We start from the raw sequence: 72,089 nt of genomic DNA on the forward strand, positions 1-72,089 counted from the left end.
CAAATCATAACATAGAATTTGGAACTACGAACTGTGGAAAACATTTTTGAACATCTAAACCTTACCATCTCAAAAACCAGCTCAAATTCAATTAAACAAATGATATAGAGGATGGTTGCTCCATAGTGCTTCTAAATAATGGGTGGACTCTATCCTATATCGATTTGAGCTCAATTCATAACATACAATTTCTTGCAACCACACAATTGTTGCTCCTGCTCTCAATCCATTAGATACACTAGGTTGCACCTACTTTTGATTTAGCAACTATATTCTGATTCTTTACTCAATCTGATGAGAAATATTTTCATGCCTAGTTAAAAACAAGTTAGCCAAATGTATGTCCCCAGCCAGAGGTTTCGTGATCCATATTTCCCCATCCATATCTTTCATGGTCCAAATGTCCCCAACCAGATCTTTTGTGATCCATATGTCCCCACTTTCATGACCATACAGTTCCATAAGACATAGTGGGAGCTAAGAAGAAATAAGGTGAAAGTTTAATGAAAATAATTATTAGAATGAGACAAGGAGAATAAGGAATTAATAGGTTGAAATGTTTCTATTGATATTGTTATCACTTAAGAAGAATTTCAAATTCTGAGCATCAGTTTTTTCCAAAAGAGTGATGTCAGTCTCGATCTGGTTTTTCCGTGATGTTTTAGAGTCTAAGATTTTGAATAAGAGTCTTGTTAAGAGTCTTGTTGGTATGTCAAAAGGGGTCACTTCTCTGTTCTTGTATATTATTGGTTTCATATCTCACATTAACTCCACATGTCGAAGCTTGTTTCAAGGTTCTTATGCGCTATGAAACTGTCTAGGAGTTTTCATAGCGCAAAACCCAGTGTAGGTGTTTTCGTAGCGCAAAACCCAGAATTTACACTGGCTGTGCTACAAAATCGGGTATTCGTGCATATCCGTAGCAAATCTCATCCAGTTGTCAAATCTATCAAAAATCAGTTATCCTTACATCATTAGTGGTCAGTCCGTGCACTTTGACTATCACATTCAACCGCTTATCCTCATCATTAGGGTCGTTAAATGTCTTGGTACGTTCAGATTGCAAGTTTCAAAAAGATAGTCATAACTATGTTTGGGTTCATGCATGAGGAGAAAATTGGCAAGCGTTCAATTTGAATTCAGTGATCAAGTGAGGTAGCTTTCAAGCGACGTAGCTTTCAAGCGAGGCAGTGATCAAAGATTGAGACAGTGCCAGTCTTTCAAATTCTCTTTCCATTGGAATTTCATGGAGGGGTCTGCAGAAAGAAAAGAGAATAGGTCAGGTAGATGCCTAAGGAATGAAAATGAGGTTTTAGATGTCATCTTGAAGAATGATGAGGTTGAGCAAGCTTTCAAACAGGTTGGATGTTGGAGGTTTTGCGAAAACCTTCAAGGAGGTCATATGCAAGTCACCAAGGAATTTGCCTTAAATTTCACAGGACTGAATTCGAAAGTTGGGGTACTTGAATGGTAAATCTCTCTAGAGATTATATCCACAGTCACTGAGATTCCAAGAGGATAGGAACGATGGTTTAAAAATTTTAAGTTTGATATGACCCCTTGCAAGGAATTTCTGAAACTAGAGTTCATTGATTCAGACTTAAACAAGTCAGTACCAAGAAGTTTTGTCAAAGATTCATATGCTAACCTACTTACCTGCATACAGAGGTACTTCACCTACGAAGGGAGGTATCATAAGGTATATTCTTATCACTTCAAGCTTCTGCTCCATTTCATTGGGAAGATATTGCTTGATTTGCCTTTCTACTTGTTTCGTAGTCTAGGAAAAATTTGTGACAAGGTTCAGTTAAAAAAGGAAGCCTGTGAGACCTTGTTGTTTCATCACGGCTTAGTCAAATTTATCATCTTGCATGAGCTCCAGAAAGTAGATAGGTAATGGTCCGTGTTCATGTTCATGTCTGGCTTCAAGAACGAAACCGATCTCAGCCCTCAGGCTATGAAGAGTTCTCCACTAGAAATTAGTCATCGTGCAGAAACAAGATCCAGGAGATTCATAAAAATGAAGGCTAGGAAATAGGTAAAGGATCCCACCAAACCAATGGTTATCCAAGACACACCCCAACAGTCCCAGAAAGAGAAAACTCAAATGAAAGAAGGAGGACATGAATCATCTACAGGTGAAGTAGTCCATAGAAGAATAACTAGGAGTCAATTAGCTACAGAAAAAGGAAAGAAAGTGGTTGCTAAGGAAAGCCCGATCTCAAAGGGAATTTTGAATGACTTGTTGCAAGCTATTGATATTGAAGAATCTCCCCTGGTTCGAGCAGACTCGATAGAATTAGGTAAAAACAGAACCGAAGGGGTCAAAGCCTCAAAAAAGCTCAAATTTCATGATCAGGTTTCTAAATTTGTCTTTAAACCAAGAAGACCTGTGACGAGGTGTTCAAAGGAGGTACAAGAGGAGCTGCCAGAGTCAAGTGAAATAGAGGAGTTAGTGAAATCTCATGAAGAACCTGTGACTACATCAAAAACACCATCTCAGCTGCATTAAAACGATAAAGGTAAGGCAGTTATCCCTCAAGAGGAATATAGTGTTGAGGAGTTGAAAAAGAAGTTGAAATTAGCAAACCTTGAAATTGCTAAACTGAAGAAAGCCTTGAGGAAACATGCAATTAAGGAAGCTCATTTTAACAAAATGGAGGCTCTGTGGGAAGACAAAACAATTTCAATACCCGAGGTGGTCGGCTGTCATGCTCAATACTACACCTGGTCAGTCCCTGCAATAAAGGAAGCCAAATACATTAGAAAGGTCAATACAAGACTGAGAGCTGGGATCAGAATCATGAAGAGGAAAATCGAGGATTTGAAGATACAACTAAGCTAGTGAGAAGGACTTCCTTAGCTAAAGAAAATCACATAGAAAAAAAAAGGCTAAGTCCAACTTTTTGATAATTTACCTGTTTGAAAGAATGGTATCTTTGCATTCAGTTTTGAATAACTTCAAGGTAGATGAAAAAGATATTTTAAGAAAAGGAAAGCTTAAGACAATCAAATTTTGGCATTAAAAACTGTGTTTTTGTGATTACACAGCAGTTTCGTAGCACGCTACGAAACTGCTGTAGCTGCATATTTTGATGAAGTTGACCAATTTTGAGGGACAAAAGGGAAACCTTTTTGAAAAGGAGTTTCTGAAGAAAGATCATTTACACAATACAAGTGTCCAGCAAGGGCAGAACAAGCAAAGGAAAAGCATATATGAACCATAAGCCATTTGTTATAAAAGTGATCACAGCTAGTATTGTTCATCATACTTCAGGCAGCATTAAAGAGGTTTTATCTTCATACAGGTGCATGGGCAAGGTCTACAGTGCATGAAAAACATGATAGTCCAAAACATTTTTGTGTAATCAAAGAAGAACAGCATGGATAATTGATTTCAAATATCCTTGTGGAGACCAAAAGCAGAAAAACAGGGACAGTTTCCTACTTTCCAGGAGTAGTTAAGAGATGAGACATTAAGGGCCAGCAAGCAGTTTCAAACATCCACCAAAGCTAAACTGAAGAAGGACATCTGTCAAAGAACGAATTGGGATTGTATTTAATGCTACTACCAACATGATGAAGAGTTAGAATCCTAATTGTTTTAGGTCTCTAAAACTGCTAGTTAGCAGTCAATTGCATTTATTAGTTAGTTTTAAGTGTTAATAGGTGTCATCATAGGAAAAATTTGAGTTCCCCTCATGCTGGAGGAGGAATATCAGTTATGTAAAGAGCTCTATATATAACAGAAGAGATGATGTACAAAGGGTTGGAAAATTATTCAGAAAAGCTCTCATATTTGGCTTTATGTAAAGACTTTGTTTTTAGTAATACAGTACTTTGGCTTTGCTTCTCAAGAATCAAAAGGAATTCGATGCTTTGAGTGTCTTGTACTGTTCTCTTCCTATTATCTATAGTAGTATGAATGTGTGATTACTTAGAAATCACTAACAGTGCTCTAACTTCCTTCATGCATTTGTAAACTATGTTAGTCCTTTGTCTTTCTCGTGTATTCTACATGCATTGAGTTCTAAATGCCTTGACTTCTATGTAGAGCTAACCTTACTGTCAATACTGAAGCATATCTGACTCCATAAACACAATGGATACTTTCTAATTGTGTTTCCACCACTCACATTTTTACATTTGTTTCAAAAGAGTTAGCCATCTTACTCGTAATAAAAAATCATTAATCCTTTGAGAGAGCCCTCTCAGGTTGAGCAAGCTAAGCCTCAGCCAAAAGTAGGTTAGAAATAGTTACTTAAGGTCTACCTGATCAGCAGCCTATGAGGAACTGATTTTGAGATAATAGATATATTATTATCATTGATTGGTAATGTGATTTCTTAATTATGCAATTAAAAGAAACAAAAAAGGCTACTATTGGATAAATAAATAAGTTCCTGAATAAGGATGTAGTGGCATGGCAAGGGAATACAAGACCATCATGTCAACAAATATAAATAGATTTACTCAATCATCTATAACTAAGGATGAAAATAATTAAAAGTGATCAAATAATGAAAGAAAAGAGACATCAAGCTGGCTTCTATAATGGACACTCATGAGATGCATTGTTTCATATTGAAACATTGACAAGTAAGGAAACTTGATACAGACATATAATATTACTAGCCTAGATCCATCTTAACATTCAATATCCCAAGCATTGAGAGCGATCAAATTTCTTGAGGTGCAAACCTCTTTTAGAGTGAAAAGAGATTTGATCCCTCTCGGTGCTTGGTAGATCTAGAGTTAAGATGGATGGGGAAACCATGGTTTGAACTTCGAAATTTATTTTATTTTTCTTTGTTTTGAACGAGTCAAAATATTAAACATTACGACATCTCTACCATACTAGTCTAGAGATCACCTCTCGACACCACAGTTAAAGAGGTTTCTGATAGGAGAATAATAAAAACTACTTAGATAGGTCTATAAATGGATTCCAACAATTGTCAATATTGTATCGTAAAGAAGCTCTTGTTAGAGTTTGTCTTTTAATCCAGTAAAAAGTAGTTTACTGTAAAACACAAATCAAAGTTGATAAAATGTATGAAGGAAAATTATCTAGCCATCGATCGATCAATAGATTGATAATTTTTTCCACGGAGATAGATAGATTTAGATACATGTAGATTGATGTGGAGATAAATAAATAAATAAATAACCAAACAAGAAAATAGTCATCCTTCAACCTGATTTACATTTAAAATGTTCATTGTGAACAGTGAGATTTTCAAACTTAGACTAATTGCTCAGCAATGCCTTTCAAGGAAAAAAAGGGTTGTATAAGCATTATCAAATCATATTTATGTATGTCAATAAGACTTCCTTTATTTGAGAAATTTCAAACCACAGACCATGAAATCAAGTCCTTGATACTCAACTGGTAACATATTTAATGTCAAATCAGAAATTGTATTGACAAGTAATGAATAATAAGAAGTATATGTGAACTAGATATTGCATATCGAAATAACTAAATGACAACACCACACCTTGCTTCTTATTCAACCCATCAAAAATCTTGATATCTTACCAAAATGTGGATCAATGCATTTTTTTTCCTTTTCTTGGCAGAATCAACATGAGGAGCCAATGCATATTTATAGTCTACCATTCCTGCATAAGAAATAGAGATAGCACAAGAGGTATTTTCAATATTTATAGCTCAAATATATCAAGTGATGGCTACCTTGTAGCCCTAGCAACATATTCAAGACACTCAGGAATGCAACTTACAGAGAAAACTCATGAATGAAATTACATTTAACATAATAAGAGACTTAAAAAGGTTAGACTAGTGAGCTAAAGCAATTATATACTCTCATCATCAAACTTCTATGTGTAATAACTCTTAACTCTTACAACTAGATCAACCCTTAGCTCCTCACTTGTTGGCATTTCAATTTGTGAGGAATCCATTCGCTCAATCTCTCAAGTAACCTGTTTCTTTGGACTCTTTGGAACAAATCAAAATGTCTCTAATCCAAGGGCAAGTGTATCAACCCATCGATCAATAGACATTCCATTTGTCTCCTAGGAAGAAAAGGTGGCTTTTGAATAAGAAGCAAGCACAACTTTTATGATTTTTCTCTTCCATATTCATAATAACAAATAGTTACTATGGTGAAGCTCCCCAAATGCAAGATGAGAATAAGGATATTTTGGGTGAATTCTAAGTTCAATATAATTGGTATTTGAAGACCATGCCTAAAACATGGGAGGATTCTCAATACTCCTTAAGAATTCATCATTTTCAAGGACAAAACAAATCATCAAAAACTTAACAAACTATTTTGACCAGATACATCCCTCCCTTGTGTGGGGTTTGCAAGACATGACTATCCATTATATTGAATATTGTTGATATAGACTTCAAGCAACAATATTATCACTAGACATCTCCCCTCCCCTTTGTGGGATTTTTTAGACATGTCTATGATTATACTGAATATTTTTTATTTAGTCTTCAGCCAAATTATAATATGGTGCTGGAAGGATACTAAGAGAATCCATTCTTCGCTTAGTGTGTGAGGATGGGTAGAGCTTATTTCTAGGTTTACTGTCTGTAAAAATGTATGTTCCCTTAAAAAAAAGAACATATAATTAGATATGACTAATACTATAGATACTGTGGAAAATCATAAAAAATATTTTAGATGTTCAACGTAGTTCATTGAGATGTTAATTTTTAACAACTTAGTCACAGAGAGGACAGAAACTCAGTTATGAAATCTAGATCTTCCAGGTTTCTACTTCTTATTGGTGAATATCAAATCCTGAGTTCTTTCACACAATTATGTTGTTTTCGATGTTTCCTTTGGGAGAATTACACATTTGAGACACAGTTTCCATTAAATCAAAATTGTGCTTGACTATCTCAAACTCAAACATCATGTAAACTTTGTCCTGTTTTTAAGCAGGTAAATAAAGAAAGAGATGGTCTCACCTTTGCAATTCCATCAGTACCTTAGAGGGTTTAAATAGCTTGAGAAAGGGAGAAGGATAACTGGGGAAATTCACAACAAAATATGTGGTGTATGGTATCACCCCCGACATGCTTCCATCATCAATTATTCCCATCTTTGCACTGTACACAACACGTTGTGATGCCTAGAACCATGCATAAACCCTCTTGAAGAATCTTTGGGCTTGGGCTTCGCCTGCAATCTACTCTTTTTCAAATTCCTTTTACTTCCATCGGCTCGAAAGAATTCCTGTGTTCTGCATATGACCATCAAAAATCCATAAAAGAGTGCTTAACATGGTATATGTACATTTAATTTTAAATAAATTATCTTTGAAATTTTCCATTTGAAAAGGAGGGTCAAATATGGGTGGTTGATTTCGGGGGAAATTTAATATATGACTTAGTTGATGTTATGGTGCTTTCTTAAACTTTTTTTTTTACATGGTGAATTAATATATTAATTAGTTGATGTTAGGGTGTTTTTTTCAAAAAAAAAATTATCATGGTGAGTTAGTGACTCGTTGGAGTAATATCTCCCACGATAAAACTTTTTGGTAGCCACTATAACACCAAGAGTATATCCAACTACCTACAAGTTAAATATACTAGGAATATATGACTGAGAAAGAACCGAGATGTCATGTATTGACCACGAACAAAGTAAACACTTCAGGGCCAGCTATGCCTCTAACCTCATCAGAGGTGGCTTAACATGCCATTATAGGGAATCGAACATAGGTGGTGATGGAATTAATAGTGCACCTTAACCACCTAATCTACCCTTACTTGACATTGATGTTATGGGTCTTTCACATGAATGTTAGATTGTTTTTCCAAATTCACTCACATTATCATTAATGGGCTCTTCCTTTGTTCATAATTTGTGTATGTTTTCATAATTAATTTTGTTATAAGGTAAGGGACAACCCTTCTAGTTTCATTTGCATTAGCTTCTCAATTTTTTTTCATGAATTAACCCTTCATCAGTTTAAGCTAATTATGACATCAATTATTTCAAATAAATAGTTGTAATTTTTATCACCAACATTCATAAGTTTTACACTACTAAAAGCCTAAACAAATGAGATTTAGCCTTGTTAAAATCTTTTGGAAATAAATTATGTAGATTTTTACCATATTTGACATTTCAGATAAACACTCCAGAAATCGTCAGGAATTAGAAGGTATACATATGATACTTTATCTTTTCCATACTTTATCGATTTTCATTTATGACATGCTAAGTTTTTGTAGGTCTGTTTTAGGAATACATTTTTGAATGACAAATTCTTAGTAAAGATTTACCTTCACATTTTTACTATGAACAAATCATGTTATTGGCCAGAAAAATTAACATTTTCAAGGGAATAAATGATTAACTCTAAATGGTTTTCCAATCACCTACATTCTCTTTCTCATCACCCCTACATTATTAATAATAATGAATCAATCGAGTGGTAGCATATTATTCATAGAAGCAACAATTATAAATGAGTCATTGAGACTCTAAATCATCCCAATGAGAATAAACATATAATAGAGTTCTTTCTTAGTTTTTAGGTGAGTCAATCCATGGAAAAGACCTCTCCAAAGGCATGTTAAGCACCTTACCTTCTAAATAAGTCTCATCTCATGTGCCCTCAAAAAATATGCAAGAGGACTTTCCCTATCTCTTTCTTTCCACTTCAAAGTGAATAAGTGCATTTAAGATCCTTAATTATGACTCATTACAGCATAACATAGAAAGTCAAATGATTCAACTGGGTTTATCTCAGGTGGTTGGGCATAATGGTTGTTATCTCCCACACCTAGGATCAATTCCTTGCAAGTGACATGATGATGAGAAATATTATTGTAATGTCTAGGTGCCTATGAATATTGTTGTATTGACGCTCACACTCACCCCTGGGCTAAGAAAGAGGATAATTTCCCTTAAAAAATAAATAATACAAATGAAAGGAAGGAACCATGGAAACTTGAGTTGATGGGAAGGAATGAAACAAGTTTTGTTTATTGTGAGAGATAATTTTGGTGGACCAAAGAGAGAAGACACACTTCTATTCTATTGACTGACTATGTCAATATAGGTAGGAACTGTGTAGGATCTGTCGTTTCGACATCTTGAATTGGCATGCACTTTTCTTTCTTTCCAGATGATGGCCATTATATAGTAATTATGTGCATTGGGATAATTAGAGTATGATAAATCATAAATAAAAGAGAAATCATTCAATTTATGCTTTCCTTTTGTCATTAACACTTGACTTATTTATTAGCACACTAACACAATAATGCAAAATAGAAAAGAAGAAAATGACCAAAAGAGTGACAATTAGGTTTATTAGAAAGGTTAATCAAAACAAAGCATAAAATCCATGCACTAAATTATGCCCTCTCTTTCTTCAAAGGTTAGTTATCTTCCTCGTGCCTTTGGAATGGAAAGTAAGGCTTCATGACTTCTTGTTTCATTTGAGAGAGATACTTTACCTCTACATGCAGATGAGCATAAGATGAGTTGGTGAGGTCAGATTTAACTAAGCTCCTTAAGGTCAATGGGTGTTGATCCCGGATTTGTGCTACATGTCTATGACAATTTTAGAGTCATTATCAAGGAGATTACATATATTAAAATCATATAAGTCACTAACATACCTTGGGGTAAATGGGTTATTAGTCCAAGGCTTTATAAGTATTCTGGCTAAGTAATGGAATTAACTTAGTTATAAGGTAAGTTTCTCCTTATTTCTTCACAGCCCCCCCCACACTTCAAACATTAGACAAATTAAGAAAGCGCCCATACCATTATTCTTGTGAAAATGAGAAAAACCTAAACTTGACTAGATTTACCTCCCCTCCTTACTTCTTCAAACATTCACTCACCTTACTGAAATGGTTAGAAGATAGTTTAGTTTCAACTTTCATCATACTCACACTTTCATGAGGGTGGAGAGGACCTCCATGTTTTTTCCCTAGTATAAAATGTACTTTAATGAGCTCTATGTAATGATATGTTCCTATATCGATCCCTTTTGTGTGTGAATGAGGTGCTCTCTACTTTCTCATGGTTAATGAAGAATATGAGTGAGAAGATTTAAAACCCTTGTTTGGTGATGGGAAGGGCATATTGAACATCAAGAGCTACATTGAAGGTTCACTTCTAACTTATTTCTTAATCTAAGGTTCATTTTTCATCTTCTTTGAGATTGGGGTGTTTATCATTCCACTGCATGGTTTTATGGTCTCATAGCATAGGTGTAATTAACTCCATCCTCCATACATGAGTGTTTTTTATTGGCAATAGGATAGTTTGGTGCCCAACAGTAGGAGTGAGTATTCTCGGCTTGATTATTATGGGTAGGGGATTGCAAATATAGAGTGGAGATTTTTCAAAGCACAATAAAGTTGTTGTGAGTATCAAAATTTCCCACAAAAAAGGGGAATTTTTTTAATCAAATCAACATTTCATATCAATTTGAAATTTTATATATGTTGAAGGTTGAACATTGATCATTCATATTTCTATGCTCTTTTTTCCATCAAATATACATATCCTAAAGAATCCCACAAGGAAAATTCCATCTTTCTAAAGATGGTACAAGAGGTAAAATGGATTCTTTGGGGCTCAAGTCTAATACAACAATATACTTATTAAGGGCTTAACATGTCACTTGTGAGAAATTATCCTAGGTGAGAAGGAAGACATTTCTCTCAACCACGCAAACTAGACCTAATTGACTAATATTCTTATGCTCTATTTAAACTATCAAAAAATAACTTTATGAGTTTTATCTTGATCACTAAACCACAACTCCAGATATCAAACAAAGAATATTGAATATACAAAAAAAATTGGAAAAACCTAATAAAAAATTGTGCCCAAAAAATAACACAAAGTTGTAAAGTATATGTAGTAATGTGATGAATGTTAGCCTTGGGCATAAAAACTGAAAGCATACCATCTTATTTATGGAGGGAGAAAGGGGCTATGGAAACCATAGCTAGTATTGGAGAAAATGTGTAGTTATTTGACTCTAAATATGATCCTACTAAAGGTAAACATATATTTTATTACTATAGTTATTGTCACCTTGTAGATGGAAATTTTGGGGATTCCCATTGACCAAATATTGGGCCCACAAGTTGGAGAGATTGAATTGATTCATCCTTTCCCTGCAACCTCCAAAATGACTAAGATGAACCATAGTTGTAGAAGGACCAACTTATAACATTAAATGAAGGTTTACACGAGGAGCAAAGGAGAGAGGTAAGGAGTCAAGAACTAAAGAAGGATGGAAACAAAATGATCCCACATAGGAAATACAAGAGGAGACTCAGAGAATACCTACAAAAAAAAAACCTTCTCTAAGAATTTTCCAAAGGAAAAAATGGGTTAATCACAGTAAGTTGACTAGAAGTTCCAAATGAGGCCTCAAAGGAATAAATTCCACCTAAGAAAATCCAAAAAAATTAATAGCATAGAGAGAGAGACAACAGAGGGAAAACTAAAGGGGGTAGAAGTAAACAAAGAGAACTACCTAGTGATAAATTGCAAGGTTAACCAGAACCTGAAAGCATATCCTTAGGCTCTAAAGTTATCACCTAGTTTAGAAGCTTGTGCTAACCACTCAAATGATGACTTTCGTTGCCAAGGGGAAGGAAATTTAATTGTGCTCTTTATTCTAGCGCTATTTCTTTTATATTTATAATATAAAAACAAAGATACTATTTCCATGTGTTTTGTAAACCCAAAAAATTAAACCAGAAGGCAACATAATCCAATTCAATATAACAAAAAATATTTGTATCTTGGATAACCAACCACAAAATATGAAAATGACCTCAATTAACCAAAAGACAAGAGTTTTTCTTGAGTTTCTATAGAAAGTTATATGTGCTTGTGTTGGATCTCCTGTATTTGCCATGAAACCAATCCAGAAAAGCACCTTACTTTTGAGATGATGAGTCCTAGATGAACAAGAAGTCATATCAAACCATAGAGATACTACCATAATTCCAAGGAGATATTCCTTGTATGCTTAGAAAGGCTTTGAATGAATTCATCAAGTGGTAGATGAAATATATCTCCATTTCCCTCACCCACCACTACCATTGAAACTCCAATATCATCCATGATTGTCACCCACCATGGGAAAATGAATACCATGTCATTAAAAAGGATTCATGTTTTTATATTTTTTATCGTGTGAATTTGACCTTGTTTTAATGTCATTTGAAAGACCTAATTGTGAAAAGTTCATCAGGGGATAAATGTTCTCATCATGGGCCCTTAATTTAGTGGAATATGGAGGATTTGAATGGAGAGGTTTCAATCTAGGAAAGAAATCACCCAAATTTCAAAGGCATGATAGGCATGCCAAGACAAACCAAGTGCTAAAGCATACCAAGATGTGCCAATATTGGTGTGTGGTGTGAATGCATGCTAGGGAGTGTGATGTCCAAGTGCTAAGGAAACATAAGGGAGCACGAGTTTCAAATGCATGGAAATGAAGTTTCAATGAGTTACAAGTGTGCTAAGGAGGGAATGACAAGGTATTTTAAGCAGTGTCAAGGCATTCTAGAGTCCTAGGGAAACATACTAAGATGTTCCAAGTGCCAAGATGTGCTAATGAGTGTTAAGGACTATTGGGAGTGCTAGGAAAACACAAGGGAGCATTAGGTCAAAATGCATGGAAATGAATGCATAAGAGTGTGTGACAAGGTGTGTCAACAACTTCTAGGTCTGCTATGGAGGGAGTGACATGGTATGGTAGGTAGCATTGAGTCATGCTAGAGTGTTAGGGTTGTATGAGGCCCAGATATTCTAGGTCCTAGGGTGTGCCAATGTGTAATAGGAAGTGTTAGAGAGTGTCAGGGAAAAACATGGGACCACTAGGTGAAATTAATGCATTGAAATGAAATAATAAGAGTGTGTGAGATGGATTTTTAACAAGTTTTAGGTGTGCTAAGGGGGGAGTGACAATGTGATCAGTATAAATTGGACATGAATAGCCTAGGATGGGTTAAGGTCGTTCTTAGTGAACACAACACAATCTAGTTGTAGTAACCATAACTTGGTTAAGTTGTTGTAGTTGAGGCAAGACTTGGTTGGGTTCCCAAGTACCAAAAAATGTAAGGGTAGTTGTTGTTGAGTGATAAAATGTGTCTTTTTAACTCCTATTTACCCTACATTAATTATCAATCCAAGTACAATTTTTTATCTCAAGAGTGTACTCAGTCTGAGGTGGTCACTTGATTCAAGAGTAATGCTTTCTAGTTTGCAGTATAGTGCTAAACATAAGAGTAAATGGATGATGGAAATAGAATCTACTTGTAATTAAAAGAAACCTTAATGCTCTAAAACTTAGATCATTCATTCAGAAAACTATAGCAATTTATCAGGAAATGATGCAGTAGTGATAACTCTTTCCTCTGTCAACTGATATAAATGAAATCAATCATAAACAAGACCTCCAATCTAAGAACTTAGACAATGATAGTCAATGTTCTTTACAGTTGTAGATCTTTCAATCCACACTAAAGCAAATAATAAAAATTCGATTGGAAATGCTTACTAAAACACACTTGCTGCACTATCAATTAAAAGGTGAAAGAAAATCCTTGTAGAAAAGGAAAAACAACTAAGTCTGTTGAAAATATTGAACAACAAAGGTTAATCTACAGAAATGAATCAAACAACACTCTTTACCGAAATGAACCGAACAACAATATTTAATGCAAATGAACTGAACAACAATCTTCAAATAATAAAGGAACAACAAATCTCATTAAGTGTTAACACACATCGACTATAAAGTAATAGAATCAATAATCTTATTCTGGCACAATGAGCATTAATCGCAAGTATAAAGGAATGGAAATCGTGATTATAATTGAACATCAATTAAATGAATAGCAGTTGCAGTTGTGAGTGAACAACAGAATCTAGACTAGACAGCGCAGTACTATTTCAAAAGGAACAACACGACATTGAGTTACGAATAACAATCGTGTTATCAACGCAGTCTAATTATGATCTTGATGTAATAGAGTAATTCAACGAGATGTTGAGAAACAGAAGATTACCAAATAAAGCGAATTAAAGAAATGCAAAGGAAATCAAACCACACATGACTGTAATTGTAAAATAGTGATACAAGAAGCAAGTGGATCCACCAGGGTCGGGCCCTTAGCCACCAGGGAAGCACTACTGCATTTACTCCAGGATCAGATAATGGAACAACAACTGAGTTATATATTAATCATATATGGTAGAGTTACAGCTATCACTCCTCAAAGAGAGTCGATGATCGAAGTTGAAATTACAACAGTGATTCTGAAAAATCAATCCTCCTTTTGTCATACAATCGCTGCCCCATTTATAATGGGCAGGCAGATACATCAAGTTTATAGATAACTTTTAAAGTAGCGATCCCTCAAGATCAAAATATCCTGAGGGCTTAGCTTAATCTTCCATCTTTAGTTGTCTTCTTGTCCTCTTGTGCAACCACTCTGTTTTCTCCGTCCTTTCCTGAGTTGCGCACTCCAATCTCATTCTTCTTGTTTGGACACAGTTTCCTAATGGAGGAACAATAGTTTCCTTTCTTTTGTCTTTACCTTCCAAATAGTGATTTTCTATTCCTTCACTTTCTGTATAGAAAAGGACAATAATTAGTTATTTTGTATTAATCACAAATCTCCTTAATTCTATCATAATTATTTGACATATTACCATTTTAGAATGTAAAGGAGTTATGATACAAAGTAAAATATAAAGAAATAAATGGCAAATGCAAACCTTTTCCATCGCTCAACACATCCCCCTGCTTACCCTTTTTCATGTCCTCATGAAAGCCATGTAATTTACATGTAAGGCAGTTAGGGAATAGGCTAGAGAGGGATTTTCATGAAGTGGTCTAAAACCATGATTTACAGCTAAAACTTCAAAAATGGGTCCTGTCTGCCCCTCAGGCAATTCGTATATAGCCTTACATCCTGCTACAGGACACTATATAATGGGGCTTCTAAATCTACAACCTAGCCAAACTGGACCTTCTCTCAAGATGAGGTTACTATAGGTAACCAGGCGATCGATAGCTAATTTAAAATTTTTATAATTGAAGGGTTCTCTATCCTGGATATTTCGATTGGAAGTCTTCCATCGAAGTTTAGTTGTTGTTATGGCAGGGCCTTTGATGGATAAGAAGTATTCTACCCCTTGCTGGACAACTGTTTTATGAATGGGTCCCAATGTCTAGATCATGCCCTTATTTCTCATTAAGCTTCTATGCTTATCCCATAACTGTAATGGGTTTTCTGGTTCACCCCTTACCCAAAGGTCTAACCCATTTTCTTGTCTCTGAAAGGTGTTATGGGCCTTGAGCCATTTTAACTGGTTAACAGCAAACGAAATGAATGCTTGAAACTGGATATCACCCACAAAAACATTGGGATTCTTTTCCATTTCCTCCTCCAACACAAGATTATGCAAATAAAATTCACATAACAATCGCTGGACTTTCACTCCATAATGTTTACAACAGTTTATGAAATCATCAATAGTTTTTAACTCTATAGGTACCCTTGCCTTAACAGCCTTAATTTTTAACTGTAAATACCTTTCTAACAAAAAAAAAGCATAATTTTTGGCAGGTGCCCTATAGGCTAGAACATCAGTATATAGAGAACAGAGGGTATCGATTCGGCTTATGACTGAGTTTATCTTATTTGTTACCTTTTCAACTTTTTCTTCTGCCTTCCAACATTTATCAAAGGCCTCACTCTCTGATGCATTGATGTTCTTAAATTGTTGTTGTAACTTTTGTTATTTCTCCAGAGGAATGGCCTCTTCTGTGATTTTTCCTATCGTCTGCTGAGCCTATGCTAGATCCTCTTGGAGTTCAACTATCCTAGGATCATTGTCCGTCGAAACACTTTTGGGCTGAAGATCTACCTGGATCTTCTTATTGTGACATCTGGTTCCTACAGTCTGTGTCCCTTTTGTCTGGTCAATCATGAGACTAGAGGATAGTGCCTCTGTTTGGACATCCTCATTACAGACTGGTCTATCTTTTGTTTGGGCCATTGCGTCTGTAACAGCTGCTACGTCTGTAATAGCCGCATGTTGTTCCTTACTGTCCTGAATGGATATGGGCTTCGTTTGAGTCCCCGTGGCCTTTATTTTATGGGGTTTCGTTCGGGTGGCTACATTTCTTGTTCTTGTGGTTCTTTTTGAGATTTTCCCCATTTTTAGGGCCCTTATCTACTGTATGCGTTGTTTTATTACATTCAGTAGCCTTTGCTGTTCCTTTCATAGCCTCTTGATTTCATTCGTCTTCTTCTTCGAAGGAACAATTGTTTCTTTTCTTGGACATGGGCTTTGTTCTTCAAGGGTTGTACCCTCACCCTAGCTTATTTCCATATTTTCTGTTTGGAACACTTCTTCAGTGTTCTCGTCCTCCTGATTAGGTTTCTCAGGGGAGGTAACCCTAGTTTTATCTGCTATTTCCCGGGTGGCTTCTGCTTCTACTTCTTCTTCATCATTCATGTCCTTAGATGCACTCTTGCTGTGAGCAAAGTGTTCCAGTGATTTCCCTTCTTCTTCTTCCTCATCATTCATCTCCTCAGATGCACTCCTATGAGCAGAGTGTTCCTGTGATTGTGCCTCTTCTTCTTCCTCATCATTCATCTCCTCGAATGCACTGTCACTATGAGCAGAGTGTTCTTGTGATTGTGCTACCTCAATATTGAGTAGTGGACTTGCACCAGAGTGCTCCATTTCTTCCTCTAATTCTTCTTCCCATTATTCTTCCACATTTTCCCCTCCTTCGAGTTGTGGGGGTTACTCATCCTCGAAGTCCAGTATTTCTAAGGGTTGGCTACTATTATCCTGGAGATTTCTCAACATTCCCCTGCTTTTCCTCAATCTAATGGACTATCTATGTTTCTGCGGTCTAGTTGATGTTCTGGTGGTTCTTTTTCTTTTCGGGGCTGGTAAGGCCAATCCCCCGTCTATTGAAAATACCAATTCTTCCCAACTAGACTGCTGCTGAGCAAGACTATGATTGACGATTAATCGAATTAAACCATGATGACTTACTACCATTTCTGTATGATGTGATTTCCTTATACTCTGAGCGGCGTCATGCAATAAAGAAATTAAATATGTAGGCAAATTTATAGCACATTTCTTTCCTAATACTGCTAATAATTTGACATGGCGCAGTCTTACCACATCCTTTCTCCCATCGCATGTGATGTAGCTTTGCACTATTCTGGCTAATTCTGCCCATGGTTCTCCCAGGGTTGCAGGCAGGACTCCTTTTCCTTTGATGGTAAGGTTTTGTCCTTCGTCCCGGAAGATGGCTATGGTGTCTCGAAGTCTTACTTTTTTCTTGGTCCATAGTAGTCCAACTATCGGTAGTCCAAATATTTTGGCAATTACCATCTCTGTTACCGTTATTCGCCTTCCCCTCACCATGGAATAATCTTCCTGCAAATTCTGCAGAAATTCAATTGCCACAGTTTCATGGGACTATTGTAGCCATGTAGGGTAATTGATCTATCCTACTCTTTCCAGAATTGCTCATGCAGCGTTGGAAATTATCCGCACTTGTGGTTTGCTGCATATTGCTCTGCCTCCCATTTTGTTCAAGCTTAGCACACTGTTAATTTTTACAAAGAAAAAACAAACACAAAAATGACAATGGAATAAAAAGCTGTGCATATTGGAAAATGTCAATATCGTTAAACTTAGTATTTTCGAGATCTGATAGAGTCATAGTACCTCCAAATAAGGAATTTACATGTTTTCTAGTGTATTTTGGAGATCACCCGTGCCCCCCTAAAATGTTATAGGTCGTCCTCGACCGGCATATGGAGGAGCGGCGTACTAGATGGCAACCATACGGAAAAAAAAAAAAAAAGGAACGACATATATATTCATGGCATGATTGCAAAAGTAGCGAATTACTGAAATTGAGGATTATGATGAAAATCACAAATAGATATAGAAATGCTATGAAATGATGCGAAAAATAGGGGAGAGGATAGCTGACATAAGTAAAAATTCTTATGCAGTCATTATCCAGTTTAACCATTATGATTGATTTATAAATAATATTTCATGTGTGGTTCGAAAGGGTTAGATAACATAATCTCATTTGAAATCAAGATAAAGATATAAGAAAAGGGTTTATAATGACTATTGGTGTATGAAAAGTGTGACTTCAATACCATCAACAGAGCTCTGTTGCCCACAAGTGTTCATAACCTTAACAAAGTTGCTTGTTTCACCCATGGAACCATAATCCTTTATGTATGCCTAGGAAAGTTCTGTGTGATGTCAGAATGGAGGCCATTGTGCTGGCTTGGTAACCAGATGAATCACAATGCCATTCACTAGGAAGGAGTGAAAGGTGGGCAGGCCGGCTCATGATGAGACCTCCTGTTCCAAGGACTTTTTTATTTTTCTGAGATGCCTATTGGATCATATCCCTGGTGTGGTGGCCTTAGTGGGAATGCCACTTCACTGCTTCCTTATGATCATGGTAGGTTCGCTCTTGATGAGACCCCCTATCCTTCATCTAACAAATCACGTTAGTAATCATACAAATGTATATTTTTCTGTCTTTTTTTTTCTTTTCTTTTATATAGAACTTTCCTATTTATATACAGAGGATGGCTCAACACTCCTTAAGAGTAGGGATGGTGGAGGAAGTCTGAACATCTCAATAGAGGAAAAATATGTCTTTATTCTTATTCAATAATAATGATCAAAGAGAATTATGAAGATTAAGGAAGAACCAACATGATAAAAATAATCAATCAAATTAGTTTTAGTAAAAATAAAGACAATAAAGTGATATAAATAGTTGCTTCCTTTTCTCTTTTTTCTTATCGATACAAAGCAATTTCTCTAAAGATAATGATTTTTCTTTGGTTTGCTGATTTCAGTATCCTCTATTTTTTGGGTTCTTGCATGAATGTATGCCTGTGCCTTAAAGGGATCATGAACAATGAACCATCATTCACAAAAATCCTCTAAATGATTTTCTTTAAGAAACACACACAAAAAGAAAATGTACTCAAAAAGTGTTGTTCCTTAGATGGAAAAGCTGTTGTTCCTTAAGAGGGACAACAAAAAGAATATCTGCATGCAAAACTGTGGTTCCTTTAAGAGGAGCAGCAAACAAAAGAAAAAAAATACACTCAAAACTATTGTTTCTTGAGAGGGACAACAACTGTTCCTTAAACGAAACAACAAATAAAGAAAGCGCGAAATAAAATACGAATCCTTCAAAAATATGGATCATCCGAAATCGAAACTGTTGTTCCTTCGAAAAGAACGGTAGAAAGAAAAATGCGAATGAGGGTTGTTCCTTTAAAAGGAATAGCAAAACAATCTGGCAAAAGTGCGTTCATTTAAGAGGAACAGAAAAAGCAATTGGGCAGAAGTGTTGTTCCTTTAAGAGGAACAACAAAAATGCAATCGAGCAGAAATGTTGTTCCTTTGAAAAGGAACAAAAAAATGTGAAAGTGTTGTCCCTTCAGAAAAAATAGCAAAAATGCGAAAGTGTTGCTCCTTCAGAAAGGAACAACAAAAATGCGGAAATTTTGTTCCTTCGAAAAGGAACAACAAAATTGCGGAAGTGTTGTTCCTTCAATAAGGAACAACAGAAATGCGGGAGTGTTCTTCCTTCAAAAAGCAACAACAGAAATGTGGAAATGTTGTTCCTTCGGAAAGGAACAACAAAAATGCGAAAGTGTTGTTCCTTCGGAAAGGAACAACAAAAATGTGAAAATGTTGTTCCTTTGGAAAGGAATAGCATAAATGTGGTAGCGTTATTCCTTCGGAAAAGAACAACAAAAATGCGGAAATGTTGTTCCTTCAGAAAGGAACAACAAAAATGCAAAAACGTTGTTCTTTCAGAAAGGAACAACAAAAATGCAAATGCATTGTTCCTTCAGAAAGGAACAACAAAAATGCGAAAGTGTTGTTCCTTTGGAAAGGAATAGAAAAATGCGAAAGTGTTGTTCCTTCGAAAAGGAACAACAAAAATGTGAAAGTGATGTTCCTTCGAAAAGGAACAGCAAAGATGCGGAAACGTTGTTCCTTCGGAAAGGAACAACAACAAAAAAATGCAGAAACATAAAAGTCTGTATAGAAAGTAGTTTATACAAGCAAAAAGAAAAACTTATGTACAAAGTTTGAGAATAATGGGATTATTTAGTGAACCAATATCGAGGAAGGATTATTTTCCTCAGCAAGAATTTGTATATCAGAATCTTCTCGTAGCTGCTGGTAAAAGGATTCCTGAGTAAGTTGTTTATGGTACAGTCACACTCAATGACCATTTGCTTTAAAGGCATGTCCAGATCCGTCAATAGTAGTTAAAGTAATGGTGCTATTGTCATGCACTTTCTGTATTTCATATGGTCCAAGCCATCAAGTCTGGATTTTTCCCGGAAAATCCTAAAACCTAGAATCATATAGGAGTGCCCAATCTCCTTTGTGGAAGGTTTTCATTTTGATCAGGGCATCGTGCCATTTTGCTCTCTGTTGTTGAATTAATGCAGTGTGTTGAAGAGCTGAGAGCCTCATTTCATTTAGCTCATTAATTTGCTGTAATCTGTTAGTCTGGGCCTCATTTTCAAATGCCCTAGTTGATTTTGACTAGGGCATTTGAAAATGTTTTTCCATTGATTTGCACCATCACTATAGGATTCCTTGGGTCTTCATATTTGATAGGTGCTTCTCTTCCTGATAGTAGATCAGATAGGGTGCCAACTACTTGGATGGTTGGATTAGTTGTTATTCTCCTCTTTGGATTTTTTATACATAGATGTTTGATGGTTTTTTCATAGATTGGGATATCTTGGATAGCCTAGAGGAATGGAATCTTTATACACAAATTTTTTAGTTCTCCTAGAAGATCAAAGTCAGGGTGTTCTATTGGGCACAGTATGATTAGTCGTTCTAGGAATGGGGGAGAAGACATGGTTTCCTGGTTGTCAGTTTGTTGTCTGACCACATCCTCTTCTTGTAGTAGTTGTTCTACAAGTAACAAATTTTCAACTTGAGCATTTTTATCTCCCTCAGTTTCTATTATGCGCCTAGACCTTAATTGAAGGTCATTGCACTCCCTTACATCGATTTCATGTTCTGGTGTTTTGATTATTTGAATAGATTGAACTGGTCTGTTATTAGGGTTCATGTTGGGTTGGGTTGGGAGTTGCGGTCTTAAGTTGGACTGGGGATTTTGTTGTATTGCATATGGCGTTAGCAGTGTGGGTTGAGGGAGGGGGATGGTTCTAACTGGCTGATTCATCAGTATTTTCTAGTTTAACTGCCAGGCTTGACTCTGCGAAGTGGAAGGGGACCATTGTGTTGGATATGCATTGTTTTGCCAACAAGGTGGAGAGTAGGGAAAGTTTGGCCAATTAGTTTGGCTTGTTTGATTTGGCCATGGTGATGAAGGAAATGGTTTGTTACACAAAAATATCGTCACCATGATTATTTGCAGTCAGTATGAGTCTATCATCACTTGTACTGTCCTCCTAAGCAAGTCTCAGACCTCAGCTCTTCAAGTCAAGCTTTGAAAATGGGAGAAAGACATTAAAAATCAATGAAACTCTAGTTTCGCACTTTCTCTCACTGAAACCTGCGGTCTCGCACCTTCTGTGTACAAAAACTATGGACCTGCCCGCTCTGTCCCTAAAGGTGTGGGTGCAGACCCCTGTGAAAGTCAAAAGGCGCAAGTTTTATCTTAAAAAACTCACTTTGGGTTAATTCTAGAGGATTCTAGAAGGAATTTTGACATGGATTGTTCGCTCTGAGGTGGTTAAAGCATCCCAAAAGAGAAGGAGCTAATCCCTTGATGAGAGGAGCTATCCCTTTGAAGGAGGGCTTTATCCCTTTGAAGGAGGACCTAGTAACCTCCCTCCATTGCACTATAAATTCAGGCATTGGGCTGGTTGCTGGGGACGTTAGAAGCTGAACATTTTTGAGGGTAAATGCTGGTGAAATCAAGAGTTCCTAGTTGAGCTTAAGAGGAGAGATCAGTTACCTTTTGGACTGTAATTGATGAGGGAGCCTCAACGTGTATTATGTCGATACAGTGTTGGAGATCGCTTGGTTCTCCTTCGCTAAATCAATCCCCGACGATTCTAAAGGCCTTTGATGGCCATGGGTTTCATCCTTTTGGCATTCTACAGGATTTGCCTATAGGGGTTGAAGGAAAAACTGTTAGTCTACATGTGGAGGTGGTTGATGCCCCTCTAGATTACAACCTTCTCTTGGGTCGAAGTTGGTCTTATGCTATGACAGCAGTCGTTTTATCGGTCTTTCGAGTAATAAAGTTTCCACATAATGGGAAGATCGTAACAATAGACCAACTGGCTTACTTCTCATCCGACACAGCCTCTTCTGGGAGTATTCAGCATGTTGATAAAACGACTATCCCATATAAGGATGTTGGAGTAGGACTAGTTAAAGATGTCGGTTTACTGGGAACTTTTCCTTTTCCTTCGATCAACGCATCATCTTCATTTGCAACCATTCATATGACTACATCAGACACCATTGTTTATGATGATCCTTGGATCATTCCTTCTGAATCTGAGATAGACTCATTTGGTGATGTCATGCCTTTGAGTCCATATGAAATTGCATATGAGGCCGTGCAATCGTTTACCGACCCATCTTCAACCGAAATTGACTTCATGAATGTGGTCCGTGAGGAATCACTTTTCACATCAAGCTCGGATTTAATCACGTTTTATGAACTTGTTCACTCTGATGAGCAAATTCGTGAAATCCTATGTGTAGATGATTTACCATGGGAAGATCTCCATCACAGATCTTCGTTTCTACCCGAGAATGATCATTTTGAAAATGATTTCTCATCAATTTTTACAACTGAATATGTCAAGGAACCTCAGAATCCAATGAAACATCCTGATTCAGAGTTAAATTTGGGAAACATCTCTCGAACTATTCCTATTGACATTTCTGTTAAGCCCGGAATTGTTAAGAACATTCATATAGGTGCCTCGTGTACAGATGATGAAATTCAAATATATAAGGCCCTATTTCAAGAATTCCACAACGTGTTTGCCTGGTCCTATGAGGAAATGCCAGGAATTGATCCCGCGATTGTTGTTCATGAGATCAAGACTTACCCGGATGCTAAACCCGTCCAGCAACGTTTGCGTCAGATTCACCCAAGAAAAGCTGCTGCTAGACCCAAGAAAAGATTCACACAGAATAAGTCGATCTTGCGGACAAGATAGACCTTCCTAGAATCTAAAGAAGACCTAATGACAAGAAAACCAACCAGACACTATCTTTCTCTAAATATGCTTTTATAAATAATGGCAAACAAGTGTTTTTAGGGCCTACCTTAGGTCCAACGCAAGTTTGTGGATGCCCTCGCTTCTTCGATCCAAATGAGCTCCTTTGTTGCGAATATGCAAACACAAACAAGGCAAACAAATTAAATAGCACCTGAAAAGCCAATATCATAAAACATATTCAACATGAAAGTCAAGGAGTCCATGAAACAAATAACATGAGATACTTGTTGAGAAAAATGAGTTTGATTGTATTAATTCAAAAGAAGAAGAACTTTGCAACCTGTGCCTTGACACTGTACAAGCTCCTCCCAGGGTCCAGCAAGGAGTCTCCTCTACTTTGACAAGTTTCACTCACTCCCCAATTAAGCCAAAAAGGTATGTGATCTCTCCTCTTAAGCTCAACTAGGAAGTCTTGATTTCACCAGCATTTACCCTCAAAAATGTTCAGCTTCTAACCTCCCCAGCAACCAGCCCAATGCCTGAATTTATAGTGCAATGGAGGGAGGTTACTAGGTCCTCCTTCAAAGGGATAAAGCCCTCCTTCAAAGGGATAGCTCCTCTCATCAAGGGATTAGCTCCTTCACTTTTGGGATGCATGAACCACCTCAGAGCGAACAATCCACGTCAAAATCCTTCTAGAATCCTCTAGAATTAACCCAAAGTGAGTTTTTAAGATAAAACTTGTGCCTTTTGACTTTCACAGGGTTCCGCACCCACACCTTTAGGGACAGAGCGGGCAGGTCCGCTGTTTTTGTACACAGAAGGTGCGGAACCAGAGTTTCATTGATTTTTAATATCTTTCTCCCATTTTCAAAGCTTGACTTGAAGAGCTGAGGTTTGAGACTTGCTTAGGAAGACAGTACAAGTGATTATAGACTCATACTAACTGCAAATAATCATGGTGACGATATTTTTGTGTAACAGATTGCCCCCTAAAGTGCGAAGTCTGTAGTAAATGAGGATTTCATTTATCATTTAGGAAGAGTGAAGTACTTTATCATTTCGAGGATCATCTTGTGGAGAGCCTAGTTGGAACCTGTAAAAACATTCAATGCAAGATATATATATGAGATCATATCATCGCTGAGGTAGGCATTCCCATACTCAGATCAAAACTGACTAGAAAACTAACTACTGCTCTGATACAGGAATGATCTTGTAAAACATCACAAGTATGGACTCATGTGGACACAGTATGGACGCAGCCATCTGTTTATGTACAGTCCTTTATATAATGAATACAAAATTCCTCGCAGCCTGGATTGTGGAAACTAGATCCAGGGTCTTCATTTCTACTTCCCAAAACAGTATGATTCTATCCATGCGAATGAATGTATTGATGTCGAACATGGTAGAAACCACTTGATTACCAGTAAATGATGTAAACTGTTAACAAGCGTGAGAGAAACCACTAGTGATGTCAATGGCTCTCAAAATACCCAGTACAATCCATGAGATGCGAATAAATGTGTTGATGTTGAACATGTCACAGAATCCTTTGATCGAAGGTCAATGATGCAACCTGTCGTCAAAGGCGAGAAACCTACCATTGAGGCATGCAGATCTCAAGGTACTGACGATTTCTAGATCATCTTTCTAGATAATGAGCTGATGTCGATAGAAAGCGATCCGTTGTAGGCAAGCCCACAACACGAAATCATAGATCAAATTGAAGAAATTTAATTGTAAGGACTGACTCAGGGATGGTCAAGATGGATGACAGATATTTTGCAAATGAATGGCTTATTGGCAGTGACCTCTTGAACACATAACAACACGACAGATCGTTTGGTGACAATTGACCCAAATTTAATACCCAGAAACCAGCTGAAGACTTTCAATGTGGTTTGATCAACTGTTAGGCAAAGGATTTCCCAACCCAGGTGAATAAAAGTGTCGTGTTCAAGAGTGGTTACAAAGTATGACAAACAAGCTCATTTTTCTCTCTTTTCCCCCACCATTTCTGGCAAGTACCTCTTTATTTTTGACAAGCTTGAGGAGGATAACATTTGCTTGATTATAAGCTCATCCTTCGGATGAGTCCAACTTAGTTTAAATTCGAACTCTAAGAAGGAGTGGTTCGTTCCTGTTTGTAATTGAACAGGTCCTTTACTGTGAAATTTTAACGAGTCCAGTATAGGAGAAACTCGGCGTTTTTCAATTTTAGAGAGTCTGAAAAACTTAAGAAGACTCTAGGGTTGACCTTTTTCGTAAATTTGTGTCTCCCAAGCCCAAAAAAGTATAAAATAATACTTGAGAGAACCGCTTGATCTTTACGACCAAGGAGTACTTTTCGTCATTAGTGCCCTTGATCCGAAAAAGTAAAAAAGCGATCAACGACACGTCGTTTTATAACCAATATCGAATTTGAAACGACAAAAATCCGGTAATCTTTTCATGTTTTTACGGTCAGAAAAGAGCTGTAAGTGGACCATCTTTTAATTCCGTTTTAACGAGTTTAAAAGAAACACTCGGCAATCTTTTCATGTTTTAGGAGTCAGAAAAGAGCTTAAAGGTGACTCTAAATGTTTTTCGTCGAAAATGATATATTTCGCCTGAATAATCCATTATCCTGCACAAAAACACAAACATTACTCATACCTGTTTGAAATGGATAAAAATGTCGCAAAAATACCTTTCCAAAGTGAAACATAAACAAGTTTGCAATTTATTTACTCAAAAAACTTATAAAAAGGGCCTTCGTCAATTCATTTTTACCATTTGAGTTTTGGGTGAGAAAATAGTGCTTTTGCTCAGAAAACTTCCCGTGAAGATTGCGGAAAATTCAACCGTCGGAATCGAACACCGTCTTCTCCAGGTAATCCACATCATCCTACTCTTCATTTTTAACCATTTCAATTTTTGTTTTAGTCATTTATTTCATTTTTGGGAGGGTTTTTAGGCTTAAAACCCGCGCGCGGGGGCCCGCAGGTTTACCACTGCTGACCTGCGGACCCCGACTTTTTCTCCATTGGGAAAAAGCTTGGGGTCTGCACCTTCCATGTAGACAAGGTGTGGTCCCACGCACTGTGTCTAACCCGGAGGGTGCGGTCCCCATCGCAAGGGTTTTTAACCCAAAAATTCTCAAAAATGGACCAAATAAAATAATTTCTAGCAATTTAATCTATCCTTATACTTGATGCAGAGAGTACATCATGCTAGATTGGCGCGAACGAGAGTGTGAGGACGTAGATGCTACCACATGGAATCATCAGCCTTCACTTGATGCTTTGAGGGCGTGCAGCTTATACAAATTCTGGGCCATTCCTAGCATGAGGGCTCAGGTGGATTTCTTACAGTGGTTGGTTGACAGATGGAGCATACAGGACTAGTGCTTCTTCATTGGTGGCCACTAGCTTGAAATCGAGCCGGCGGACATATATTTCTTGACTGGTTTGCCTAAGAGAGGTGAATACTTGACTCTGTTTGGGGCTAGGCCAGGTGGCCAGTCTGTCGATAGCCTCATACTAGAGTACTGCAACAGCCAGGATAGAGACAAAGGGATAGACATAAAGACCATATCCCGTCCTGAACTCATGGTGATTGCGTTTACTGTCACCAGACTTTGCGAGGCTGCCGCATTACATATTGCCACCGGATCCCAGATGCGTATGGCAGTTGATTGCTTCCGAGGCACCATCTTCAACTGGTGCGATGCCGTGTTGGCCAATCTGAAAGGCCAACTGACCAGGGCCAAAAGCGGACAACTAAAGACCTTTAGTTATGGGGCTTTGGTTGTGAGTTTTTGTCTAGAGAGGGTTCCTATGTTGATCCTGCAGCACCTTACTGTTGGAGCTGGGCTTCCTCGAGAGCCCAAACTGATGCGATGGGTCGCAGTTATGGCCCGTCACCTAGACGAGAGGACAGAGGTTGCTCGATTCAGACCTAAGTATTTCAAATGGCTGGAAAACCAGGTCTTTTCTATTTAGGATTTCCCTTACGTTGGGGTAGATTTTCGTGGTGACCCAGACATGGCTCTTCCACCAGGAGAGCAGTGGGATGATTTAGGTAAAATCATTTTCAACATTTTCCTATTTTAATTATCTTTTTTTTATTATTTTTCCATCGTCTCAAAACTGATAGCAAAAGTTTCTGTGTACAAAAACTGTGGACCTGCCCGCTTTGTCCCTAATGGTGTGGGTGAGGACCCCTGTGAAAGTCAAAAGACGCAAGTTTTATCTTAAAAACTTCACTTTGGGTTAATTCTAGAGGATTCTAGAAGGAATTTTGACGTGGATTGTTCACTCTGAGGTGGTTCATGCATCCAAAAAGAGAAGGAGCAAATCCCTTGATGAGAGGAGCTATCCCTTTGAAGGAGGGCTTTATCCCTTTGAAGGAGGACCTAGTAACCTCCCTCCATTGCACTATAAATTCAGGCATTGGGCTGGTTACTGGGGAGGTTAGAAGCTGAATAATTTTTAGGGTAAATGCTGGTGAAATCAAGACTTCCTAATTGAGCTTAAGAGGAGAGATCACATACCTTTTTGGCTTCATTGGGGAGTGAGTGAAACTTGTCAAAGTAGAGGAGACTTCTTGCTGGACCCTGGGAGGAGCTTGTACAACGTCAAGGCATAGGTTGTAAAGTTCTTCTTCTTTTGAATTAATACAATCAAACTCATTTTTCTCAACAAGTATCTCATGTTATTTGTTTCATGGACTCCTTGACTTTCATGTTGAATATGTTTTATGATATTGGCTTTTCAGGTGCTATTTAATTTGTTTGCCTTGTTTGTGTTTGCAGATTCGCGACAAAGGAGCTCATTTGGATCGAAGGAGCGAGGGCATCCACAAACTTGCGTTGGACCTAAGGTAGGCCCTAAAAACACTTGTTTTCCATTATTTATAAAAGCATATTTAGAGAAAGATAGTGTCTAGTTGGTTTGCTTGTCATTAGGTCTTCTTTAGATTCTAGGAAGGTCTATCTTGTCCGCAAGATCGACTTATTCCGTGTGACATGGTTGTTGTGACTAGCTTGGTAAGAGTGGCTGATTTTGCCACACTATATTATATTATTGAGCATGATATTGTGGAGGTTGGAAAGAAGAAGATGGATCGGAGGGCATACCTGGTTGTCGTGGCTGCCATTGACGGTGCTGATTGAGTAGGTACACTGGTTCTGATTCTTCTTCTGCTTCTTTGTACACCGCTTCCAAAATTGGGAGTGAGGGGTAGTTCTCTATGGAGTGATATCTTGTAAAAATAGTGCAAACTTGAACTGCATCTAGTGGGAACTCTTTATGGCTATGTTTCTTTCTGCATCTAGGGCAGAATATTACCAGGTTTTGCTCCACTTCTGCTTGTTTCTATTTAGCTTTCATAATATCGAGTTGTGTAGTCAGAGTCCCCAATATATCAGTTTTGAAAGCCTCCAATAAATTACCGATTTCTATGCGGTTTACTCCTCCACCGGAGATCTTATTGTCCCTTATGAGCATGTCACGTTCCGCTGGTTTTAGCCTTGTACTTCCTCTTGAACTCCTAATACACAAATAAAGAATGTCAGCAACATTTTCTTGATAGATGTCACCTTTTCCCATAATATTTAGTGTTTCAAACCATTGTTCCTTCATTCCTTTAATTAATGTAGTTTTTAACACATTGTCAGTTAAGGGTAGTGATGCATAAGGAGATCTCTGAAGATTATATTGAAAACATTCAACATACTCTTCTAGTGTCTCATTAGGTCTGGCTACCATCTGAAATATTTCATCCTTTAATTCTCTAGACCTACAATAATCCTGATATTTCTTTATAAAATCACCTTTCACCTGATAGTCGTTTATAACACCTCCAGCTAATTCCATAAATCATCGTAAAGTTTCTCCTTTTAATGTGGAGGGAATAGTTTTAGCTTTTGGGGATCGGTGGTATAGTCATACCCTTAGCATAATACATTGAATTCAAACAAAAATGCATTTGGGTCTTCCGATGTTAGCCCATGGAATGTAGGGATATGCTGCAATGGTATGGCTTTCATAGGTACATTTACTGCAGTGTCCACAATGGGATATTACAGTGTGGAGATCTGAGGTGTTTGCTGATTCTAGGCCATTTGATCAAATATGTGCCAATATCCTTCTGGGATTTCTAGGGAGTTATTCCTACGCTGAGTAGAAGGAGTAGGAATGGTCTTAACAGCACTTCCTTGGTCTGGGATGCTGAGAGTTCCTTGTTGAACTAATATCTAGGGGGGCTCTTTTCTCTTCAGGTTCTTCAACTTTGTTCTAGATGATTTTGATAGCACTTCCCTTATATGGGCTGCTTAGTGGTTGAACTATTCCAAGAGGAGATCTTGGTTCTTATATTTCCCCTATTTCTCCTCCTCCTTCGCAGAGATTACTAAGGTTACCTTCTTGTAAATATTTTGGGCTAGAATTCTCAATTTCTTGAAAATCTTGCTCTTCTGTTTGGCTGTGCACCTTAGCAAAGCCTACAGATGGTGATTTTGTGGCCTGAAGGGAGTTAGTAGGTTGTCTAGAAGCAACTTTTCTAGGACCTACTGATGGCTGAGATTCTACTTTTTTAATGATATCGTCTATAAAGGTCGATCAGCCAAAGGTCACCGGGCCCTTAACTTTATCATGTTTGGGTAGTGGTTTTGGATTCTTTTTAGGCTTTTTCTTCTTAGTCATGTACACAACTCAAATACTTATTTCTACCCAATGTAATGAACAAATCTACAGGAAAGCAAGAAAGGGAGCAGGGTCGTTACATGCTCGGTACACAGGTTCCTACCTTTCATTTTTAATACCCAATTCTCTCCTAGTAGGTACTTATCAAATGCACACTACTCTTCTTAAAAAAAATGGCTACACTCTCCCTGGCAATGGTGCCAAAATGTTGAGTGATAAAAGGTTTCTTTTTAACCCCTATTTACCCTACATTAATTATCAATCCAAGTGCGATTTTTTATCTGAAGATTGAACTCAGTCTGAGTCAGTCACTTGATTCAAGAGTAATATTTTCTAGTTTGTAGTATAGTGCTAAATACAAGAGTAAACAAATGCTGGAAATAGAACCTACTTGTAATTAAAAGAAACCTTAATGCTCTGAAACTTAAATCATTCACTCAGAAAACTATAGCAATTTATCAGTCGAGGATGCAGTAGTGATAACTCTTTCCTTTGTCAACTGATATAAATGAAATCAATCATAAACAGGACCTCTAATCTAAGAACTTAGATAGCGATAGTCAATGTTATTTACAGTTGTAGATCTTTCGATCCACACTAAAGCAAATAATAACAATTCGATTGGAAATGCTTACTGAAACACACTTGTTGCACTATTAATTAAAAGGTGAAAGCAAATCCTTGCAGAAAAGGAATAGCAACTAAGTCTATTGAAAAGATTGAACAACAAAGCTTAATCTACAGAAATGAATCGAATAGCACTCTTTACCAAAATGAACCGAACAACAATCTTTAATTGAAATGAACTGAACAACAATATTCAGATAATAAAGGAACAACAAATCTCATTAAGTGTAAAGACACAACGACTATAAAGTAATAGAATCAGTAATATTATTCTAGCAGTGTGAGCATTAATCACAAGTATAAAGGAACAACAATCGTGATTATAATTGAACAACAATTAAATGAACAACAGTTGCAGTTGTGAGTGAACAACAGAATCTAGACTAGATAGAATAGTATTGTTTCAAAAGGAACAACACAAATTGAGTTATGAATAACAATCATGTTATCAACACAGTCTAATGATGATCTTGATGTAAGAGAGTAATTTAGCGAGATGTTTAGAAACAGAAGATTACCGAATAAAGAAAATTAAGGAAATGCAAAGGAAATCAAACCACACACGACTGTAATTGTAAAATAGTGATACAAGAAGCAAGTGGATCCACCAGGGTCAAGCCCTTAGCCACCAGGGAAGCACTGTTGTGTTTATTCCAGGATCAAATAATGGAACAACAATTGAGTTATATATTAATCATATATGGAAGAGTTATAGCTATCACTCCTCAAAGAGAGTCGATGATCAAAGTTGAAATTACAACAGTAATTCTAAAAAATCAATCCTCCTTTTGTCTTACAATTGCTGCCCCATTTATAATGGGTAGGCGGATACATCAAGGTTACAGATAACTTTTAAAGTAGCGATCCCTCAGGATCAAAACATCCGAGGGCTTCGCTTAATCTTCCATCTCCAGTTGTCTTCTTGTCCTCTTGCATAGCCACTCTGTTTTCTCCATCTTTTCCTGAGCTGCACACTCCAGTCTCATTCTTCTTGCCTGGACATGGTTTCCTAACGGAGGAACAATAGTTGCCTTGCTTTTGTCTTTACCTTACGAATAGTGATTTTCTATTCCCTTCACTTTCTGTATAGAAAAAGACAATAATTAGTTATTTTTTATTAATCACAAATCTCCTTAATTCTATCATAATTCTTTAACATATTACCATTTTAGAATGTAAAGGAGTTATGATCCAAAGGAAAAGATAAAGAAATAAATGGAAAATGCATACCCTTCCATCGCTCAACAGTTGTGAGAGCCTAATAGTTAAGGAGTGTCATGGCATGCCAATAAATGAAAAATGTGTTCTAACACATGTAAGATAGTGTCAATGCATGTTGAGGAGTGTTAGGGAGTTCCGAAACATCAAAAGGGATAACTATGTAAAAATGTATGGAAATGAATGAATAAGAGTGTGTGTCAAGGAGTGTCAACAAAATCTAGGTGTCCCAAGGATAAAGTGTGTTAGGAGAAAGTCATAATAAGACTTGTAGGAGGCAAGCCTATGGTTACAATAAGGTTCTGGATAAAGCAATTTCAAACAAAGGGAGGCTATGGGTTGGGCTCAACATTGTTTTGTCAATGACTTGGGTGGGTTCCCAAGTCACAAAAAAGTAAGGCTATCAATGAGGGCATGCCAGCTAGGGAGTAGAAAAGTGTGTCAGTGAATACCAGGAAGTACGAACACATTCTAGATAGTTCCAAGCCATGATACGCATGCTAAGACAAGCAAAGTATTAAGGCATGCCAATATGTGCTAGGTCCCAGGGTGTGACACGCACACATGCTAGGGAGTGTGAGGGTCAAGTGTGAGGGAAACACAAGGGATCATTATTTTCAAATGCATGGAAATGAAGTTTCAACAAGTTCCAAATGTGACAAATGCCACATAATTCCATGGGATTGCTATACATGCTAGTTTTTATTGCATATCAAGATGTAAACTACGTTTCTTAGTTTTTTTATGACCAAGATTGGATATGAGCCTTGTCTTCGTAACTTGTTTAGTTGTATAATTTGAGATTCAACATGAGTATCCTAAGATGAGTTATAAGAATTTATTAGGTGAACAAGGAATATTCTAGTTGTAGTAACTATAACTTGGTCACATTTCTGTAGTTGAGGTAGGATTTGGTTGGGTTCCCAAGCTACACAAAAAGTTAGGGTAGTTTTGAGGGCATCATATCTAATGAATGTCGGGGCATGCTAAGAAATGAAAAGATGTGCTAAAAAATGTTAGACAATGTCAATACATTTCGAGGAGTGTTGGGGAGTTTCAGGGAATCACAAGGGAGAAATAGGTCAAAATGCATGGAATGAATGAACAAAAGTGTGTGTCAGGGAGTGTAAGTGAATTCCAGGTGTCCCAAGGACGAAGTGTGTTAGGAGAATTTTAGAATAGTATTTGTAGGAGGCAAGCCTATGATTGTGATAAGGGGTTGGAACGAATTAGTTTCAAATAAAGGGAGACTTTAGGCTAGGCACAAAACTATTTTTCAATGACTTGGTTGGTTTCCTAAATCACAAAAAAAGTAGTGTTATCTATATGGGCATGATAATTAGGGATTTCCAAGGTCTTACAGGGAATTCCAAGAAGTGATAACACATGGTAGACAACTCCAAGGCATGTTAGGCATGCTAATACATGCCAAGATGTGCTAGGTGCTAGGGTGTATGCCAATGCATGTTAGGGAGTGTTAGGGAGTGTTGGGGAAACACGAGGAAGAACTAGTTTTAATTGCATGGAAATGAATGAATAAGTGTGTGTGATAAGGAGTTTTAGTGAGTTTGAAGTGTGCTAAGGAGGGAGTGACCAGGTATGCTAGGTAGGTCTCAACACTCTCTCTTATTCCATAATTTGATGCAGCCCTCACACAGAGACATCACTAAAATCACATGAAAAAATTATCATGAGAAACCTCTTTTGATTTTGATCTTGTAGAAGAGAAACAAAATATGCCATCCTACTTCCTAGCTCAAACCCATTAAGGTATGTGACATTCTTGTGAACACTCGCATGATGATCTTACTCTAGGTGGATGATCATGGCCTCCCTTTTGCAGCCCTTACTCGTTCCTCTAATCTAACCTACTTTAGGAATAAATTTGTCCTAACCTCCTTGATCAAATGATATCCTTCTCTCTAGATGTTCTTCCCTTCATCCTAAGGCCTCCTTAAATAGATTTTCCTAGGCCTCTTAGGAACCCTATAGAACTTACGGGTTTTATCCACTTAGACCTTAGGAAATATTAATTTTCCTTTTTAATTTTCTTTTAGACTTTAGCCTCATTTTGGGTCCAAAACCCCTTCACTTGGGTTCTTTTCCGACAAATCCTTTTGTGACCAAAATCACACAAACCCGTATAAATAGGCTTGTGGAGTAACTCCCAAGCTATACAATTCAACAACATAGTCTAGTTGTACTAACCGTAACTTGGTCAAGCTCTTGTAGTCAAGTAATGATAACCCCAACTTTGTGAACAAAAAAAGGTTATACGGCATGTAAGTCTTCCACGAGTATTCCTAATCAGAGTCCTCTAAGTTAGGTTCAAGCGACGATAAAGGGGTGAAACCACTCACTATTAATATGGTGAGGGCATTTGAGGACATTTCAAAGTTGTAAATTAAGTAAGGGTAGTTATGAGGGCATGAAAACTAGATAGGGTTAGGGCATGCTCAAGAATGAAAAGACACGCTAACACATGCCAGACAATGTCAATGCATGTTGAGGAGTGTTAGGGAGTGTCAAGGCATGACAAGGGAGAGGTAGTTGGTCAAAATGCATGGAAAGGAACGAATAAGAGTGTGTGTCAAGGAGTGCTAGTGAATTCAATTGTGCTAAGGACAAAGTGTGTTAGGAGAAGTTCAGAATATTATTTTCAGGAGGCAAACCTATCGTTGTGACAAGGGGTTTGACATAGCATTTTTAGACAAAGCCAGACTTTGTGTTGGGCACAACACTGTTTTGCCTTTAGCTATTATTTTTATATGAGATGTGGAACACTTTGGCCGCATGCTCATTTTTTAAACTATTTTAGATAATTACATATTTTACATTGTTGTGCATGATTTTTAGGGCACTCGGCTTGTGTCAAATTATATCTTGCATGTCTTGTGCATCTTGTGGTTCTTAAACACTCTTAGTTAATGCTCTACTATTTATATGAATTGGACATACATGTGAAATATTGCCTATGTAAGATATGTTTCTTAGTTGTTTTATGGCCATGGCCAGATGTGATCCTTTTATTTATAACTAGTTAAGTGGGACAAGTTGATGTTGAAATTTTCAACAAGAAATGTTAAAAATAACATTAAAAATTCTGATTTAACTTGCCCATGAATTAAATTGTAATTCTATTCTCATAGCAACTTGTAACACTTAACTAAGTTGTGTTGAATTAGTTGGCATAGGAAATTCGAGTTGGAATTCTATCTAGAGTCATGTAGAGTGATCCCTAAATTTTAGGGGCTTAGGTTGAGTCCTTTTGAGTTGTAATTAATTAACTCGGTCTAACTGAGTTATAGTCAGTTAAACTAGTTCTAACTATGGAGGAACTTGTAGGAGGGAAGTGCACTAGTGCATCCTCAGTAGAACATCGGTTAACTAAAGATTCACTTATAAAAAACTCATGTACGTTAGTTCAGAGGAAGATCCAATTGATATTAGAGTTTGGGGACAATGTACTATCGGTTGTATAATTTTCCAAGTTGTACAGATGGTGCATGAAATCAGTTGAGGGCCTACAAATGGACTGCGCAGTCATGGGTGGATAATTTCCATATTAAATAGAGGCTAATTCTCTCAAGTATTACGCAAGGAAGTAGAAAGCAGCAAAATTGGCTAAGTCTTGGCTTCATCTTGCTTGTGAGGTAGAGAGTTAGATTGTATTGTGCAAGAATTTTTTGGGTTGAACAAGCATTGTATTTTCTTTTCAAATCTTCTATCTAATGCAATATATATATATATATATATATATATATATATATATATATATATATATAGTCGGGCTATTTAGAAGTTTCTTTCCCCAGAGACATATTGTGTTATGTGCAATTGATATTCTTCCTTTTCTTCTTATTGTTTTCATCGATCAATTTCGGTTCTCACAGATGAGTAGATTAGATTCTTGTCTTATGTTTTAGCATATCACATAAGTTTTTGAATCTACAGTAAAAATATACATCATATCGAATCTAAAGACAATATAGAAGACAATAATTCAAGTTTGGTGTACAGGTGAAATCAAATTTGCAAGTTCATACTTCAAGTCAACAATATGTCATTCTACGGCCTGAGACTTGAGCATGCCTTGGAGGGAAACTCAAATTACATAGCTTAGAAGGACAAGATGGAGGCAATACTGGAAGACAATGGCCTGAAGGAATTCATAGATCATGACATTCCTAAGCCTCCAACATATGATGCTAAAGATCTGGCTAAATGGAGAAAGTGTGTGGATTATCCTAGAAGGAGTTAGAGACCACATTTTATGGAGTCGCCACGGTAAGGACACTCCATACATAATGTGGAAGGCATTGATAGACCTATTTCAAAATAGTAGTGACCATAGGAAGTTGGCACTAAAGGAAAAACTCAGAAAGATGAAGATGGACAAGGGCAACTCTATTCCAAATTATTTGACCAAGTTGACCCAATGTCAAGATGAGCTTGGAAGTGTCAAGATTACTATTTCAAAAGACATTCTGGTGAGCATAGCACTTCTAGGAAATCGTATGAGTTGACATAGTTATCAAGACTCAGTTAATGGGAGGGAGAAGCTACCAGAGTGGGAGTGGCTATGGTCTGACTTAGTAAAAGAAGGGTTTCGGTAGAACACAAAATATGGGACCTTGTCCAAAGAAGTGGAAGAGAACTTTACATTAATCAATAAACAAAACAAATTCAAGGGAAATAAGTCTCAAGGTTAGGATGGCAGAAATAAAGACTTGTTGAAAGTCAAGTTGTTTCACTGTCACAAGTACAAGCACTTTACCATGAATTTCCCATTAAAGAAAGCAAGCAGGAAGGAGTCTACATTTGCAGTAGTAGGTGAAGCTCTAGCTTGAAAATTCAAAATTTATTTCACTCTCATTGTACGCATGGCCAACACTGTAATGGGAATCATGTGGTATCTCAACAACGGTGCCTCATTCCATATGATGGGGAATAGAGATATCTTTAGTGACTTTGAGGAGAAAGACCTCAAGTAAAACATAGAGTTTGGAGATGATGGGAGGTATAGTGTGACCAAAATTCATACAATTACCTTTTAGAGGGAGTCTGGCTCCCCTCTCAGAATCACAAATTTGATGTATGTTCTAGGAGAAAAGAAGAATCAAGTTTCTGTCATGGTATTAGAAGACCATGGCTACGATGTGATTTTTTGTAAGTGAAAGGTTTGCCTTGGACACATTGACATGGGACAAGTGAAACCAATCAGTGTGTGAGTAAATAATTTGTATGCACATGAGGTACAAGATTCATGCAAATCTTTGAGGAGCAAGGCAAAGGTTATAGACTTGGTGGTTGAGAGGGAGCGTGAATTACCTCTCAACATGCAGCCTCAGAAAGTTGTGGAGCAGGCACAATTAGAGAATTAGAGATGAGATTGAGTGGAGACATCCACTCAAGTAGATACCTCTAGTAGGCAGAAATTTCGAGCCAAGTGGGTAGAGGGAGCACATCTTCCATACCTCAATGTGATAGGTGGGGCCATGTGAAGCAATAGTCCCAAGAGTTTAGAAATTGGGCGGGGTCCATTTAGATGTTTTGTCTCATGGATCATTGTCTTTCTACGGGAGCCTATAGTACAAAGTAGCAGGAGGGATCAATGGAAGTTGATGCAATCAGATGTCATAGTGATAGAGGCAGAGACTAGCAGTAGTCAGATACTGAGGAGCGTAGAGCAAATTTTCCAGCAGTGTAGATAGCCCAGTGAAAAGTCATCAATAATGCAAAGTTTCTAGTAAACGGTGCAATAGCTAGTAGCTATCCTAGACTCTAGTGATATATGCATCATACTAATTTGGTTTGGATGATATTTCAGTTTCAAAAGTTGCAGCAAAAACAACACTAGAGAGAATTTTTGTATGAAAAACATCCCAAAAGGTACCAGATTGGGATAGAGCTGAATTCCTTTCTTGTTGAGAGGAAGTGTTGAAATTTGCAACAAGAAATGTTAAAAATAACATCTAGAAGTTCTAACTTAATGTGTGCTTGAATTAAATTGGGAATTAAATTGTAATTCTATTCTCATAGAAACTTGTAATAGTTAACTAAGTTAAGTTGACATAGTTGTCTTAGGAAATTCGATTTGGAAGTCTATCTAGAGTCATGTAGAGTGATCCCTAAATTTTACTGTAGATTTTTGTTGTAGATTCAACAACTTATGTGATATGATAAAACATAATATAAGAATCTACTCTACTCATCAATTGTAGAATGACATATTGATGACTTTGAAATATGAACTTGCAAATTTGATTTCACATGCACACCAAAATCAATTTCTCCTCTTCTATATTGTCTTCAACTCCCATACGATGTAGATTTTTACTATTGTTAGGTCCCTATACTACTAGTGTAACCCCTTATTGTTATTAGTGAAACCCCCTTATTATATCATTGTGCCCATGTAGTCCCCATGTTATTATTATTACCACCCATAGAAGCCCACTATTATTATTGTTGTGCCCCTACAATATTATTGTTATGTAGGCTCTGATTGTATTGGGACCCATTAGACTCCTATATATAGAAATGAGGTCTTATCATTTGTATCATCCAAGAAGTTTTCATTTGTGTAATTTAAAGGAGGTTTCCCCCCTCAAAGAGGCTGATTTCTAAGGCATTGATATTTCTTTTCTATCTTTTTGTGAGATGGTTTCTTAACATTTGGTATCAAAGGTTTGGATTCTAGGGTTTCGCTGCTCCAAACAAGTCATTGTGGAATTTTTGCTACAATGTTTTCTCTCAGTAGCTTCAAAAGCTAACAAAAAACCCATTTGAGTCAAAATCGTTCTAAACCTTGAGTCTGAATTTAAGAACTTGTCCCACTATATTTTTAGAGATATGATCTGAGGAAGTTACGGTTTTGGCAAGCTCCAGAATTCCATCTCAAAAAGGTCATCGTGGAATTCACGTTATAAGTTTGTTTCTACGAAGGTTCAGATTCTGAAATTAAAACCCATTTGAGCTGACATCTTGGTGAATCTCCATAACGAATTTAGGATCTTTTTCGCTATATTTTCAAAGATATGATCCAAGATATTTAAGGTTTTTTCAGACTCCCGAATTACATCCCAAACAGGTGACCTCGGGAAAATCATCATAACTTTATCTCTGAGCATCAAATTGAAATTTTTATTAGAAGTTACAGAAAGAGGAAGGAATGTACTTTTCTGTATATGTTTTTTAGGTATGAATGTTGAAACAGTGACATGTGAAAGGTCATACAAGTTCACTCTATTGAATGAGTCTATAATCAGGTCATTGTAGAAGATTTGGCATAACTCTTTCTTGAGGACTCCAATATAGATAAGACTATTGGGTTTAGAAAGAGTACTCATAGGGAAACCATGGGCCTAACTTTTAGAACTTGGGGATCCACAATTACATTGTTACATTCAATTCAAGATCGAGTGCATAAAAGAAATAAAAAGAGATATGAGGAAGTTTGATGGCAAGGATTTGGTAACTTGGATACTACAAATGGAGCAATATTTTGATCTAGATGATGTGAAACTGTTGCAAAAGGTATGTATTACATCTTTATATTTAGAACCAAATCATTTTGTATGGTATAAACAGCTTTGTTCTCGTAAACCAATTGTCACTTGGTCAATTTTCATGGGGGAAATTATAGCACATTATGAAGATACAAATAGGAACACCTTCTTTAGCTAATTGATAAATCTCAAACAAAAGGGTTCAATGGCATAGCACATTGATGACTTCCAAAAATTGAATATAAGGGTAAATTATATTCGAGAGAAGCAAAGTATTGATGTCTTCATAGGGAATTTAAAGGATAACATTCAACATGAGGTTCGTCTTTGCAAAATGATTCATTGGAGAAGGCATTCAGGTTGGCAAGAAAAATTGAAATTGAAATTATGGAAACAAGTAATCCTACCACTCACAACTATAAATATGGAAGCGTTTTTTCTCCTAGCCTTCCAAACCTACAAGGTTTACACCACAGCAATTGGAAGAAAAAAAGAGAAAAAGGGCTTTGTTACAGTTGTGATAATAAATACACTAAAGGTCATAAGTGTATTGAGAAGAAATTATTCTACATAGATTTTTAAGAGGAGGAAGAAAATGATCAAGAAACGTCAAAAAAAGAAGATATACACCAGGAACCAACCTTAGATAAAGAATAAATGAATCCGACCATATCTTGTAAAGCATTTGTAAGAATTACCACTCCTCAAACTCTCAAGATAGGAGGACATATCAAGAAGAAAAAAGTTCAAGAAGTGAAATATCACATCGAGCATCAATAAATGAATCCGACCATATGTTGTAATGCATTAGCAAGAATTACCAATCCTCAGAATATCAGGATAGAAGGACATATCAAGAAGAAAAAGGTTCAAGTAGTGAAAGATCACATCAAGCATCAACAACAAGTTCCCCAACTTTTAAAGGATAACCCCACTTTGGTACGGAATCGAATGAAACAACATGCATATCAACATTGCAACGAAAGAAGTTTTGATGCAAGTGATTGGATATTTTTACGAATACAAAGATACAAACAGATGTCCCTCAAGCAAGCTAAGAAGGATAATAAATTATCACCAAAGTACTATGGTCCTTACAAGGTGTTGCAAAAGATTGGTACTATGGCATACAAATTGGAGCATCCTGCATATTCCTGAGTGCCCCCAATTTTCCATGTTTCATGCCTAAAAAGGTTATAGGTGACAAGCTCTGAGTTCATTCAATATTGTTGGAACTTGGTGAGGAAGGAAAAATCATATTAGAACCTGAAGTATTAGCAAAAAGAAGAATTAGAAAACTACAAAATTGATCAATTTCAGAGTATCGCATCAAGTGGAAGAACTTACCTGCTGAGGATTCCACATGGGAGGATGAGAATTTCATACATAAGCATACATAACTAATCAAGCATTCAGGACAACACTTTTTGAAGGATAGGGGCATGTTCGTTCCCTAGAATACTAGTGTAACCCCTTATTGTTATTAGTGTAACCCCCTTATTACATTGTTGTGCCCATGTAGTCCCCATGCTGTTATTATTATGTCCCATAGAAGCCCACTATTGTTATTTTTGTTCCCCTACAATATTATTGTTATGTAGGCTCTAATTGTATTGGGATCCCTTAGACTCCTATATATAGAAAGGAGGTCTTGTCATTTGTATCATCCAAGAATTGTTCATTTATGTAATGTAAAGGAGGTTGCCCCCTCGAAGAGGGTGATTTCTAAGGAGTTGATATTTATTTTCTATATTTTTGTGAGTTGGTTTCATAACAACTGTAGATTCAACAACTAATTTGATATTCTAAAAAATAATACAAAAATCTACTCTACTCATAAGCGGAAACCAAAATTGATTGATGAAAAAAATAAGCAGAAAATGTAGAATATCAAACACACATAACAAAATATGTCTATGGGGAAAGAAACTGCTAAAACCTTGATGAAATATATTGCATTAACTAGAATATTTGAGAAGAAAATACAATTCTTGTTCAACCCAAACAATTCCTGCACAATACTATTGAAAATGGCTACAAGAAATGCTAAAAATAGAAATGATAAAAATAGCATTGCTATAAATAGCAGTTCGGGTACCAGTGTTGGACATAGCAACAAGGAATGAAAAATGGAAGTGCTAAAAATAGCATTGCTATAAATCGCATTTCATGATAGATTCCAATTTTAGTTATGAACTAAAATTGAGAAGTAAAATTCAAATTTGATCTTAGCAGCTATTTGTAAAATAATTAATTAATTCATCTTGAGTTAATTAGTTGTAGAAAATAAAACATGAAATCTATGTGAAGACATGCAATAGTTTCTCCGTTGATTGAGGAATTTATCCATTAGTTAAAGAGATAAGGAAGAGTTGTAATATTGAGTTGTAATTAGTTGGCTCAGTTAACTGAGTGAAGTCCAATTAGATTAGTTCAAATAGTTTGTTGAACTAATTGTGAGTTCAGTTAGTTAATGCCTGCATGCATGTAGTTGCTGCTCTTCGGATAGTTGAATATTCTCTCATAAATAACTCATGCATGTCAGTTCAGTCAAAGACCCAGTTGAGATCAGACGAAGGGACACTGTACTATCAGTTGGAGTAATTTTCCTGTATAGGAAACTCATCCATGTAGAAGGAATTATCTCCTTTAGGATTGCGTAGTTACTACTGAGCCAAGTGAGCAGTGTGAGGTGGGAATTCACACAAGTGCAAGCATTGGACCCCAAGAAAACCTACACAAGGAAATAGGAGGCTTGGAGGATAGAGGAGAAGGTTTGTGAGAAGCCTTTGACTGTCTATGAGCAGAAGAGGGATTTTACTAAGAGTTGGATAGCTTCTGAGCTAAGGCTTTGTGTAATCCAGACATATTTCCACTTATATGATAATACAGAGATCGGGGTTTTTAGCTGAGGCTTTCCCCAGAGTATTATTTTTTGTTTCATGTGTATGATTTCTCATTCTTAGTTATATGTCTTCTGATTGATCTAGCTCAAATTGATTAAGCTTCTGCAAAGTTTGATTGTAGAAGTAGATTTAGTATTTTTCTTTAGTATATTGAATTATCAGGTGATCTACAATGGGAATTTCTACATGGTATCGGAGAAAAGGTGATCAAAGCGAAGAACAGTATAAAAAGAAGGGAGAAGTTTGAAGTTTCGAGTTCTTGATTATAGAAATCGAGTTCTAATCACATCTTAATTTCACCAATGGCGTTCAGTGGTTTAAGATTATAGTATGCCCTCGATGGTAGCTCAAATTATATAGCCTGAAAGGATTGCATGGAAGCAGTATTAGATGATAACGGTCTAAAGGACTTCATTGATCAAGAAGTCCCCAAGCCTGCAGTGGCTAATGCTACAAAATTGGCAGACTGGAAGAAATGTGTCGCTAGAGCAAGGAGAATCCTTCTTGAGGGAGTTTGAGACCACATAGTCTCGAGTCTCCATGGGAAGGAGACACCATTTTTGATGTGGAAGACATTGAAAGATCTATATCAGAATAGTAGCGATCAGAGGAAGCTGGCACTGAAAGACAAGCTTCGGAAAATCAAGTGTGAAAAGGGCGACATGATCTCTACATATCTAAACAAGCTCACCACCTACAAGGATGAGCTTGGAAGTGTAGGGATCATGACATCCGATGACAACATGGTGAGTTTACCTCTCCTTAGTCTTCCTAAGAGCTGGCATAGCTACCAAGACTCGGTCAATGGATGAGAAAAAATGCCAAATTGGGAACGACTTTGGTTGGATCTGATGCAGGAGGAGATAAGAAGAAGCACTAGATATGGTTCTTCATCCAAGGAGGATGAAGAAAATTGTGCGTTAGTGAGTAAGGCGAAGAAGGGGAAGGAGAAGGATTCTCATCCCAAATCGAGTTCTTCCTATGGTGGGAAGAAGTTTGACAAATCAAAAGTGCGATGCTTTCGTTGTCATGAGGTGGGCCATTTTTCTACAAACTGTCGATTGAAGAAATCCAAGATGGTATCCAAGGAAGGATATGAAGGTGAGGCATTGGCCTCACATTTCGAGTTGGATTTCACACTCTTCACATGCATGGTTTCATCCATGGTGGGATGTGGTCGGTTTCTTGATAGTGGAGCTTCTTTCCACATGACTGGTGATAAGAGTTTGTTCGGTACCTTGGAGGAGAAAGATCTCAAGATACTCATAGCGATGGGTAATGATGAAAAGTATAATGTCTCAGTTGTAGTCACGGTTGTTTTTCAGAGGGAGCATGGAGCTTGCATTACCTTGACCGATGTCAAGTATGTGCCAGGACTAAGGAAAAAATTTGTGTTGATTGCAATGCTGGAAGACAAAGGCTATGATGTAGTCTTCAGTAAGGGAAAGGTTTTCCTTCCACACATCACCACTAGATAGGTGAAGAAGATCAGTTCACGAATCAAGAACCTCTATGCTCTTGAGGTTCAAGATGCATGCAAAGCCTTGAGGAGCAAGGCAACTGATGGAGACTTGGTGGTTGAGAGGGAGAGTACATTACCTCTCAACATGCAACGCTAGAAGAAGTCTCAGATAATTGTGAAGGAGCCACAATTGGCGAAGTAGCTTCGGGAGGTTGTGGAGCAACTACAACTAGAGAAGTCGAGAGGAGATCTAGTGGAGGCATCTACTCATGCAGAGACCTCCAGTAGGGGGAAATTTCAAGCCCAGTGGGTAGAGGGAGCACATGCATTCATACCTCCAGGTAGGAGCTGGGGTGATGTGGAGTGACAATCCCAAGAAAGCTAGAATAGGGGCAGGATCATTGAGGTACCCAACCTCTTTGATTAGACCTTTCTACAGGAGCCCCAACGAGGAGTAGCAAGACTGGTTGAGTGGGTAGAGGTAGATGCGGATGTAGTGGCAGAGAGAGCCATAGTGTAGGAATCCCAAGATAGTGCAAAGCTAGTAGGTGTGAAACGTTACGAGATGCATGGAGTGTTACAGTAGCTCAGAGGTCACAGAGGGAGCACTTGTCAGTGGCAGAGGGAGTTTCAGCATCAGAGGGTGTTTCTAGTGCAATAGGGAGGTCAGTTGGGAGATTTTTCGTTTCTTGAGTTGCTGGAGTAATAACACTTGGGAGAAGTGTTGCATGCAGAACATTCCAAAGGTTCAGGATCAGGTTCAAGTTGAATTCCTTTCTTGTTGAGAGGGAGTGTTGAAAATGGCAACAAGACATGCTAAAAATAGAAATGCTAAAAATACCATTGCTATAAATAACAGTTCGGGTACCAATGTTGGACATAGCAACAAGGAATGAAAAATGGAAGTGCTAAAAATATAATTGTTATAAATAGCATTTTGGGACGGATTCCAATTTTAGTTAGTCCCTGAACTAAACTTGAGAAGTAAGATTTGAATTTGATCATAGCAGTTGTTTGTAAAATAATTAATTAATTCATCTTGAGTTAATTAGTTGTAGAAAATCAAACATGAAGTCTAGGTGAAGACATGCAATAGTTTCTCCATTGATTGAGGAATTTATCCATCAGTTAAAGAGATAAGGATGCGTTGTAATATTGAGTTGTAATTAGTTGGCTCAGTTAATTGAGTCAAGTCCAATTAGATTAGTTCAAATAGTTTGTTGAACTAATTGTGAGTTTATTTAGTTAATTCTTGCATGCATGTCACTGTTGCTCTCCGGATAACTGAATATTCTCTCATAAATAACTCATGCATGTCAGTTCAGTCAGAGACCCAATTGAGATTAGAGGAAGGGACAATGTACTATCAGTTGGAGGAATTTTCATATATAGGAAACTCATCCATGCAGAAGGAATTATCTCCTTCAGGATTTCACAGTTACTACTGAGCCAAGTGATCAGTGTGAGGTGGGAATTCACACAAGTGGAAGCACCAGACCCTAGGAAAAACTGCACAAGGAAATAGGAGGCTTGGAGGATAGAGGAGAAGGTTTGTGAGAAGCCTTTGACTATCTATGAACAGTAGAGGGATTGTACTGAGAACTGGATAGCTTCCGAGCTAAGGCTTTGTGTAATCCGAACATATTTCCACTTGTATGATAATACAGAGATCAGGGTTTTTAGTTGAGGCTTTCCCCAGTATATTCTTTTTTGTTTCATGTGTATGATTTCTCATTCTCAGTTATATGTGTTCTGATTGATACAGCTCAAATTGATTAAGCTTCCGCAAAGTTTGATTGTAGAAGTAGATCTAGTATTTTTCTTTAGTATATTGAATTATCAGGTGATCTATAATGGACATTTCTACAAATACAATCTAACTCTCCACCTCACAAGCCATCTCAAGCCAACACTTAGCCAATTATGCTACCTACCAAGCCCCTACTTCCTTTCACAATTCCTGAGAGAATTAGCCTCTATTTAATGTGGAAATTCTCCACCCATGACTACGCAATCCATCCGTAGGCCCTCAACTAATTGCATTCACCATCTATAGAACTTGGAAAATTATACAACTGATAGTACATTGTCCCTAAACTCTAATCTGAATTGGGTCTTCCTCTGAACTGACATGCATGAATTATTTATGAGTGAATATTCAGTTAACTGGTGTCGTACTAAGGATGCCTTGGTGCACTTCCCCACTACTAGACTCCTATTAGTTCTTGCAACAGTTAAAACTAGTTTAATTGGCTATAACTCAGTTAGACTGAGTTAATTAATTACAACTCAAAAGAAGTCAACCTATGCCCCTAAAATTTAGGGATCACTCTACATGACCCTAGATATACTTCCAACTCAAATTTCCTAAGCCAACTAAGTCAACTTAAATTAGTTAACTCTTACAAGTTGCTATGAGAATATAATTACAATTTAATTCCCAATTTAATTCAAGGACAAATTAAATTAGAATTTGTTGATGCTATTTTTAACATTTCTTGTTGCAAATTTCAACAATTTTTCTTTGACATGTGTAACCTAAGATGAGTTATAGGCAGTTCTTATGTAAATAAGACACAATCTACTTGTAGTAGGTGCAATTGGTCAAGTTGTTGCAGCTGAAGTAGGCCAATGTTACAGGAATTGCAGTAGCCAAGGACTTGATTGGGATCCCACGTTGTGAAAAAATGAAAGGCTACCTAGGTGTGATGTCATGAGTGCCAAGGCACACTAGGGAATGCTAACATGTGCCATATAGTGCAGATGCACGTGGAAAAGGCTAATATGTGCCAAGTGCTAACGCATGCCAAGATGTGCAAGGGTGTGAGAATGCGTGCTAGGGACTATCAAGGCATAAAAAGGAAGAAATAAGTTAAACTACAAGGAAATGAACACATAAGAGGGTTAATAACTCATCAATATACCTTTTTCAAGAGGGACACATTGGGTGCACCAACACTACGTGCCAATAGGTGCCAAGTGCAAGGTTTTAGTGCATTCTAAGTCCAAAACATTCCTTTGTTTCTTCTCATCTACATTCCAATAATTGATCTCAAATAACTTTAATATTAAACCATGCCAAAACATACCAAGGGATCTCAATGCATGCCAAATAAGCATAAGACTTGCCAAGCACCAACATGTTCCAAGTGCCAATGTGTGTCGAGTGTTATGCATGCTATGAAGTGGCAAGGCATGTCAAAGAGTTCTAAGGTGTGATAGAGAGTGCAAATGCATGCCGAAGAGTGTTAGGGAGTACTAGGACAACAAAAGGGGGAACTAGGTCAAAATGCACAGAAGTGAATGAATATGAGTGTGTGTTAGGGAGTGTTCAATGAGTGTCAATGAGTGCTAGTTGGCATGCTAGGGAGGGAGTGACAAGGTATGCTAAACAATGGTAAGGCATGATAGGGAATATAAGGGCATGTGAAGAAGTATGAGAGTGTGCTAGGGAGTTCCAAGGTGTGCTAACATGTGCCAAATAGTGGAAATGCATGCCAAGGCATGTTAGGATGTGCCAGGTGCCAGGGCATGCCAATGATTGTCAAGGAGTGCCAAGGAAACAAAAGGAAGAACCAACATAAAATGAAAGGAAATGAACACATTAGATGTTTAATAAGTTGTGATTTTATATTTTTCAAAAGGGGCATGCTAGGGATACTAATAATATGTTCCAATACATGTGAAGTTCCAATGTGTGCCAAGTGCTAATGTATGTCAATACATGCCAAGGTGTTCCATGACATGCTAGGAATTAGAGGGCATGCCAACACATGCTAGGAGAGTGTTATGCTGTGTTAGGGCATTCAAACATGTGCTTGGGCATCCTAGTCATGGTAAAATGTTATAGGTACAAGTATTTCCAAGGCATGTGAGGTGCCAAGGAATGTTAGTGTGTGCTAGAGCATGTTAAGGTGTGTCAAGATTTTTGAGGAGTGTCAAGTCTCTTTCATTAATAGAATTGACAGAGCTTGATTATCTATTAAATAATATAGTTCCTACACACACTAGTGGAACTTTATCTAAATGGAATTTGCTATATAATAAACCTAATAGAGATGAATCATGTGTTGAATCTTAGTAAAAATATATTCTCATCACTTGAGGGAAATGATACACACTAATACTTCTTAACAAATTGACTAACTCTAACCAATATGCTCTTGGACACATAATGAAAAAGACTCCACAACAATGAAATTAAATCGATATCTTTTAACAAAAAATATAGTAACAAGCAGATATCATCATAAAAAACTAATTGGAATGATCAGTGATGACTAATATTTTTTAACTATTACCAAAATAAACCAAAAGGAGCATTGGTGAGGGGAAAAACATGATCGTCATTAGAAGTGTCACCAAAGATATAATTGGTGATGGGCCTTTAACGACCATCACTATGTACACTTACAACAATTCTTTGTTAAGGACAATTACCATATGTGACATTGGCAATGGCGCTGGCAATGGAGCTTAAAGTTACGTCATAGACATGACCCTCACCAACTGCAAGGAAACCCATATACCAACTTCCAGGAAAAGCCACCTTATGGTGGGAAGAGGTAAAAAAATATGAGGAATATTGATGAACAAGATGTAACTTGGGACAACTTCCAAAAACATTTTAGAGACAAGTACTTGACAGAAGGATTTTATGATGAAAAATGCAAAGAATTCCATGACTTGAAACTAGGACAAAAAACTATAGATGATTACATAACTAAATTCACATCTGTGTTAAGGTATGTCCCATACATTCGTGAGGAGAAGGCTAAGGTACAAAGGTTTTTTAGTAGCCTCCCAACCTTTATGAAAGAAAAATTGAATTTTGACAATCCAAGAAGTATGGATGAAGCTATTCACAAAGCCTAACTTTTCTATTAACGATTGAAGACAAGAGAGGAAAGTGGCCAAAATTAGATGAATAAAAAGGAATAGAAAGGGTTCCTAAACATAAATATGAAAATGAATGGAGGGAAAAATAATTTTATGAGGTAGAAAGATGGCTTCCCAAGGAAAGATTAGCAAAGGCTTAAGATACAAGGGGAAAGAAGACAAGATGAAGCATCTAGTAAACCTAAATCTGTATAGATACAGAAGCCACCATTACAATGTTGGGGCTGTGGAGAACCTCACTACTATAAAAACTTCCCCCACTGCACTTGTGCATAGACAACAACTCATATTCAAGAGGCTTCTACAGTGGGTGATGTGGTGAGGAGCATACCAAAATTAATTCAGCCTTGGATGATCATCATGTCGAGTATCAACCTGTGATTGTGGAATTTGAAGGTAAGATTGATGATCATTCTATTTCTATTTTTATAAACAAAGGAGCATGTTTTGAGTTATATCAGTCCTAAAATTGTTGAGTTGAGATGATTACGAGTTGTTAAATTCAGTAGCCCATAGCTGTTGCAACTGTCCAGACGAACAAAAAGAAGAGTCGTTGCAAAGGTAAATGACTTTCCTATAGAGATCGCAGGATAGCGAGTTAACGTGAAATTAAATATATTAACCCTATGATCATATGATGTATTAATTGGGATGGATTGGGTGGAGATCCATTGGTCTCTAGTAAACTATAGAGACAAAAGTATTAGTTTCTTCATTGAGGAAAGCATCAGATAAGAGATTTAAGGTATTAAAATGGATATTAAGTTACATCCCATTACAGCTAATCAATTAGGAAAATGCATATGAAAGGGCTGTAAAATTTATGTAGTGCAAGTTGACTACAAAAATTCTAAGGATAAATTGCGCACACCGAAAGACATACTAGTGATTCGGGAATTCGTTGATGTCTTTCCATAAGAGATTCCAAATTTACCTCCAAAAAGGGATATTTATTTTACAATAGAATTAATTTTAGGTGCTACACTAGTTTCTAAAGATCCCTATCGAATGAGCATATCAGAATTAACTGAACTCAAAATACAGCTACATGAATCACTAGAAAAAGGATACCTCTGCCCAAGTGTGTCACCTTTGGGAGCTTCATTGTTGCTTGTGAGAAGTAAAGATTGTACCTTGAGATTATGTATTGATTACTAGTAGTTGAATAAATTAACTATTAAGAGTAGGTACCTGCTACTCAGGATCGATGATTTATTCGATTAAGATAAGGGGGGCATTGTGTTTTCTAATATCAACTTGTGATTGACATATCATCAAATAAGAATTAAGGATGAGGATATCTATAAAACAACATTAAGAACTCGCTATGGTCATTACAAGTTTTATGTCTTACCATTTGGCCTCACTAATTCCGCCGCAACTTTTATGAGTTTGATGCATGGAATCTTCCATCCTTATCTGGTTAAATTTGTGTTGATTTTCATTGATGATATATTAATTTACTCAAACAAGATGGAAGAACATAAGGATAACATACGGTTAGTGTTGCAAATGTTAAGAGAAAATATTTTTTATGCAAAATATAGTAAATGTGACTTCTTTAAATACCAGATCCAATATCTGGGGCATGTTATTTCTGTAGAAGGCATATCAATTGATCCTAAAAATATCAATACCATTACGTAATGGTATGTTCCCAAGAACGTGGTAGACATTTGGTCATCTATGGGACTCGTTGGTTATTATCGAAGTTTTATTGAAGGCTTCTCCCGAATTTCCTAGGCCATAACCTCTTTACAAAAGAAGCGGAAAGTGTTTAAAAAGTCAACAAATTGTCAAGCGAGATTTGATCAATTAAAGCAATTATTAACGATTGCCCTAGCGCTAAAAGTTGTCGACTCCTAAGAAGGAGTTCACGGCATGCACATATGCATGTAAAGAAGGAGTTGGAGGAGTGATCATGAAAGAGGGTAAGGTCATAACCTATGAATAGCGTAAATAAATGGATTATGTATAGAGATATTCCGCATATGACCTAGAGCTAACAACGGTGGTCCATGCTCTTAAGGTGTGGCGATGCCACCTATTAGAAAATATAATTTTGTTGTTGACAGACCATAGAAGCTTAACAAGTTTCTTCAAACAACCCAGCTTGAATGCATGTCAAGCTAGGTGGACAACCTTTCTAAGTGAGTTTGATTTTGATATCAAACACCCGAAGGGAAAAGAAAGTCGTATTGCTAATGCCTTAAGTAGGAAGTTTCACTATGTATATGAATTTTTATAGTCAAGTGGAGATTAATTTTGAGATCGAAGAAAAGAAGTTGCTTATAAGGATCTAGAATACAGGTTCTTATGGCAAAAAGTAGAGAAAATGAAAAATCTGGAAAAGTAAGTGATTATGGTATAAATGGAAATAACATGTTGATCTATAGGTAAAATATTTATGTACCGAATCATATGGAAATTGGGAAACTAATTTTGGATGAGTTCCACTGAAGCCCTTATTTAGCCCATCTCAATTATCAGAAATTGTTTTCTACAATAAAAAATGGATACTTTTGGCTGGGTATGAGAAAGGCTTTTTCTCAATATTTATCTGAATGCCTTGAGTGCCACGAGGTAAAAGTTGAACAACAACATCCAGTAGGCCTACTCCATCCATTGTCCATTCTAGAGCTAAAATGGGTTAATATTAAAATGGAATTCGTAATTGGCTTACCTAAATTTAAGAAACAAAATGAATCCATCATGGTAGTGGTGGATAAATTGAGTAAGACAACACATTTTATTCTTGTAAACTCTACCTATCAAACTATTCAGATTGCTGACATTTTTATGAGGGAGAAATTTAAATTTCCCGACATGCCAAGGGCAATAATCTCAGATCAAGACATAAAGTTTACCTATTCTTTTTGGAGAGCTTTGTTCATGGGTATAGGTACTCAGGTCGAATTTAGCACTACATACCACACTCAAACTCATGGAAAAACAAAGCATGTGAATCAAGTTGAGTTCACTTACAATAATAGTTATCATGACTCCCTGAAGATGAGACCCTTCAATGTAATATATGAGAAATGGTGTAGAATGCCTACTAATTGGAGGGCCTTCATGGAAAATTAATATTAGGACCAGACATGTTAGTGAAAATGGAGAGAATTGTAAGAAAGGTCCATCAAAATATGAAGGTTGCTCAAGATCGATAGAAAGCTTATGCTGATAAAAAAGGAACTTTCAGGGAATTCCAAGTTGGCGACCATTTTTACGTGTCGATTAAACCAAGGAAAATCACCTTGAGATGGGGAATCTGTGAAAACTTAGCACCCCAGTTTTGTGGACATTTTCAAATTTTAGAAAGGGTAGGACTAGTTGCATACCAACTTGCACTTCCAAGTCATATGAAAGTCCACAATTATTTCATGACCCTTTAGTAAAAATATATATATATATATATATATATATATATAGAGAGAGAGAGAGAGAGAGAGAGAGAGAGAGAGAGATGACCCCATGCATATTATTAGCTGGAAGGACATAGAGGTAACACAAAAAATCAATTTTTTATACTAACATGATGTCAGTTTTATTGTAAATATAAATTAATGATCAATGATGTTATGATCAGGTCGAACTGGACAAAGAAGTTCTGGTAGAACCCCTGCATATTCTCGGGCACAGAGAAACAACATTGTGGAAGTGAGTCATTACCGAGGTTAAAGTGCAATGGAAGCGATTTAGCCTAGATGAGGCCACCTAGGAGGACAAGGGTTTCATGTGATAGGCATGTCCAGATATATTTCAAGGACCATAATAAACACTGAGACGATGTTCCACGCCAAGAGAGAAATATGTTACACTGTGGGGTCTGAAAGTAAATTTTATAATTATTGTTATTTACTTCTATGTTGTTGTTATGAGAGAAAACAATTTTATAAAGAAAAAAAAATATTGATAACAAGTATTGTTATTATTTAATAAATAAATAAAAGATTGCTAAGAAGATGGTATATGGAAGTAGAATTAGTAACTGATTCAAAACTTCCATACAATTAGGGAAGGCAGTTATCTATTTTCTTATATTGACCCCAGAGATACAATATCTTAGGAGGTTCGAGAGCGGGTTAGCCACCAGAAGGAGGAAGCCACCTACAAAAAGAGGAAGAGATATCACTGTTAGGAGAGGTTACCTTGAGTTGTTTTCGATACAGTGGAAACTCTCCATTCAGGTATATAATGTGATGTTTAGACTTGGCCAAGAGTGTGTTGAGGTCTCAGAACTAAGTTAACCTGTGAAGGTTGCAAGATGCCAATTGTACTAGAAGTTGAATCTAGGGAGTGAAACTAGATGTAATCACCAATTCCATTGGATGGGAGGAATAGTCTCATCCTTATTTGGTCTTCTTGATTGTTTTCATATTCCACATATAAGTACTAATTCCTTAATAAGAATTTATTTCCTGATAAATGTGTTAAGTATTGAGGGAATTATGTTGATGGACTAAGTGTGTGTGGGAATATAGGAATTTATTTTCATTTAAGAACTCTAAATTGGTTGTTGCACCACACTTTTAGTATTCTTAAACAAAAATAGTTCACTGTAAGGCGTGGAGTGTATGAAATACAGAGAGAAGAATTCAGTAATTTGTTAAATTTTGTTTGGCCATTCAAGGTCTACCCTGACATGATATATAGATGGGGAAATAGATTAAGTACATTGATTAAATAACATGATTTGTTAGAAGGACGAAAACATAGAGTACTGTGTTTTTGTTATGTCTAAAATGTAATCTACCTCTCTTATTAGAGCTATGTCATTTCTTTAATAGTAGTCTATTTAGATTAAATAATGGACAGAGCGGTAGTACTCGAGAATGAGTCGGTATTTATGGTGCAAGTTAAACGAGTTCTAGATGTACTAATCAAGAATATACCATAAATATACCTTAGCGTCGACTCAGACATAAGCACTCTAGTAATATTAACGAAACAAAGATTTGCTAGTGTGCAACTGCTAGAAAACCACGAGGGCCATTTAGGACAGAATGTTGAGGTGTCTTAATAAATCCTCGAGGATGGGTTAATGAGAAATTTCACACTTTTCATCTAAGACGAGACAAAGACTCGAAGTAAAAGTTTCCTCATATAGGGCTGGCGGAAATTGAGAAAATCACAAAGCGACATAACACCCTAAACATACTGTGATGGCAAGGATACTAAACATGAATACAATTTCTACTTGTAAATCCATCATAGAGTCTGAATAGTCAATAAATTAAACAAATCGCATAGACCATCGATGAGGGTTGTAAATAGGGTACAAGAAAAATCTGTAAACCAAATTTAACAGTGAAGCAGTCCTCTAATAAATTACAAAAAAAAAAAAAAACTCAGATTTATTAATGCACAGCTCAAACAAGCTTCCATACAAAAATAAGAAAAATCGAAGAAAGGTCTAAATTCACATATGATAACGAACAACTCAGAATATAAAAAATTATGACATTATTATAAGCTATCTCAAAGCTTCAAAAAAATAATATTTTCATAATAACAAGCTGGGCCGAGGGCCTTGGGCTTAAAAGATATAATATGGTCAGAATTAGAACAAAGCGGGGGCCTCAGACCTTTAAGAGCCGAATAGACTATAACACAAGCTATGCAAGCCAACAAATGGAGAACATTACAGAAAAAAACCCCTTTATACATTAAGCGGTCCTCAAATAGCACTTAGATGCAGTAAAATAGGAAATTTATGCCTACACACAAAAGAAGAAAAAGAGATTTTCTCAAATTCCAACCTGAAAGTGGGAGACAAGAAAGTTCAGTAAACCCTTGACAACCATTCCATTGAAAGCTACCTTGTAATCATGTTGCTCCGCCTATAACAAGAGAAATCACTTAGTTAGGGTATAATCATTTTGGATAATCTAAAGTAATAGCCTTTCAATTACTTTAACTAGACAACAAGGGCTCACCTGACACTGTCGTGGAGGTAGGAATCCCTTTAGCTAAGCACAGTCACTCGAAAAGTGAAAACGAGGGTTTTTATCCATAAAAAACTAGAAATTCTTGCATAGTCGGAGTAAAAGAGAGATTAAATTCAGCACCACAATAGGAAAAAAATGGGATGATTTTGTAAAGTATCGTAGAACCAATGATCTCATGAAAAACTTTCAGAGCTTCATATCATTCCAAGACAGAGGAAGAATGGATGTCACCAGTAGCAATGCCACAGTTTAGTTACCCTAATCCTACCTTGACAAATTAAGACCGTTAGATCAACATCATGTACCTTCTTCGCATGATTGGAGCCAAGTGGCGGTTGGAATTTGTGTGTATCTGGATGTGTGCTTCGGAGTATGGAGAAAAATCCACTTAATGTCATATCATGCTAAAAATAAAGTCTCGAATAGAACGATTTCCAAAATACATTCAATGAATTTATTATGAGTTGTACCTAGCCTGGTTACTATGAATTAAAGCACATTAATACATTTATGGCCCTGTTGTATGTCATGAACTACCTTGGTTAGAGAGATTTATATATAGTTAGTCAAACGAATAGAATGAAAATAATTCTTTTTTACATGCTTGTGTTATGATTTTTATGTGTTATATATATATATATATATATATATATATATATATATATATATATATATATATATATATATATATATATATATATATATATATATATATATATATATATATATATACAGAATAAATCTTAATAGCCTTTCATATGCTAATAAGCTATATATAATATATTAATATTTTTTTTATTTGATAATATGTTAAATATATGTTTTGAAATTTATATTAACATATTAATATTATTGTATTTCGAAATATTAATATTATTAAAATGATTAGAATATTTAATTTTTTTATTTCTCTCTTGTTTTTAAGGTGAAGATCAAGTTGGTTACTAGATTTGTGTATAATACTTTTTTGTTTATGGGAGAAGGGTCTTTCTTTCACCAAGTGACTCACCCACTAAAATCTAGTGAGGGGACGAATGTAGAAAGCTTGCTTCTTCAACAACCATGTTTGATATTGTTTCACGACTAGAGTTTTCTGCATCATCTCAAAAGTGGTCAAGAAATGTGATTCATGTCTCAAACATCTATTGACTTAAAACGTTGATCTACAATTGCATTATTACCAACAATTGCACCATATGTTGCAAAGAAAATGCCATAAGGCTATATCATAGGATAAGAGGACAACTGAATCGTCTCGTACAAATATTATGATTGTTGTTAGAGCTTGATGTGTTGTTTTCTTGGGTAGTATGAGCTTATGAATTTCAGTTAGAAGAACGGAAAGGCTAGAGGAAGAAAAATGTTTGTGCCAACCATAGTTATTCTCACATTAACAAAATTCGAACAACCTCAACTAAGCTAGTATTACTTTTGACAACTTTATGCTAATATAAAACCTCACCTAAAGTATAATAAACATATTGGTTGTTGTAATTATCTCAACCATTTCTTAGATTCCCAATAGATGAATGGATTGTCTCTTCTCCATTGTTGCTTTCAGAGGAAAAAATATCTATTCTTATAGGACCAGGCATGCTCTAGAACCCCAATAGATGAATGGGTTGTCTCTTCTCTATTGTTGATTTTACAGGAAAAAAAGTGCATTTTTATAGGACCACGCATGCTCTTCAATCTTTGGCTTCTCAGACTTAGGCTCTTGCTTGCATATGGAACTATCAGTTGAATGTTAATATGGGGACTTTGAGGCTTTGGAGGATTTTTCTCTTGCTACTCATGATTACTGAGAAAAGATAGATTCACATTGCAACAATTGGATGCAAGACTCTTTTGCAACGGGTATTTTGTAAAGGAAAACACTACAATACAAAAGGCCATTTTTCTATCCATTGGGACCTCTCAACAATTTGATTACAAGTATAGGAAACAATGTGCATACTTATCCTACAATCACTTGCTTGACCAGTGGAATTCAATTTCTAGATTACCCAATTGGCTAGTCTCACTATTGACTTGTAGGAGAGTGTACACAACAACAATTTCTACCAACATGAAAACAAGATCAATATAAATGGTGATATTTTAAGTTTACAATACATGCTTGGGTTTCCCATTGACTACTTCAAGTTGATGGATAACTTGGCCTACTATTGACTATAGCGAGGATTCCTCCCGTAACTCAATTTACTCTCTCATCCATATTTATAATTACAATACTCGCTTCAGTGATATGTTCCATCTAGGACTTTACTCATACTAATATCCATACATATTGGCCTTCGACTGATACGCATATTGAGGTTGAGTTCGAGGCTTAGGCCTCCATAATCAAATCCTTCACCACAACCACAATAGTGGATTCATCTTTGTCATAGGAAGGTGTCGATCTAGATATAAGTGTGCGTCTCTATTCATTTATGTCATTGGCTCATGCTACTCCTCCATAAGGGAATGACACCAATCCTTTTCAAAAGTCATGGCTCATCTCTTGCTCAACTCGGAGTATAACAAGTGTCTTGAGAGGGAGGTATGGGTTTGCATGCCAGACATAAATGTATCAATCAATCAGTCAATGACCTTTACAACAACTTTTTGATATTAATGCTATTACTCTTGATCATATCCACCACCAAAGAGAGTGGAATTGTAGTCATCAAAATAATAAAAATGCATCATGATCATATTTAGGGATTACTTTGAGCCAAGTTTGTTTCTAACAATTTCTTGATATTCCTTCAAGGCTTTTGAAAATCCCCTTATTCTCATGACCTCTTGCAGCTCATGTTTGAAAATAATACATTTTCTGAGTAAGATGCATGCTTGACACCTAATGTCATGGCGATGTGCACAAAAGGTAAGCCACAAATGATCCTTATGATTGAAGAGTCAATAGAGGTTTCTTATTCCCATTTATAAACTTTAGAGATAGTAGATAATGGAAAACATGGAGAGACAAGCTTCCCTTCATAGCTCATAAATAAGAAACATATCGAACCCACAGTCGAAGTTCTTCCTCAACAACTCCCTAATACAAGAATTTGTGGAACTCCTATGTCCTCATTTATTGAAAGTGTGATGTATGTTTCCACGTCTGCGGTATAAAAGGCCCTTTTTCCATCCATGAGGACTTGTCAAAAATTTTATTACAAGTATAAGCAACAATGTGCATACTTATCCCGCAATCACTTGTTTGACCACTCGAATTCAATTTCTATATTACCAATTGGCTATGCTTATGCTTGACTGGTTGGAGAGTGTACGCACCAACAATTTCTCCCAACCTGAAGACACAATCAATATAAATGGTGACAATGTAGGTTTATAGTACACGCTTGTGTTTTCCATTGACTACTTCAGGTTGATGAATAATTTGGCCTCCTATTGACCATAGTGATGATTCATACTGTAACTTGGTTTACTCTGTCATCCATATTTATAATTAGAATACCTGCTTCAGTGATATGTTCCATCTAGTATTTTACTCATGCTAATATCTATACAGATTATCCTTGAGCCCATATGCAGGTTGAGGTTGAGTTCGAGGGTTGGGCCGCCATAATCAAATCCTTTGCCACAACCACAATAGTGGATTCATCTTCGTCATAGGAAGGGGCCAATCTGGATATAAGTGTGGGTCTATATTCATTTACCTCATCGGCTCATGCTACACCTACATAAGGGCATAACACCAATCCATTTGAAAAGTCATGGCTCATCTCTTACTCAATTGGGAGTATAACAAGTGTCTTGAGAGGGAGGTCTAGGTTTGCCCACCTCACATAAATGTATCAATCAATCAATCAATGACCTTTACAACTACTATGTGATACTGATGATATTACTCTTGATCATATCCACCACTAAAAAGAGTGCAATTGTAGTCATCAAAATAATCAAAATGCATCACAATCCTATTCAGAGATTACTTTGAGACTGGTTTGTTTCTAGCAATTTCTTGAGCTTCCTGCAATGCTTTTGACAATCCCCTTATTCTCATGATCTCTTCTAGCTCATGTTTGGAAAGAATACATTTTCTGAGTAAGAGGCATGCTTGACACCTAATGTCATGGTGATGTGCACAAAATGAAAGCCACAAATGATCCTTATGATTGAAGAGTCAATAGAAGTCACTTATTCCCATTGAGAAATGTTAGAGATAGTAGATAATGGAAAACATGGAGAGACAAGCTTCCCTTCATAGCTCATAAATAAGCAACATACGGAACTCACAGTCCAAGTTCTTCCTCAACAACTCCCTAATACTAGAATTTGTGGAACTCCCATGTCCTTCTCATTTATTGATAGTGTGATGTATGTTGCCAAGTCTGCGGTAACTACTTTTTTCCCTCAGTTGTTGCCTCGTACAATAATATGACAATAACATTTTCCAACTTCTAAGCATGGTAATATAAGCATGTATAAGAGAACACATACAAAGAACACATACGAGAACGTATAAGAGAACACGTATGAGCACATAGACAATACATATTGCAAAGAATAAATTTCATAGAAAATAAATCTTGTAAAGAATAAATTTCAATCATTAGTTTGAATGTTATAGCTTCCCATATAAAAGAACACATACGATCACATAGACAATGCATATTGCAAAGAATAAATTTCAATCATTAGTCTGAATGTTATAGCTGCCTAGTGATATCATGTTATGCGCATTGGAGCTACTAGAGGATATGTATGCCTACCAATGGTTGTACAACTCTCATTTCTCTATTTTCTCCTATCTCCATGCAACTGACTTACGACATTTTTTTGCAACATGCGATGCAATTGTTAATGCCTATCCCTATGCTACCAACTTATAACATTTTTTGCAACATCTGGTGCAATTTCTAGTTTTAATTTTGTAAAAGAATAAGGGACATAATGAGAGAACAGTGGTTACATAGTGTGAAAGTAATAATGTATAAGAAAACTTACTAAAATTTTCAAGTCCCTCTAGTTGACTTTGTGAACTATGCACGAAGAACATATGAATTCAACTAGTAATTATAGTTATATAGTCCAAATCAAAACTATGTCAAGCCAATGATAACAAAAAAAATTAATAATAGTAAATAAATAAAAGAAAACAAATATTAGTAATTCAATATTAAAAAAACCATTATATTAATTTGTGTTTTAATCTAAATTCTTTTAAACCTAATTTAACTTATAATTATCCATACATATTATTTCATAATGTAAATTAAGTAGGATCTTACTCATACTAATAATGGACAGAGCGGTAGTACTCAAGAATGAGTCGGTATTTATGGTGTAAGTTAATCGAGTTCTAGATGTACGAGTCAACAATATACCATAAATATACCTTGGAGTCGACTCAGAGTTAAACACTCTAGTAATATTAACCAAACAAATATTTTCTGGTATGCAACTACTAAAAAACCACTACGGCGATTTGGGACAAAATGCTGAGGTGCCTTAATAAACCCTCGAGCCTTGGTTGATGAGAAATTTCACACTTTTCATCTGAGACGAGACAAAGACTCGAAGTAAAAGCATCCTCATAGAGGGTTGGCAGAAATTGAGAAAATCACCAAACGAAATAACACCGTAAACATACTGTGATGGCAAGGATAGTAGACATGAATACAATTTCTGCTTGTAAATCCATCAAAGAGTCTAAACAATCAATAAATTAAAACAATTGCATAGACCCTCGATGAGGGTTGTAAACTGGGTACAATCAAAATTTGTAAACCAAATTTAACAGTGAAGCACTCCTCTATAAATTACAAAAAAAAAAACAAGCTCATGTTTATTAATGTGTATCTCACATGAGTTTCCATGCAAAAATAAGAATAATCAAAGCAAGGTAGAAATCCACATATGATAACAAACAACTAGGTATATACAAAATTGTGACATTATTATAATTTGTCTCAAAACTTCAAAAAAATTATATTGTCATAATAAAAAGTTGGGCCGAGGGCCTTGGGCTTAAAAGGCATAATATGGTCAGAAATAGAACAGGTCGGGGGCCACAGACCTTCACAAACCTAATAGGCTATAACACAAGCTTCAAAAGCCAGCAAATGGAGGACATTATACAAAAAACCCCTTTATACTTTAAGAAGTCCTCAGATAACACTTAGATGCAATAAAATAGGCAAGTTATGCCTACATAGAGGGGAAAAATAGAGATTTTCTCAAATTCCAACCCGAAAGTGAGAGACAAGAAATTTTAGTAAACCCTCGACAACCATTCCATTGAAAACTACCTTGTAATCATGTTGATCCACCTGCAACAAGATAAATCACTTAGTTACGGTATAATCATTTCTGATAATCGAAAGTAATAGCCTTTCAAATAGTTTGACTAGCGAGCAAGGGCTCACCTGAGACTCTCGTGAAGGTAGGAATCCCTTTAGCTAAGCATAGCCACTTGAAAAGTGAAAACGAGTGCTTTTATCCATTAAAAAACAAGAAATTCTTGCATAGTCAGAGTAAAAGAGAGATTAAATTCAGCACCACAATAGGAAAACAATGGGACAATGTTGTAAAGTATCGTAGAACCAGTGATGTCACGAAAAACTTGCAGAGCTGCATATCATTCCAAGAGAGAGGAAGAATGAATGTCGCCAGTAGCAATGCCACAGTTTAGTTACCCTAATCCTATCTCGACAAATTAAGACTGTCAGATCAGCATCATGTACTTTCTTCGCATAATTGGAGCCAATTGGTGGTTGGAATTTTTGTGTATCTACATGTGTGCCTCGAAGTATCGAGAACCATGCACTTAATATCATATCATGCTAAAAATAAAGTCTAGAATAGACCGATCTCCAAAATACATTCAATGAATTTATTATGAGTCGTACCAAGCTTGGTTACTATGAATTAAAGCACATTAATACATTTATGACCCTATTATATGTCATGAGCTACCTTGGTTAGCGAGATTTATATATAGTTAGTCAAACGAATAGAATGAAAATAATTCTTTTTTACATGCTTGTGTTATGATGTTTATATATATATATAAATGAATAATATAACAGAATAAATCTTAATACCTTTTCATATGCTAATAAGCTATATATGATGTATTAATAATTTTTTTATTTTATAATATGTTAAATATATGTTTTGAAATTTATATTAACATATTAATATTATTGTATTTCGAAATATTAATATTATTAAAATGATTAGAATAATTAATTTTTTTATTTCTCTCTTGTTTTTAAGGTGAAGATCAAGTTGGTTACTAAATTTGTGTATGATACTTTTTTGTTTATGGGAGAAGGGTCTTTCTTTCACCAAGTGACTCATCCACTAAAATCTAGTGAAGCATCCATACTCTACCTCTCTGAATTTGTAATTGAAACTTTTTACAAATATTGTTAATTTGGAAAATAATATTACAATATTATGTAATTAAGTTATATATATAATTGATGATGATGTTGAATCTAAATTTGATGATGATCATCATCATCATCATTATCATCATCGTCAATTGAACTTTTGGAAGGTAAGAGATTACTCAATTTTTTTAACACTATTTTTATGATAAAAAATACATAGAGAAGTTTTTCAAGAACAACATAGTTTTACTATTTTAAATGGTCAAGAAGGTTGGTAGAGTGAGAAATATTTTGAAATTAATATTTAATGTGGGTATAGTTGGACAATATATAATAAAGTGAGTTTCATTTTGTAACATACCATGACAAGGACCTTCAAAAAACATGAAATTCCACACATAAAAAAATTAACCATTATATTTTACACGATTATATTTTATTCTCTTACTGATAATGTTGGTTTGCATATTATTATAGTCCTTTTAGGGTTATACAATGGAAAAAGAACAAGTTTTTTTGTAATGACAACCTGTCACTTCATACTAATGCACTTGTAATATTTCGCTTTGAACACATTAACTCACCCTAGGTATAACTGGTTACAATTTTCATGGATCTTATCTCCACGCATGTGAGGCTTAAACTATTACTCAACACTTATATGAATAATGTATAGATGATTTGGAATTGGTTCAAAAATTTCTTGAAGGGGTAGCAATTGAGAGCTGCGAGTCCTGAAATGACTGGGAGGTGTAAGATTCCCCACCGCTGGATGAGGGTCTGACAATCCAACACACAGGATACAATCGACAATGGTTAGGGTGACTAACCCTAACCCGTACCTCACCCAACTCCTCCATTTTCTCTGTCAACAGTGCATACTTGAGCTCTATAACTTCTTTTATTCTAGCCATTATAGAGGTCGAAAGCTTGTTGATCTTGTCCCTTCAGGTACGGTCTCCAACCCTTGTTGTATTTGGGGAAAATTTAGCCCCTAGCCTCAACAATACAATGCTTAGCTGTGCCTCTATTCTCTACTTACTTGAAACATTTACTTTTCAGTGAGTTTTTCTTATTGTTGGGTTCTTTCCTATGACTTTCCATTGATGTGACTAGACTCTTCAATGGTGTTTCTTTTGCTACTCCCTTAAGTCTCATCAACCATAGGTTATTTCTTTTTTCCTTTCGAAAGAGTTTGTACTGGTTTCCTCTTAAGGTGTAAATATTCGAGCCATGCCTAGCAGCAGGTTTGGTTAACTTGATGGATATAGAATTTCAAGGTTTGATGGGGGTGAACAACGTTCTCGTCTTGCATAGGTAATATGATACTCCCATCTATTCATTTCTCCCAAACCTTTGTTGTTGGTTATCAAGATTTGGTCATTAGTTTTATTTAGATATTTTCTTGTATTGGTTCCTTTTGTTGGTTTAATGGTCAGGTTTCTGTTGCTTGGTCCCTTGCATCGCAGCATCACCAGAAAATGGCTCAACACCGAGGTTCTTATTAGGTTTCCACAAGTGTTGCAGTTTTCCCTGGAATAACCCTATAATTTAATTCTATCTATAGAAAAAGGCATTGTGCCCTAGTTGCCTTCTCAGCTGTGAATGCATTTAATTTTTCACTCTGTGAATTTGGAGTGGCATGCATTAGCATGCGGGTTTTCTAGTAAGATCGAACTCTAGGTCTTGTTCTACTTTTTATGGTCATGCTTACAACCTGATGGTGGCAATAGTGTTCTATGTCTCATTTAAAACGTGTGTTTAGTTTTTAGGGGACTCACCCATGGTCAAGTGTGTTAAGATGTCGTAACCTAGCCTATCAATTAATTCTATCTATAGAAAAAGGCATTGTGCCATAGTTACCTTCTCGGCTGTGAATGCATTTAATTTTTCACCCTGTGAATTTGGAGTGGCATGCATTAGCATGCAGGTTTTCTAGTAAGATCAAACTCTAGGTCTTGTTCTACTTTTTATGGTCATGCTTACAACCTATTGGTGACAATAGTGTTCTATCTCTCATTTAAAATGTGTGTTTAGTTTTTAGGGGACTCATCCATGGCCAAGCGTGTTGAGATGTCGTAACCTAGTTTCAAAGACTGTAATTTAGATATTTCTAAATCTTAAGGTTGAAAAACTATTCCTGGGTATAATTTTTGGTATTTCCCAAACTTAATCTGAATTTGAAAGTTTACTATTTCTCTTTATTTGATAAGATGATCTTGCTACGATTGGATGATTTTCTTGAGACTTGGAAATGAAAATTTGTTACATATGTGTATTGATGTGAGTAAAGAATAATTTCTTCTTTATTTAAGAATAAACTCAACCCTCTGTGTTACATGATTTTCTGTATCAAAGTTATAGAAATTTATTATGAGAGTTAAGTTTTCATTTATATTCTCGGTTTACAAGATTCATGAATAACTTTGTTTTAATATCAGTTTGGGATTTTCCTAATATTTAATTTCAAGGTTTACTATAAAATATTTCTGTACATTTTCTTACAACTCGCTCACCTGAAAATAACCATGACCTGGGTACAATGGTATTTGTGCATTGTCTTACAGGTGATTGTTTAATATTGGATATTAGTTTTCCACACTCCCTAGGTTCACTTGAGACCTTCATCCTTGACTCAAAATATGTGACCAACCTTCACATCTTAAGCAAATTTTTCCTAGAAATCTCTATTAAAGTTATGTTATGTAGAGGTCCAATCCTTATACCTCTTTCATAGGAAAGACAACTTCATATGTCAAATATAGTCATTCTTATTCCCTGCTTATCTCTTCTTTTTTAAAAGAGAACAGATAATCCTTTCTTCTGGAAAACAACATTGGAAAACGTTCTCTTTGCACATACAGAAAAGAAACACATAAAACCTATTCTTCTTCTAGTGTATGAGAAAAGAAAATAAATAGTTTCAGAAGACTGACAGATATACTTATATTTTCGAATAGGTTGTAATAATTATCAACACGAAAGTATCACCACCCTACCTCGCCACTTGAAATTATGTCTATTCCCTCCCCCTAGCCTTTTCCACACCTGAAAGTTTGGAATCTCAAATTCCAATTTTTAGATAACCTGTAATAGGCCCTCAAGACTACTCCAGTCCAGTCAAGTATTGTACACACATGAATCAGTCTGAGGATTCCACTAACTCTAGATTCAACTCAAGAATACCTCCATATGACAACATTTTGCCTTGTCACCAACATTTTCCTATAACAAGTTAAGTTTTCCTTTCCACATATCCTCCAGCATGTAGCTATGCTTGGATATTTTTCCACTGAGGTCTCAGATTTTTGGTCCCTCTCTAGGAAAAGACGAAAGATTGATAACTAATTCTAATTGTCTGCGAATTCAAGATTTAATTTCCTTTTATTTACTATTCTCGTTTCACAACAGTAACCTTCCACACATCATATCTTTGCATTATTTAATTTTCATCCACTTATCTTAAAGTAATGTTTTGTTATCATATCTTATCGACAATTATAAATAACTGAGTTATTCAACTTAAAAGTAATTATTTGTTAACAAATATTCATAGCATCTGGGTGTTACACATTTTCAGCCAGATTTCTATCTTCGCATGGGATTTTGGGAATTGGCCCAGACCTATTTTCAATATTAAGCTCATGAGAATTTGTTCTTAATTTAACAATATTGATATTGGTCCAAACCCATTTTCGCTATTAAGATCATGAGAATTTGTTTTTAATTTACCAATAGTTATACTGGTCCATACTCATTTTGGCTATTAAGCTCATGAGAATTTTTTCTTAATTTAACACTATTTATTTTCTTCCTTACCCATGTCAAGATAAAGAAGAAATTTTAGTTTTCCTTACCTTAAGAATGCTTATTTTCTTCTTTATGCTAGTGAAGCTGAAGATAATTTTTTTATTTGGGAGATTTTGCTTTATCACCTCCTCCTTATAATATCTTAGTTTTCCTTTTCCCTCTAACTCTTCAGCGCCCTTTAATTTCTCCTTAATTTTTGATATAATAATTTCTTTTTACATTACATTTATTTTTTAAAAGGATCTTTTCCTTTATTTTCCAATAATCTAACCAAAATTGGGCATACTTATCTCATTCTTCCATGTACCTTGTGCCTAAGATGGTAGTTTTGGCTAGAGTTACAAGTAATTTTAATAAATTACTTGTCTTCCATATTATTTAATTAATTTTTATACCTGAAATACCTAACCATAATTACATTTTATGGCAAAAATTTTTCCATATATAAAATGCATTTTTTTTAATCTTAAAATTTTAAGCGATAAATTACTTTTAAATTTTTTCAATCTTCCCATAACTTTTTGGATATACTCCAACCTCAAACCATACGGTCATTTAAAAAAAAAAAAACTTCTTCCAAATGGCAACCTGAAGGCTGTGACAGAGGTGAGAGCATCTCCATAATTCAGAGAATTCAAGGTCACCATCTCCGTGAGTGGTAGATTGGTACGTAGCATGACTAATGTAATAACGCCGAGCTTTGTGTTGTCTTTACGTGAAAGATTTATAGTGGAAACGATTCATATACTCGAATATATAGTGACTTAAAACGTTGATCTAGAATTGTAATATTAATATGGTTTTCTATCATTTTTAAGTTGATAGGTTTATGTTTAACATATTGATGATGTATTTTTTAAATAATATGTATTAAATATATATTTATAAATAAATAAAGATATATTTTTTATATTATAATTTAATATCAAAATATATATTTGGATAATTGGTTCTCAAAGTTGTGATACCTAAAATTAAATGAAATAGATGTGTGGTATTAATCTTCAAAGTTATTGACAAGATTGTATTTTTTCTTCATCACCAAATAATTACTAATAGACAATTACATAAACATATAAAAATATAACACAACTGTAACATTCAAAAAAATTATTATCCAAATCCAAACACATAAACACGCTAACCATTCAAAGAATCCAAACACAAGCAAGCAAGGTAGACTATATTAAAGAATAAAATGATATGGTCATGCCAAGCAAAGAAAACATAATGTGAATTTTCAAGGTCATCTCAAACTTATACATAATAATGATAATCTAAAAATGTGACATTGTTTCCCTCACTCAACTGAACTGAACCAACTTAGATCCATGTGCCAAGATGGATCAAATCCCTGGAGGTGCAAACATTTCCTCAACTTGTACACTCCAAAAATAAGGTTTACACCTCGAGGGATTGGATCCTTCTGGAGCATGATAGATCCGGTATTAGATGAATATAAGCTGTAATTATTTTGCCTTGAGTTGATCTGATAATTTTTTTTCATTTATTTATTTTGATTTCACATTTTTGTCATTTAGTTATTTTGATTTCACGTTTTCAATTTTACATTATTTAGCATAGACTAAATTTTTATTTTACAGTGAGGGGATGCATGTAGAAATCTTGCTTCGTCAACAACGATGTTTGATATTGTTTCACCACAAGATTTTTGCATCATCTTAAAAGTGGTTGAGAAATGTGATTCATGTACTCAAATATCTATTGAGTCAAAACTTTGACCTACAATTGTAGTATTACCAGCAATTGCACCATATGTTGCAAAGAAAATGTCGTAAGGCTATATCATAGGACAAGAGGACAACTGACTCGTTTCGTACAAATATTATGATTTTTGTTAGAGCTTGGTGTGTTGTTTTCTTGGGCAGTAATGTTTGTGCCAACCATAGTTATTCTCATATTAAAAAAATTCGAACAACCTCAACTAAGCTAGTAATACTTTTGACAACTTTATGCTAATATAAAACCTCACCTAAAGTATAATAAACATATTGGCTGCTATAATTATCTCAACCATTTCTTAGATACCCAATAGATGAAAGGATTGTCTCTTCTCCATTGTTGCTTTTAGAGGCCAAAATATCTATTTTTATAGGACCAGGCATGCTCTAGAACCCTAATAGATGAATGGATTGTCTCTTCTCCATTGTTGCTTTCAAAGGAAAAAATATGTATTTTTATAGGACCACGCATGCTCTTCAAGTTTCGCCTCCTCAGACTTAGGCTCTTGCTTGCATATGGAACTATCAGTTGAATGTTAATATGGGGAATTTGAGGCTTTGGAGGATTTTCCTCTTACTGCTCATGATTACTGAGAAAAGACATATTCACATTGCAACAATTAGATGCAAGACTCTTTTGCAAGGGGTATTTTGTAAAGGAAAACATTGCAATACAAAAGGCCATTTTTCTATCCACCCAGACCTCTCAACAATTTCATGACAAGTATAGGAAACAATGTGCATACTTATCCTACAATCACTTGTTTGACCAGTGGAACTCAATTTCTAGATTACCCAATTGGCTAGACTCATTCTTGACTCATAGGAGAGTGTACACAACAACAATTGCTCCCAACATGAAAACAAGATCAATATAAATGGTGATAGTGTAAGTTTACAATACATGCTTGGGTTTCCCATTGACTACTTCAGGTTGCTGGATAACTTAGCCTCCTATTGACCATAGCGAGGATTCCTCCCATAACTCAATTTACTCTCTCATCGATAATTATAATTACAATACCTGCTTTAGTGATATGTTCCATCCAGGATTTTACTCATACTAATATCCATATAGATTGGCCTTGGACCCATATGCAAATTGAGGTTGAGGTCGAGGCTTGGGCCTCCATAATCAAATCCTTCACCACAACCACAATAGTGGATTCATCATTTTCATAGGAAGGTGTCGATCTGGATATAAGTGTGCGTCTCTATTCATTTATGTCATCAGCTCATGCTACTCCTCCATAAGGGCATGACACCAATCCTTTTCAAAAGTCATGGCTCATCTCTTGCTCAACTGGGAGTATAACAAGTTTCTTGAGAGGGATGTTTGGGTTTTCACGCTGGACATAAATGTATCAATCAATCAGTCAATGACCTATAAAGCTACTTTGTGATATTGATGCTATTACTCTTGATCATATCCACCACCAAAGAGAGTGCAATTGTAGTCATCAAAATAATCAAAATCCATCATGATCATATTCAGAGATTACTTTGAGCCGAGTTTGTTTCTAACAATTTCTTGAGATTCCTACAAGGCTTTTGAAAATCCCCTTATTCTCACGACCCCTTGCAGCTCATGTTTGGAAATAATACATTTTCTGAGTAAGAGGCATGCTTGACACCTAATGTCATGGCGATGTGCACAAAAGGTAAGCTACAAATGATCCTAATGATCGAAGACTCAATAGAGGTTTCTTATTCCCATTAAGAAATTTTAGAGATAATAGATAATGGAAAACATGGAGAGACAAGCTTCTCTTCATAGCTCATAAATGAGAAACATATCGAACCCACAATCCAAGCTCTTCCTCAACAACTCCCTAATACAAAAATTTATGGAACTTCTATGTCCTCATCTATGGACAGTGTGATGTATGTTTCCACGTCTACAGTATAAAAGGCCCTTTTTCCATCCGTCGAGACCTGTCAACAATTCGATTACAAGTATAACCAACAATGTGCATACTTATCCCGCAATCACTTTTTTGACCACTGGAATTCAATTTCTAGATTACCCAATTGGATAGTCTTATGCTTGACTGGTAGGAGAGTGTACACAACAACAATTCCTCCCAACATGAAAACACAATGAATATAAATGGTGACAATGTAGGTTTATAGTACATGCTTGTGTTTCCCATTGACTACTTCAAGTTGATGGATAACTTGGCCTCCTATTGACCATAGCAAAGATTCCTACTGTAACTCGATTTACTCTCTCATCCATATTTATAATTAGAATACCTGCTTGAGTGATATGTTCCATCTAGGATTTACTCATACTAATATCCATACATATTGGCCTTGAGCCCATATGTAGGTTGAGGTTGAGTTCGAGGCTCGGGCCTCCATAATCAAATCCTTCTCCACAACCAAAATAGTGGATCATCTTCGTCATAGGAAGGGGTCAATCTAGATATTAGTGTGGGTCTATATTCATTTACATCATTGGGTCATGCTACTCCTACATAAGGGCATGACACCAATCCATTTCAAAAGTCATGGCTCATCTCTTGCTCAATTGGGAGTATAACAAGTGTCTTGAGAGGGAGGTCTGGGTTTGCCCACCTCACATAAATGTATCAATCAATCAATCAATGACTGTTACAGCTACTTTGTGATACTGATGCTATTACTCTTCATCATATCCACCACCAAAGAGAGTGTAGTTGTAGTCATCAAAATAATCAAAATGCATCACGATCCTGTTCAGAGATTACTTTGAGCCTGGTTTGTTTCTAGCAATTTCTTGAGGTTCCTGCAATGTTTTTGACAATCCCCTTATTCTCATGACCTCTTCCATCTCATGTTTGGAAAGAATACATTTTCTGAGTAAGAGGCATGCTTGACACCTAATGCCATGGTGATGTGCATAAAAGGAAAGCCACAAACAATCCTTATGATTGAAGAGTCAACAAAAGTCACTTATTCCCATTGAGAAATGTTAGAGATAGTAGATAATGGAAAACATGGAGAGACAAGCTTCCCAATGGAACACTAGAAGGAAGATTTGATTTTGGTTTTACAAGAAAGGCATTGTTCTGTAGTTCTTGAATCCTCACAGGGAGGCTTTCATCCCCAGAAAGAGCCAATGTTAGCCTTGTCGACAAATGGCCCAAAAATGGATCCAAAACACTCCTAAAGTCTTCAAAAATTGCTTAAGATCATCGAAAGATCGAAACAATCACATGTTGAGAGCCTTTGGAAGGGCGGAAAAACATTATCGGGAGGCTAAGACACATGAAAAATAGCGAAAAAGCATGTATTGAAGGCATACACAGTCCAACGCACAATAGCCATCAAATCTGGTTGATCAACAGCCCAGATCTAAGTGGTAAATCGCAATCGGGCAAATGCAGAGGACGACTTAAAGTTTGGCGGAAGACACTCCCGATCAGCGATCTTTGATGATCGAATCGACGGGTTGCAATCGGCAGGGACTTACGCCGTGTTATATGAAATACCTCTGGCTTGGGCGATATGTGATTGGGACAAGTCCCATCGCAATATCACATCGGAACATTACGAAGGGGTGGGGCCTTTACACATTCATATGTGCAATGCGACTAACTAGACCCAATAGTTATATACATGATGTTGCATAATATTTGAGGTCCGCAGGAAAGCCATTTTCAATGCATTTTTCATGTATTTTGTTATTTAACGAAATACAAAGGGAACCTTTGACTTGAGATATGTGATAAGACCGGACTCGAAAGGGTTCGGGAAGGGAAATATATAGAATTTCAGGTCCGCCAAGGCTGATTTTTCATGGTTTTTAGTGTTTTCTAACACATTCCAAAAATACAAAGGGAAGATTGTAACAGGCCATCAATGACTTGCGATAACGAACTAGAGGGCGGACCTGATGGGAGAATAGACCAGATCTAAGGACTTTTGAAGTCTAGAAGAACAAAGATGGGTGGGATTTTGCTGTGTGTAGCATTTTCTATGTAAAAATAGGAAACCAGTCATTATAAACATTTAGAGGGAAAAAAGAGGCCCAATAGCCCTTCCATCACAGCGCGGCTCACCCAAAACAGAAACAATCATGGAGCATACAGTGCAGCTCGCCCAAAACAAAAACATCATGGGCATCGATAATGCAGCTCAACCAAAAACAATAGAATCGATTGTGGGGCATCTTTGCATGAGAGATCTCCCTACTAGCGCAGTAACATACTAGAATGCGGTTACTATTCTGTCAAAAGAAGAAACCTCCGAGCCATGCTTGCCTAGTCAGGGCATAAAATAGTCAAAGAGATAGAGGGATAGATTAAGACCTCTGGAGCCTCAGAAGGCTCGAGATGAGCATTGTAAAAGGCCTATAAAAGGCTGAAAGCTAAATGTATGAAGGGTTCAACTTCTAGAGATTGTTGATACTTTGCTACTCAAACTTCTCATCTTCATTCTAGCAATATAAGCTTCTTTTGCTATTATATGTTCAATGTCCATTTTCTCTTCTATTCTAAGCTTGCACTTGAACAGGTTGTTCATGTTTCTTCTTTGTCTAATGCCAGATAACTGTCATCTTATCTTTGCATTGATAAATTAGATTTGCAAGCTTCTTTTACTTCCTGTAGCTAGCCATTCATATGTGTTTATATATGCATCTGTTGGTACAATCGGTATTCTCCA

The sequence above is a fragment of the Pinus tabuliformis genome, chromosome 7 (assembly GCF_031772625.1).
Source record: "Pinus tabuliformis cultivar Carrire ecotype Pingquan chromosome 7, CPIR1, whole genome shotgun sequence".
Lineage (NCBI taxonomy): Eukaryota > Viridiplantae > Streptophyta > Pinopsida > Pinales > Pinaceae > Pinus > Pinus tabuliformis.